The sequence below is a fragment of the Sphaerodactylus townsendi genome, linkage group LG07 (assembly GCF_021028975.2).
Source record: "Sphaerodactylus townsendi isolate TG3544 linkage group LG07, MPM_Stown_v2.3, whole genome shotgun sequence".
Taxonomy (NCBI): domain Eukaryota; kingdom Metazoa; phylum Chordata; class Lepidosauria; order Squamata; family Sphaerodactylidae; genus Sphaerodactylus; species Sphaerodactylus townsendi.
In genome coordinates this window covers 48,160,658-48,232,746 of record NC_059431.1, presented here as the reverse complement: position 1 = coordinate 48,232,746, position 72,089 = coordinate 48,160,658, and the positions used below count along the sequence as shown (strand labels likewise).

The window sequence follows — 72,089 nt, the reverse complement described above, 5'->3', positions numbered from 1 at the left end:
GATTTGCGCTCCACCCCCCACCCCTGATTGGGCCATTAATATATCTTTTGTTTTTGCTTTTTTTAAAGAAACACTATTCTAGGCAAAAACTCTTGTTTTTTTGGGGGGGGGGTAAGATTGTGGTTGTCATTGCTACTATAAATTTCTTTCTTTTAAAAAAGGAAGTTTCTAAATGAATTTGTTTTAACTCCCCAGGACATTTTTTAACAAATAAAAGAACTTCTATCAGCATAAAGTGAAAATTATTAGAACTGAATATATCCAAATGGCCCAGAGGACTCTGGAAATATTGAAATGAGCTGATCCTCAGATAAACAGAAATGTAATTAGAAGAGTTTTCATGGTTGGTTCCATGATTTGAATAATGGGCAAATAATAATTTCACACATTATATCCCATTATCCATCACTACAAAAATATATATTACAAAATATTACAGAATACAGTGGCTACCAGCTGGGTATACATGTGGCCAATAAAGTTTCCTTTCTCCCAACGGTTGTCACATGACAGTAAAGAAGACTGAGATGGTAACACCATACTGGCAGTTTTGTAGAACACTTTGCCACATGTGCATTCCAGAGTTCTTTGTGGTAGGTCTGTGGAATGCAAAGTGGGGAAGGAACAGGTGGGCATGACAGAGATGGAGTCAGCTGGACAACACATTGTGAAGATCCATACAAAATCAATTCAACAATAAAGAGGTGCAACATCTTCTATATTTTATTACAACACTATCCAATGGTCCTTTACTGTCCCTCCACCCAGTTGTTTATTTTTCCACAGGCTGAACAATGGGTGACAGAGCTGTTGCCCTTTTCCTGCATGGGGCTGCTTCCTTTTGTGTTAGGGGCAAATTTTTACAGATGGGGCTGAAGCTCACTGTCAGAACATGTGCTTTGTACACAGAAGGTTCTTGGATCAACCACAGCAATTTCCCACTTAAGGATGCCAGGTAATGCCTTCCTCTTCCTTTCAAAGCAGACAACATTGAGGAAACCAAAGAACTACTCAGTGTAAGGCAAGATATATTTGCACACCCACACCCTTTTTTATTTGAAGGTATGGGTATCACTGAGGGCCTAATGGCTATGTGGATCCTTTGCTTGACAGTGGTACCTGAGGAACTAGAATGCATATTGTGAAACCCAAGCTGATCTGTCAGCAATGACATCTATTTGAAAACCAAACTGCAAAATTTGAAAGCATAATTTGAATACTATTCAAAACAGAGAAGTTCACATGTGTGATTATTCTTAGGGAAAGGGAATTGAATTACAAGCAATTCAGAATATTTTGCTCAAATCTTTTGTGTATTTGAGGTTGTGAAATATTGTCTGATTGCCATGGGGGTCTGATACAGAGAAGGTCTGCAACAGTGCTCAAGCTGAAGAAGTGGGAATTCAGTCTGCAATATTCTGCTTGCTTTTTCCTCGAAATATATGTGCCATTTGGAAAATAAATTATGAGGAAAAAGCAAACAGAATATTGCAGACTGAATTCCCACTTGGATGCTGCAGCTATGCCTATTTCCATGTGAATCACCACTTCCTGACTCTGCTTTTATTCTTGACTCTTAATGATATCACCTGTTAACAAAGGAACATGAAGAAACCCTAACTACCACCAGTCGACAACCTGATTCATTGTTTTGCACTGAATTGTTTGAAAACAGAAGTAGTGGATGTTGGGCCAGGAAAAAAGAAAAGTTTGGAAGTACCTGGTATATTAGTAGTCAGATATTTGGAAGCCACGGTTTCCCCTAAATTCTGGAACTTGCAGTTATGATCAACAAAAGAGTGATACAGAAAAATTATGCTACTCAACATGTAGTAGCAGTATTGTGTGGAACTATCTCTTGATAATGTTTCCTGTCTTTTTACCTCTATTATGTAAAAAAAAAAGCTTTGCTTTGCTGGTTCATTAAACCAATCAGTCTAACATGCTGTCTCCTGCAGTCGTTAGAGGATGACTGCTAAGGAGCAACAGCCAGATGCTCCTTCAGGCTCACAAAAAAGAAATGGTTTCAGTGCACTCTTTGAGCAATCATAACACCTCAAAATCTAGGGGGCAAGGGCACATTCAGGCCCTGACTATGGGTAACATAATTCAGTCAGCAGATGTATCAGCATACATGACCATGGTCAGTTGGGGCTTTTGACCAGATGGCATTGGTCAACAGGAGGAGAATTGTGTCTACAATGCCAGACCAGTATAAACAAGGCATACTGAAACAATTTAAGACACCAAGTCAGTAATCAACATGGAATAGTCAGTGAAACGAGCAAAGAGTATGTTTAAAATGAACACAATACGCACTTCACACAACACACTTCACACAACATGTGTTTGGTGTTTGGAATATGCAGGAGGTGGTAATGACCACTAACCTGGATAGCTTTAAAACAAGCTTGGACAGATTTATGGAGGAGAAGTCAATATGGCTACCCATCTTGATCCTCCTTGATCTGAGATTGCAAATGCATTAGCAGACCAGGTGCTCGGGAGCAGCAGCAGCAGAAGGCCATTGCTTTCACATCCTGCATGTGAGCTCCCAAAGGCATCTGGTGGGCCACTGCGAGTAGCAGAGTGCTAGACTAGATGGACATGGTCTGATCCAGCAGGCTCTTTCTTATGTTCTTAATAAAAACATTTAACCAAGCAAATACATATTTTAATGGTATCCAGAAAGCAACTTATATTGAGTATGGAGGAGATAAACATTTTGAATGAATAATTTTTGGAGTGTTCTGCTACCAGGAAGTTTTGAAGGATTTGTTAATCAAATGTAACTGTCCTAATGGACCAGCAAATACACCATGATAAAGACGTTTTCAATTTCTGTTTTGTCATAACCTGACACTGTTCAAAATAAAAGAAAAATGGGATAAAGTATTAAAAAGAACACAATGAGACATTTGTTTGATCCATCAAGACCATTCTGATCATTTTAGATACAATGATCAGGATATCCACTACGTGAAATACAGAATGGGAATCCATTTGACAAGATGACAGGCTATCCAAGGTTGTTCCATCATCCTCCATTACTGATAACCTTCTTTGCCCAACACACAAACCCACATAAGCAATAATTTACAATAATCTGTAATCCTATAGTTTATGTTTTGGGGTAATGTACCTGAATCTCTTTTCCAACAGGTGTTTTGCTTCTGGAAAATGCCTCCTCTTATTTTCTGCAGTATTTTCTTAAGTACTGGAACTAAAGAAGAGTTTGGCTTCAACCCACTACATATCTGTGCTCTATGTTCATATAGTGATGATCAATGGCATAATGGCTTTAAAAGGAACTTAGATTCTTGGAATATAGATTTCATTTTAGCTATGACAGCTAACAGGAACGTTCATATTCCAAGGTGATAAGCCTTTAAATATCAATGTCAGGAAGCTACATCAAAGAAAGGCCTTCGGACTTATGCCTTGCTTATTCACCATCGAAGGCAATTAGTTGGCCACTAGATTAGATAGTCCCTGTTCTGAACTACCAGGGCACGTTTTATGTTATTATGTTCTGGATTTCACTGATATCATCAAGCCAATGAGTTGTAGCTGCTCTGTTTGCTTTGTTAACTACCTCTCACCTTTTTTTTGCAGAAAGTATTTAAAGATGACTAAATGAGCAGTTACAGCAAGCAAATAAGCCTTTGAATTCCATGTGATTGTTTTCTGTAATGAATCGCAACATGGTTCACTGCCTGCTAAATGTTTTCTTTCTTTGTGTAATATAAGCACTTGATTAAAGAATCTGCATCAGAGAAAGAAAGAAAGAAAGAAAGAAAGAAAGAAAGAAAGAAAGAAAGAAAGAAAGAAAGAAAGAAAGAAAGAAAGAAAGAAAGAATAGTTAACACTGACACAATGCCCTCTGGATCACCTCTTGCTGGCTAAAGGTCAAAGATTTTCAACAGCCCCTCATGCCTTGAATTAAGCAGATACTTTGACAACCAAAGTGGCCAAAAATACTGTGTTTCCTTGGGGTTCTCTCTTCTTAGCACTCAAGGTTTCAAACATGACAAATACTAACAGCTGGTTCTTTATGTTTCCACCAGTGGATGATCTATTTGACTGAAACGGATGTGCAGCAGATGTTGGAAGAGTTCTTTTTCAAAATAACTTTCTCAATCATTTTCATAGAAAAATCCCAATATAAGAAATATGTGCATGGGGTATAATAGGTTCTTTTCACTTGAACTACTGGTATGTTGTCTTGATTTGTTGTATGGTTTCCATTGATTCTTACTCAAATACCAGGACAACCTCAAAGTCAGTTCAGACTTAATGGTGCAAGCCATACAAATATCATGGGATTTCAGCATCTTATTTGTTTTGACTCAGGGCCAATTTGTATGATAAATAGTGCCTGTGCTGTAGGGTATGTTTGTGAGTATACCCTCAACTGAGCCCTCAGGAGCCAGTTTCTGTTCCCTCTCCAGGCTTGTATAGGAGGAACCTTACTTAGATTTTGCTTTGTGCATTGGTTGCAATCTCCACTTGTGTGTATGAATGTTGTCTCCCTATTGGAAGTGATAAAGAGATCAGTTGCTGAAGCTACCAGTCTCTTCTGTGGCAGAAACAGAGCAGGACTAATGTGTAATTTCAAGCAAGGTAGAGGAGTTTACCCCAACCTGTCACCATAGACTTCCTCACATACTCAGTGGGAGTTATGTGCCTCCCAGATGCACACAGACCCATTTTTGATCATGAAATCAATATGTGGGTAGCTTCAGCCTTTTACGTGTGCTGTTTTATCATCCTGAAATAGCCCATGGGGCAAATAATTTAAGATACTTACTCTTTCCATTCTACTGTTTGGATTTTTCTTAGTGTTGACACTAGACTTTCATGCATCATTTGAAGAGAGGGGTTGGGACATTGGCATTCCTGGCTCTAAGAGCCATTGAAGGAATGCCTAGTTTTCTAAGAGAAGGAATCTATTTTCATCCCTATTAATACTTCCCATTCTGCATCATTTATCATTTGGCTGTAGTTCCAGCCTCTTTGTCATCTTCAGTCTCAGAGAGGGAAGCTATACTCCTTCCAGTATTCGAGGAAAGATATTCCAGTTGTTACATCATTTCCGCCTCCTTCCAAAAGAGCTTTCATTGAAATAACTCTCCCCCAGAGACATTCGGCCTATAGGGACATGGGGTCACCCATGTTCCCAGGCGCATGCCTTTCTGTCATGTTGGGTGCCCGGCCCCCCCCCCCCCCCCATGTGATGAAATGGCATGAGCCACAGTCGCATGCCGCCAAGTCCCAACCCTCCTGCAGGGAGGCAGGGGAGTGGAACTTGGCAGGGGTCAGTGCCTGCCTGGGCCACCTGCCACTGACTCCCACCCCTGGCCTCTGTGCAGGCAGATTTTGCCCTCCCCAGACCCTGGGGATGGCAGAAGCCGGCCTGCAGAGAGGTGGGAGGCAGGGCTCAGTCTGAGCCCCAAACGCAGTGGGCAGGGGATGCCTGGAGGAGGTGTTGCTCCCAGGCACCATTTCCCCTTGATACACTTCTGCTCTCCCCATACCCACATGCCTAGTTAGGTTACTCTCTCAGGTATCCCAGGATGCAGTAGTCAACTCTGGAATGGTAAATTCCTGGAAATCTGGGGGAAGAGGATAGGAAGGGAATTGTTTGAGGAGCAGAAGGAGCTCAGTGGGATGTAATGCCTTATAGTCCACCCTCCAAAGCAGGTATTTTGTCTAGGAGAAACGATCTTTATAGTCTGGAGGTCAGGCATAATTCTTGAATATTTCTTGGATATCCCTCTGCATCATCACTAGTTCAAGAGAAAATACTTGCCAGCAGAGAAGCGAGTTCCCACTTTTGCTTTTTCAAGCCTTTCCTGAGTGAAACTGCTCCTAAATCAGCACTACTAGTGCCAACAAAATATTCAGGATTCCATTTCTTGCTACTCTCCCATCTTTTGAAATGAAAAAGCGGGGAAAGGGAGGGGGGAGATGGAATCATCTAAGTTGCTATCTATTTTTTATAACTTACTTATACTGTATCTTTACAAGGTGTTATATATTTTAATGATCTGCTTATTTAATGTTTTAGTGTGTTTTAATCCTGTTGTAATCCGCCCTGAGCCTTTCCGGGAAAGGGTGGGATTAAAAAAAAAAGTTAAATAAATAAATAAATAAATAAATAAATAAGTACGTAAGTAAGTAAGTAAGTAAGTAAGTAAGTAAAGAAAGAAAGAAAGAAAGAAAGAAAGAAAGAAAGAAAGAAAGAAAGAAAGAAAGAAAGAAAGAAAGAAAGAAAGAAAGAAAGAAAGAAAAAGCAGTTTCTGTACAGGAAAGACTGAGACCCAAACGAAATAGTGTTCGTGCCAGATGAAGCATGCAGGCCACATGACCTATTCATGAGATGGCAGCATAAAGATTTCCTCACTTGAATATGAGGAACAAATTCTTTCAGGAGACACAGATTGTTCTAGATCAGGGGTAGGGAACCTTTAACACTCAAAGAGCCATTTGGACTCATTTTCCATGGGAAAAGAAAACACTTGGAGCCGCAAATAATTTTTGACATTTAAAATAAAGATAACACTCTATATATAGGGGTTTTTTTAACCTTTTACTCCGCTCATTCTGAGAAGCGCATGGATGCGCCCGCCCTGCTGCCTCCAGGGCGGGCAAGGATGAAGCCGGCGGCTCAGCCTTGCCGGCCGCCGGGAAAACACCCACCCCGCTCCAACGGGGCGGGCGAGAGAGGAAGCCCGTGGCACAGCCCAGCCGACCGTGGGCAGTTGGTGCGCCCGCCCTGCTGCCTGCAGGGCGGGCAAGGATGGGGCCAGGGGGCCCGCTTTTGGAGCCACAGTGCAAGGGCAGAAGAGCCGCATGTGGCTCTCGAGCCGCAGGTTCCCTACCCCTGTTCTAGATTTTGTCAGCAAGCAACTAACATTGCCAGTGCTATGAAAGAAATGCAGCAAGACATTTGTGTATAATGCATCAAAACAGCAAAGACAAAGCTGTTTATTTGAAAGGGATGGTAATGTAAGATCACAATCCTTGATTTATTTTGCAGTTCTGCATTTATCTTTGGATCTACAATGTCTGCTATATCTCTGCATCAGCTGTGGTGCTCAGTGGGTATATATGGCAGGATCAAATGTCTTGGCTACATCTGAGTGAGCAGAAACCAGCATCAGTAAAATCCCTTGGAAGGCAATGTTAGTCAAACCTTATTTGTCTGGTCATTAAGTTTTGTGGCAATGCAATTTATAATGTTGCTGTGATTGATTTTGATGGAAATTGCTGCTACCTCCCTGGGATACTCTTGTTCAATAAGAAGTAATTTCTGTGAAGTTGGTTTCTGTGGAACATAATTATATCCCAGAAGTTTCTTTTATCATTCCAGAATCCTTTTAAAAATACCACTGTAGAACATTTAAAGCCAACACATTTCCAAATGTAAGGTAAATTGGAATTTTTTCCTATAGTAATTCAATAGCTTTTTGATAAAAGTGGGCCACTGATAATATTGCTGAGCCTCTACAGCAAAAACATATCTGAAATGCAAAGCCTGGAAATGACTATCTTATAAATGCTTCTTATTCTCATACCATGAATTACTACTATACACTACTGAAGGCTCTTTCCTGCTACTGTGTGCTTTATTTATGGTATAAGTAACCAGGTTCTCCACAGCAAGGTGACTGAGAAGGAGGGACTGGGGGGGCATATTCCTGCGGTACAAGTCAGCTGGAGGGCCCTTGAAGCCAGTGTAATATTTTTAACATTCTGAATGTGGCTCTGCACTGAAGCCACTAGAGATTCAGGAAAGGCAGAGCACAGTAAACCAGAAGTGTTGTAGATTTTTTTAAAAAAAATTCCTGATAACAAAATTTAGCATTATACTATGTATACTATGACCAGGTGCTTGGGAGCAACAGCCGCAGAAGGCCATTGCTTTCACATCCTGCATGTGAGCTCCCAAAGGCACCTGGTGGGCTACTGCGAGTACCAGAGAGCTGGACTAGATGGACTCTGGTCTGATCCAGCTGGCTTGTTCTTATGTTCTTATGTTCTTATGTTAGGTTAGGCTGAAAAACAATTTTGTTCAAGATCACCCAATGACCTTCCTAGCCAGATAGGTGTTTGAACCTAGACCTTTTCACTGTCTACACATGTTTTTTTTAAACTAATTAAGCATGTTATTATGTGTTGTTGATGATTAACTAGGGTTGCTAGCTCTGGGCCAGGAAATACCTGGAGATTTGAACATGGTGCCTCAGGAGGGCAGGGTTTGGGGAGGGGATTAATGCCATAGAGTCTTCCTTTAAAAGTGGCCATTTTAATCCAGGTGAACTGACCTCTGTTGCCTGGAGATCAGTTGTAATAGCAGGGGATCTCCAGCCACCACCTGGAGGTTGGCAACTCTAGTTTGCACTGATGTGCTTCAAGTTACAAGGAATCTTCTGGCATGTCAAAGGGAGCTATAATGCCATTCCATTTATATATTGCAAATAGATGAAAACAGTATATGTCAACTGGAATTTTAAAAACCACACCACCTTGAAGAAAGTCCCTTGCAGTAAGTGTCATGCTGTCATGCCGCTATTATAAATGGAAATACTTTTGACACTTCTTAGCATACAAGGTGCTGCTTGCCTTACAATGAACAGAACACATAATGGAACAGAATTTGTACTTGTGCTGTATAAGGCCAGTTTACAGCTGAATGCATTAACACAGCATGTGCTTTAACCAATTTAAAAGCACTTTTCATGTCCTTTTATTGCTTTTTAAAGATTTGTAATATATTTTAGAGCCATTTTCAGAATAAAAATGAACTGAATAAATAATAAAAGTGGAAATGTGAAAGCAGCCTATCTAATGTTGCTTGATGAACAGGCCAACTTTTGTGATAACAGAGCAATTTCAGTTGGGATATGTAGCAGGAGTGTTGGAAGAGTTCCATTAAGTAGAGTGTTCCCCAGTCAACAGTTTTCGGAACTTGTGGTCACAGGGTTTTAAAAAATTCTTGAACTCAAAATATATAATATTTGAATTCAGGCTTTACAAAAGAATTGCAAGATAAATCTGTCCACATACTTAAAGGTAAAAGCAGTCCCCTGCGCAAGCACGAGGTCACTACTGACCCATGGGCTGATGTCACATCACAACATTTACTAGGTAGACTTTGCTTATGAGGTGGTTTGCCTGCCCCAGTCAACTACACTTTACCATGAGTAAACTGGAAGCTCATTTTACCAACTTTGGAAGGCTGAGTCAGCAAACATGTGTACATATTTGATATTATTTAGATGCCTGAATAATAGGTTTGTTAGGTACATTAAGTTGACTTGCATAATAGATATATTACAGGAAAATGATGCATATTTATTGTATTGTCGAAGGCTTTCATGGCCGGATTCAACTGGTTGGTGTGGATTTTCTGGGCTGTGTGGCCATGGTCTGGTAGAACTTGTTCCTAATGTTTTGCCTGCATCTGTGGCTGGCACCTTCAGAGGTGTATACACCTCTGAAGATGCCAGCCACAGATGCAGCTGAAACGTTAGGAACAAGATCTACCAGACCATGGCCACACAGCCCAGAAAACCCACCACAACCAATATGCATATTTATTGTTTAGGATTACATTTAGGATTACATTTTTCTCTTTTTTTGTGGAAAAGGAGCATGTGGACAAGCAAAATGGCATCAGGACCCTACTTACAGAACTCAGTTTATTTCATGCACCAAATTTTAATGTTTCCTTTTTTTTTTCTTTTAGGAAACCTCAAGTAGAATACGTAGGCTTAATCTCATTTTGCCCACACAGTTAATTTGAGGTGCTTCCAATTTGTCAGGAAATAGGGTTGCCAGATCTGGTTTGGCAATCAGCAGAGATGGGGGCAGGGAGAGAGAGAGAGAACGGAGCATGGCTATCAGCAATGGCATTCCTTCATCCCTGGAAAACTGTTGGAATTTTGCAAGTGTCTGTCACAACTCAGTTATAAAAGGGTTAACCGTTTGTATGTAAACAAGTTGCTGAAGTTACTGTTTATGACCTGATCTATTGATTAGCTATTGGTCAGTGAGATAGCCATTGCTTACATGTTAGTGAGCACTTATGCCCAAAGTTATAAAGTTAACTCTGTTTCGTTGTTTGAGCAGACATGTCACCAGAGAGGAGATTCAAAGTACACCACATCATGTGAGACAGTAAATAGATAGCAAGATGTAACCAAACATACAGTAATGTAGATGTGTAACAAGAAAGAAAGGATTTCTTATTTTACCTCCATGTAACTCTCCCTTATAACTAATAAACTTGTTTATAAAAAGCAACTGAGAATCTGTCTCTTCTGTTCCACCCTGCTAATATCTAGCAAGAAGTGTGACATTACATTATATGTGTGTGTGTGTGTGTGTATTTATGTATACGTGTATGTGTATATGTATATGTATACATACACACCTAACAAAAACCCAGATGTAATATCACGCTTCTTGCTAGAAAACCTACAGGAAAAAAGTACAGTTTGGTGATTGCTAGAGAGAACTGATTTGGTTTTGGGTTTTCCCATTTCTCTTGTTAGCTGTCTGAATGTCAGCAGGTAAGGCCTGCTTGGGACAAGAGAGCTCTCAGCCCCAGTGCGCACATGGCAACCCTATCAGGAGGACAGCCTCCAATAAACAAGCAAGGAATAAATGGAATTCCTCTCACAGCACAAATGCATAGAAGGCATTTAGAGAAAACGTATGCAAAATAAAATGTGCTATATTCTATCCCCTGTTCAGGATAAAGATGACAGGAGATTTGTGAATTCATCTGCCATTTCCTGGACTATCTTTGTTCTAGAATGCTCCACTTGGGTCCTACTGCCTTAGGGACAGAACTAGGTAGGCACTAAAACCCAAGCGAAGTATTCAAGAACAAAAGCAGTCCAAAAAATGGCAGATGAATTCACAAATCTCCTGTCATCTTTGTCCTAAACAGGGTACATCAGTGCTTGTTTTGTTTAGGGGCTTGCTTCCACAATACATTTTAGACTAGTATAAAAAAATTACTACTTCTACCTGCAGATGACCAAAAGGCCCTTAGGAAATAGAGTAGACCACATGATGTTCGAATATTAAAGGTTTCAAAATTTCTACTGCTTGCATACTACATGGAATATGCACACAAATGCCAGCATATCCCTATACATAGTGATGAATGCTTATGGTGTTTGGTCATTGAAGCTTTTATTTGTTAGCTTCCTTGAGTCTAAGGAAATAATGTGGGTTATAAATATTTTAAATGGATAAAACATTTAACTATTAACACTTCTATGTGGAATGGCACCATGCCTAAGAGCTTTCTAGAGGCTTGTAGATGGAAATAGGAATGGCTGAAAAGGTCTTCATCTGAAACTATGGCAGAAGAAATTACACACCTGGGAATTAGCTATGAAAGAAGACTCCATTTGCTGCTGGGGAGGAGTCTCAGGAAGAAGCCCTAGGATTCCCAACCTCCTGGTATTGCTTTGAGATCTCCCAGAATTATAATTGATCTCTAGACTACAGAAATCAGTTCCCCTTGAAATATGAATTTTAAAAAAATTCTATTTTTAATAGGCCTAATTAAAGAGGAACATAGTATAGATTGTTCAGAGGCTAGAAGCTTGGTGCTGGGTGCAATCAGGGAACTTTTGTTTGGTATGATGAGTAGAATAGTGGTTCATCTTTCTTTCTTTCTTTCTTTCTTTCTTTCTTTCTTTCTTTCTTTCTTTCTTTCTTTCTTTCTTTCTTTCTTTCTTTCTTTCTTTCTTCTCTGAAGGATATCCCTGATAAGGCTATAAGTAAAGCTGTTTTACTTGTTTTCATAGTACACTTTCTCTGGAATTAACTTATCAAAGAACCAGTACACCTGCATAGGAAAATTATTATTGCACCATAACAACTGCCCAATTAAATATTAAAATTGGTAAGAGTTGACCTTATACGGAACAAGGAATGTTCTGTGCTTGCAAGAAGTGTTAAGGTTTTGTGTAAACGATTTTCTAGCTGAGCCCTAGTGGAAAAGCAGTCCCCCAGGTGCTCCTTCTATTTGTAAGTAAAGCTTTTCCTACAATCACATAAGCCTTGCCTCGGTGTATCTTACTGAGTTTGGGATTCCGGGGGCACGTTTGTGCATCACCCTGGAAAAAATGGCTGCTTTATAGAATGGCTCCAATTTTTTCTCCTAGATTTTAAAAATATGTTTTTTTCTCTCTCCTTTCTTAATGTGTTGACTCTTTTACTTCTTCTGTGTCGGTTTGAGTACTTTAATGTTTTATTGCTGTATAATGTATATTTTATTTACTTTCTTTCTATCCTGCCTCCCTCTCCAGTGGGACCTCTCCTCCTTTTTACCCTCACAACCCTTCAAGGTAGGTTAGTCTGATAGTATGTGACTGGCCCATGGTCACCCAGCAAGTTTCCATGCCACAAGTAGGGATTCAAACCTGGGTTTTCTCAGATCCCAGTTTTACATTTTACTCACTGTACCCTGCTTATTTGAATGCTGTTATTTTTTTCTGTTTACTTGTTATTATACACTTATTGTTATATTACTTTTTAAATTATTTAAATTATTTTTTAATTGCGAACTTGACAGCTACTGTGCTAACTATGTGGGAGAAGAAGGTCTTTCCTGTAGAAGCAAATATCCCATACTTTGCACTCACATGATGCCACAATAGGTGGCCACTTGTATAGGAAAGTACACTCTTTGGATTACAATTGCTGTCTTTCTTTCAACTGTGACAAGAATGTGATCAGAGTCTTTTTGAATAAATATAAGTTTTACCTTTTGCAATTTACTTCTTCAGAAGACTGATTTTACTGCATTCAGCATAACTCTTCCATGACTGGGCAAAAATCTGCCATATTAACCAATATACCCAAGACCTTCTTCTCAACGTTTTGAGAAGATTTAGTTTGTTGATGGTGTAGGTGCAAAAGTGGCTGCATGCAGCACATGTAGCTTATTTATCAAGGCTTGATCCAATCACAACATTGTAGCATAAATCGCTGCAGCATAAACACAAAGCAGCTTCAAAGGCTACCCAGGTGACATCTGAAACAATATCTAGCTCAAGAGTCCCCAACCTTTTTGAACTTGCAGGCACATTTGGAATTCTGACATGGCATGGTGACCTAATAACAAAATGGCTGCCACAAAATAGCTATGTCAGGAGGTGGAACCAGCCACATAATTATTGACATAGCTTAACTTCAGTAACACAGTGTAGATCCTTGTGCTGTGGTGGCAGCTGCGGCCAGAGCAACATTTTTAAAAATCTGCACACTCAATCAAATCACCAGAAGCCTTACTGGACAAAAGCCCTATCAGGGCCCCACCCGCTTCTTAAAAACACTTGCTGGATGCAAGGAAAGGTGTCAGTGGGTACTGTGGTGCCAATGGACCCCACATTGGGAACTCCTGATCTAGGTGATTCCATAATAGGGCTCATTTGTATGTAAACAAGGAGTCTGGTCAAGCTAAATCTAGTTCGCTATTATGGTTGCATCCATGTTCTCTGCATTACTATTTTTAGTAAGTGAGATCATTATGCCATTGAATCCAAAATTATCTGCTGTGGGTGGAAGCAGCTCTTTAGGATCACAGGTACAATTTCCCCAGCTCTGCTTTCTACCATCTTGAGCAGGTTAGGAGTGAACCTGCATGAAAAATTGTGCTATGGCCTCTTCTTATCCTATAATTCTAAAGATCCTATTCCTCTACATCTGCAAAGCACATAGGCATGAGAACATTTCATCTTTAATGGTTTCGTTTTGCCTGTCATCTTCATATAGAACCACGGCTCTCATCCTGTGACAGTGCTTGAACCATCCTGACAGAACCAACTTGGGATGGCTTCATACTCCTTCATACTTTTTCTCCTACTGGAAATGCGGGTGGTTGTTGTGTTGTTGTTGTTGTGTATATTTATATATGCAAGCCATTTTCAGCCTCTAGTGTGGGAGAAAAGCATGGTCTAAATGTGTTTAATGAATTAATAAGAAAAGTACTTTGGCTGCCAGTGTTTTTAGAGTATTTCTTCATTGCCTCTTTGAAAACAGCTGAATTTATTTCTCAGTCTACTTGTTTTGGAAAGGTTGCATTCCAGGCCTGCATCTGTGATTCTATAATTGGAAGCTTTGACAAGTCTTAGCATTGGTATTTGTGTTTGTGCCCCCTCTTTTTTCCAATCCTCCCCTGTTATAATCAGAAATAACCTGTCATCCCTAGAACAACTGAGCAGTTTATCATGGCAGGTGTAAAACAGGTGTATTTTCTTTTTCCATATCAACTTGCTGTTTGTTGACTCTGTTGTCACTGTAGCTCCAAGACTTTAAATTGACAGATTTGCATCAATGAGTCTCCGATGGGAATGCTGATCTCATTAGAAATGAGAGCCAGATTTTTTCAAAGAAAAGAGGCTTGGAAGTTTTTCAGCTGTTGACAGATCTGTGTAAGCTGCCCTACACAAGTGTCTCTCAGCATTGGCTTTGGACACATTTCTTTGGGGGTCACTATACTTATGAAAAGGAACAAACAAATAGGTCAAAGCAAAAAGTAACCTTTCTACTAAAATTATAACTAATGGCTGTATTCTACCCTGTCACAAATGGAGTGAGAATCTGCTTGCTGTGATCTGCAAATAGCTGATCCTGAAGGTCAGGGATCCTCAAGAGATGCTCAAGACCAGAATGAGGTATGGCAGAGAGAGTTATATCCAAAGACAGAATTGGCCAATATCACTCCCTCACTTGTTGCACAAGGTTTTACTCCATTTGCAGAGCTTGCTTCAGTTGCTCAAGAAATTGGGTGACATATTTCTGTTGGTTTGCATTTCTGGTTGCAGGATTACATTTCACATTTCTGAAGGATTCCTTGATTATCTGGATAAACTTTTTATGGACACAAAAAGGGCCACACTTGGAAAGAAAAAGCAGCATGTCTTTTCAGCAAACTGACTGTAACTATTGTAACTCAACGTAATGTACCTTAGAAGATCATGGGTCCAGAACCTATTCCATAAAATAGTAGCAGCCTGACTGAAGTCCTTCATATTTGTGACACCCTCACAATTTAGGAGACCCTTAGGAACAGACCTGAGAGCTATGCAGGGGACTGCAGTGGAAGTGGGGGGGGGGGAATCAGTTAATATTTCTCCATCCTGTATTGGAACTTGCCTTGGACTAACAGAAAATGAACATTAGATCCAACTCATTGTGTACTTATCCTGGATCATGTTCTATTTTCCTACAATAAAACAATGCCTGCTTATTCAGAATATTTTAATACTTTTGAGAGCCAGCATGATGTAGTAGTTAAGAGCAGGTGGCCTCTATCTGGAGAATGAGGTTTGATTCCCCACTCCTCCACATGAGAGGCAGACTCTAATCTGGTGAACTGGATTTGTTTCTCTACTCCATACCATGAAGCCTGCTGCATGACCTTCACAGTCACAGTTCATTTAGAACTTTCTCAGCCCCATCTATTTCACAAGGTGTCTGGTGTGGGGAGAGGAAGGGAAGGAATTTGTAAGCTGCTTTGAGACTCCTTGTGATTGAGAAAAGTAGGATATAAATCCAAACTCTTCTACTCTTCTCTTCTTGAGTCAAATCAACTGAACTCCCACAGTACTAAATATTTTTCTACCAAATGATATCCAATAATGTCATTAAGTTGGGCAAAATATGAATATGCAAATTAATACACCTAAAATACTCTTAATCCCATTATGCAGTGCAACCTAAAATGAAATTAAAATGTGCATAACAAAATGTTTATACAGCCTTAGTACTGCAGTCTCCATGTTGCTTGGCACATGTGAGAAAAAACACACGTAATAACACTTGTAACAGGCTATTCACTGGATAAATGCTGAGACTCAAACAGGCGGAGACTACTATATGCTCAAAAAACAAAACTGGAAATGGATTGCCTCTAGAGGACTCTGAATATCCTTTGACTCTTGCATGGATTTTAGAAACCTAATCATGTTAAAGATGTTTAGCAGGGTTTTTTGGTCAACGTACTTAAGAATGCAAGTAGTAGGGAATGGACATTTATGCCAATTATATACATAATATAAGGAAAGGAACCATTATCCTGCAGCTTCAACCCTTAAAGCTTATAAATTGCTAGCATCATGATTCCCACCACCAGTGATTTCCAATTTCTCAGCCCTGGTAATTTCTGCTAAAAAAATGCTTATTCTGCTAAAAATGCTTATTTATTCGTCCCATAATTCTTTATTTTTATGCCAGCTTCTTTTTTTCTTCACATTATGTTTTACAATAATTGTAAAAATTTCAGAGTTATTTGTGGCAATAAATCAAGATCTATGTATATTATACATATACAGGTCATTAATTTTACCCATGACAGATTGTAAACAAAAACCATTCTACTTGCATATACAACTTTGCGAAGCAAACAACAAGCAGCAAAGAATAAAAACTACTGAAGAAAATATCAGTGGGTATAAAAAGAAACAAAATGTTGCAAACTTTCACCATATGGCGGGCAGCACAGAGAATCACAAGCAGGAGAAAATGGCAGGTGCAACATTATGAAACTGACAAAAGATCCGTTGGGTGGCAGGCAGGAAAAAAGAACAATTTTGGCTGGCAATGGTTTTTTATGTTCATGAGAATGAACTCAAAAAGCCAAAATTGATATTTTTTCAGGATGTTTTATTTCTGCTGTGCAGAAAAGACCATTGTGAGCACAGTAGGATATCTAAGTAATCTGGAATAAGATTAGGTGTGTAGGACTTCAGGCTAAATACATGATTCAAAAGAGTTTTGGTTAGATACGTTACAATATCTTTTAAAAATTGCTCCCACACTCAAGAACTCAAATGTATTTAGTAACAATGGTGAGTCTTGCTTCATGCAAAATAAGTCAAAAGACAAACAGCAATACTAAAAACTCAACAATATGTTTATGGTTCACACTTTTCATCCTTCTGGCACTGATAGATTAGCGGCAGCCCTTGTTAAGAACAGATTTGTGCTTTCATTTGACAACAAGTGTCTTGCCTAGGCAGGAGCCAGTGTCCCACCCTTGCTTCCCTGAAGTAATTATCACACCCTGTTCTGAAGCTGGGGCTGAGAGATTGTTTTGACGGTTAGATATACTGGATTGGCCAGTCTCTCTGCTGCTTAATACTTCAGTGATATTTAACTAAGTCACTCTAGCAATGTGCATATCCTCTCCACATTCTATTTTGAGAAAGCTGGAAGCTGTTGTTTCCCCCAGGTGATATTAACATTGCAACCTACCATGAGTCTTCTGGAAAGACCAAAAGAAATCTAAATTAATAAATAGGCAGGGTCATGGCAGGCAAGTAAAATGATTAAAGGCCCTTTCCACACAAGGAACTTACAGCATTTGAGGGCTGAAAATAAAAGTTTCCTACGTGGAGTTTTACATTGTTTTCCTCCCTCTGATTCCAAAAACATTTTCAAGCAATTTTTTCTCTGTTTTTTTTTAAACCACTGAAATGTTTCTGAGCCAGCTTCCCTTTCTCTGTGTTCATATTTACAACATTTTATCTTTCCCACTGCTATTTACCATGCCTTTGGGCCATTGCCCAACATTCCCCTCAAAGCCATTTTTTGCGCCTCTCATCTCTCCTATCTCCCTCATCTCTTCATCATATCGGGGGCGGGGGTTGGTTGGTTGGTTGGTTGGTTGGTTGGTTGGTTGGTTGGTTGGTTGAATCTACGAAGCATCTATGGAACTACAAAGAATTGAGACAGAGGGTCAATGAAGCATCATTTCTACAAATAATCCCCCCTCCCCAAAAAAAACCCCTCACGGCAGCCATAAACATTTGGAGGCATTCAGTGAAGACAACCATTGTGCTAAAGGAAAGGGTTAAAATGTTCTGGAAACATTCTAGGTGACTTGTGTGGAATGGGCCAAAGTGTGTTATTTATTGCAAAGGGCATTAATGTACTCTGTTTCCACAATGAGATGCAGAATTTCTTTTCTACAGTAGTCAGTTCAGCTACAGCAGTGACTTGCAAAATCAAAACCAAAAACAACCCAAGAGGTAAAAATATTACAATGTAAATAAAAGATACAAATATAGGCAAAATTAACAACTGCCCACCTATTTGCCTTCTTCATTGTAGCTCCCACCTTGTAGAATGGCCTACCTGAGGAGATCAGGAAGGTTCTCAGTCTCCTTGCTCTCTGCAAGCTACGCAAAATTGAATTATTCAAGAGGGGTTTTCTATGCAAGCAGCAGAAGCACATGGTACTGAATGATTCACAAAGTGACTTGGAAAAGTTACTAAAAACTGAGGGCTTGTTGAAACTAGGATGCTACCATGGAATTTTGCATCATTCAACATATCATGCTTATACTTATCCTTTTATACTTCTGTTTGACTCTACACTCTTAACCCTACTGCATTGTTTACTGAATGTCCCACCAATTGATTGTATTGACTCATTCCGTGTAATTCACTTTGAGTCCAAGTGAGAAAGGTGGACTATAAATAGTGTAAATAAATAACTGTCTTCATTTCTGCCTTCCCAAACAAAGGAAATGTCAACAAGTCTTCCTTAGAAGTTCAAAGAACATGAAATTGAATATTTGAGGGGAGACAATGGGTCATAAACGGTCCAGATTGTTCAGGGCTTTAAAGGTCAAAGCTACAGGTTTGAAATCCTCTCAAAAGGACAGTGTTGACCAGTATTGATCTTTCAGAGCTGATATAATATGATCTCTGTGGTGCATTTTTCGCCATAGGTAAAAGCATTCCTGTAGGAATTGGTAAAAGCATTCCTAATATCACCAACACTAGATCATTTTGCATGATGTCACCGAATCTTATTTATGTTGACTGAAATAGTATAATTAGATGTTGGTAGACCCATTCTTTGTCAAATGCCTCTATCTTTGCAGGAAACAGCAGGATATTTGCCAGACTGTGAAATATTCGACCAATTCAGCTTGAGATTCAGAATCCTGAGAAAAGTTAGATGAATTACAAATGGTCTAAATACGCTTTTTTTTAAAAAAAAAATTATTAGATTTAATATCCTGTCCATTCCCAGCACAAGGCTGGGCTCAAGGTGGCCAACAGTTAAAATTATTCAATCCATATACAAAATCCATAATTTCAATAAATACTTATTAAATCATTAAAACTACTGCATACAGATGGTATTTATCAGAGCCAATTCATCAGACCCATTTCTCTTCTTGGTCGATTCCCCACTGAAAAAATGAAACTAGATACAAACTGGTTTGGGAAGAATCGGGATCTTTTGAGCACTGTTTCATGGTCCCCACTGCAGCTTGTGGCCCCCAAATGACCCCTGTTCCTGGCGACACATCAGCTACGCAAAACTCCCCACTGTCCATGGATCTGTCAGGGGCTTTCCTGATTGGCTGATGCGTTGTGCTGGGGCGGGAATTTTTTTCTTTTTAACCTTGCAGATCCACGTCTGCGCGAGAATGCACAGAACAACCATATGTGGAAATGGGGAAGTGGGCGATCAAAGCTAAACCCCATTCCCATGCTGCTTTCCCCCTCATATCCATGTCAATATGAGGTTTAGAGCTACTTTGTAGTGCCTTTTACTCAGTGACGCATTCAAAATAGGCCCCACATTGCTTCATATAAACATGGATCTTAGCTCTGTGCGTGATGTGCGCAGTGGGCTGTGCGCACATCACGCACAGCCCACTGCACCCTGATTGGATGGGAGGCTCCACGTTACTTGCAAGGGTGGGAGATTTGACCCCCCCCATCCTCCCCACTGCTCCCTTCTGTCCCAGATTGATCACAGTGTTTTTGAAAAGGAAGGGGGAAAGCACGTGATGGGGGAGGAGCGCCAAAACCGTGATTGCCCAGAACGCAGTGGGGAGTTCTGTGCCAAACCTCATTTTTTTCCCATGAGTATCACATGCTATTTAGTCAGTGGGGAATTGACCCTTAACTTGAGGAACTTTCTAGTTCCTCTTTAATAAAGGAAAGGGAGGAGGGAAAAACTGGGTGAAGGAAGGTTTGGGAAGCCTGCAATGTTGACAGTAAACTATAGCTGCCTCAACCAAAGGCCCGGTGGAACATTTCCATCTTATAGGCCCTGTGGAACTGCACCATGTCCTGCAGGACCCTTTCCACACAAACCTTTTTTTAAAAAAAATGAGGCAGGAAGTAAAATGTTTCCACCATGGGTTTCTGTATTGTTTTTACCCTCTTTGGTTCCCAAAATGTTTTATTTGCAGCCTCAAAACATTTTAAATGAATGCTCTTTTAAAATGATTCTTTAGTTGAAACATTTTCAAAATGACTTCACTGGGCTGTGTGATCTCTTTAAGATGTTTCCCACACCTCTTTGCTGTCCCTGGACTTTCTCCTCAACATCATTTTCTCAGCTCACTTCCCCCCCCCCTCATCTGTTTATTATTCATTTCTGTTTATTTTCTCATTTCTGTTTGTTTTTTGTTATTTGGTGGAGGAGGCTAATCTTTGAAGGATTGAGTATATGTGGTGTAGGAAATTGCAGCATGAGGCTGTGAAGCTTTGAAGCATCAATCTGACAATGAGCTCAGAAAAGGGGGGGAAATCACAAAATGGCAGCCAGGAATCGTTTCAAGGGGGTGAGTACAACATACATTGTGGTAAAGGAGGGGGGATTTAAACTGTTTTACAAACATTTTGGGGAATTTCTGTAGAATTGGCCAGAGAGTTCCATCAGGCCAGGACTGAAAAAACCCTGGCCCTGGTTGAGGCTAGCTGGACTTTTTTACCACAGTGTAGTACAGAGTTAGACATTTTAAAATCCACTGAAATCAAAAGGATTCTAAATCTGTCCTGGATTATTGTATCTGACTGTACATGCCATATTAAAATGAACAGAGCTCGTGTCAACGGGATGCCCCAAGTCAAAAGCAATGAATATTAGGAAGATTCCATTGTGTTATATCCAGGAAATCTTCTGCACGATGAATTATAAAATGCTTTCAATGCTGTGATATTGTACAAGTCACACTGAATTAATAACTGCACCTATGATCAGTCCAATCCGTATTACTACCCAGCTGCAAATATATCCTACATTCATTAACTTTGGCAGCTGTGGCATTTGCTGTATGCTGTAAAAGATTTTGATGCAGATATTACTGATAAGTGAAGCCAAAGACTTTCAACACCCCACTCAGTTCCCATGGCTGTTTCTCAGCAATCCATCTGTTTCTTTAACATGATGACATGTTTTGATAAAGCTTCTGTGCACACTATATCAAAACATGATTATAGGAAGAAATAAGGAGTTTGCTTAAGAATATAAAGACAAAATGAAACAATTAAAATAATACACTCATAATTTTGTAGCATGGATCTCTGCAAGGACTGCATATTTGAGACTATTGGGAATCTAGTTTTTAGACTCCATATATGTTTTGATATATACTGATAAATCTTTTACAACACAGGGCCTTTCCCCACTTCAAAAAAGAAGGAGATACGCTCCGGGTTGGTTTGCTGCGGGACCTTTTGGGTGCGGGTTCACGTTCCCCACCGCAGCTTCTGCCCCTCAAACAATCCGCAGGCAGCAGCCACTAGGATTCCCCACTCTGAAGCTGGGGAACGTGCGCTCAGCTCAGGGGCCATCCTGATTGGCTGCTGCCACTGCTGGGCGGGATCTTTTTTTCTTTTTCCCAGTGGTATCTATGTTTGTGCAAGCATGTGCAGACAACAAAGAACATTGTCACAAATACACGTTGATCTGACTTTCATACCTCAAGGCTTCTCCAGCCCACCCACCCATCCCCGTTCAAAAATAAGCTGGGGGGATTCTCTTGAGATCAGTGCCTGTGTTGGGGGGGTGAAGAGGTCCCCCCTATGTGATCCCGCTATGCTGTGCTGTGGGAGAGTGGGGCAGCGTTTACATCAAGGCAATGGAAAAGTGGGAAGGCGAGCAGAAACTTCCTGCCGAGGAAGCTCTCTCTGCTTGGGAGTAATTCCCATTCACCAAAGCGAGCCTGAGTGAGGCAGAAGCGCCCCCCCCCCACCTCTTCTTGCAAACTGGACCCAATTGGGGAGGGCAGGGGTGCGTCAGGCTGGAGCCATCCCTTTGCCCTTTCATAAAAAAATACACCTTGGGGGAAAGCGGAGAAATCAGGCTGAGCTAACTGATTGCTTTAGGAAATTAAAATTAATAATCCCATTTAGCTAAGATTCAGTCGCTTTGCCCTGTGTGCCCAGATCCGGCTGCGTCTATGGAGTCGGTTACTGTATTTGTGAATGCAAGTCGCCTCCCCCTCTCCGCCCCCTCCCCTCAGCCCAGCCTCCACAGTACTGAAAAAAAAGCTGCTTCCTTATTGGGCAACAGGCTCCACATCACTATCAGTGGCAGGAACCTGAAACCCCTGGACTTTCCCACTGCCCTGCGCTCTGTGCGGGGTTTTGTAAAAGCTGCTCTTCTGTCCAGGATCGGAAAAGACGCGCGGTGAGGGAGAAGGAGAGTGGCAGAACTGGGGGCGCTGCATTGCTGCCGCTGAGATAGTGGGGAATGCAGCAGGCCCCCAGATTATTTGCCACAAATACCGTGCAATAAAAGGTGAGTGGGGAAAGGCCCATACAGTGAACTAGAACAACAAATGCCATTTCAATGAATATGAATTTTTCAAGGTTCCACTGCAATGTGATTTGTGCAGATCCAGTTATTCCCACTGACCCAGTATCTGACTGTAGGGTCCTCTGGGGGTGAGGGCAAAGGAAAGTCATACAGGGTCCTTGAGGGCTTAAAAGCACTAGTCCAGTTGCTATTTTCTTACACCCACTTCAGGTTTATACATGAGAATAGAGGCACAATGCTGCAACCTTCCTCCTCCTTCCCCCTTCTCTAGCCATCCCCTTCCTATTTTCCTTTTTCTCCCTTTTTAAAGCCCAGCTTCACTTCTGGTCCTTGAGCTAAGCTCCACCTTCCTCTTTTCTGTTTCCTGCTCCTTAGCCAGTTCTTGCTGTCCATAACCATGTTCTACTTTACATCATTGACCCAGAGAACCATTGCTGTTCCTATCATGCTTGCTTGCTTGCTTGCTTGCTCACTTAAAGATCCTCATGGTTTTCTCACACCCTGTTTTCAGGGAGATTCTATCACATGGAATACTTCATCATTCATTATCTATATTCTTGTTGCAACCCACAATAACCTCCTCATTAGATGACTGAATGCTGGAATGCAAGCTAACAAGATTGTGCTAAATGCATACCAACAAGGCTTTTAAAAAAAGCATGTACTTTGTGCAAAACAAAAATCTGCATTCCATTTGTGATTTCAACCATTTACTTCATCATACAGTGTGGAGGCCTTTTTAGGGAACTGACTATGTCTGATAGAGAAATGACGGTGGTATCAAATTAAATCACAGAGTACCTAGCATTTTGAGTTTGGAACAATGGCCCCTTCTGCACATGCAGAATAATACACTTTCAATCCACTTTCACAATTGTTTGCAAGTGGATTTTGCTATTCTACATGGTAATATCCAGCTGCAAAGTGCATTGGAAGTGGATTGAAAGTGCATTATTCTGCGGAAGGTTCAATAATTGGAGTTTTATCAAACAGTAAACAGCAGCTTTCCCAACAGTGTCTCACATGCTGGGAAAAGGATGCAGAAGTTGAATTTTTAGCTGTCATTCATATATCTCCTTCCTCTCATATAGCATAATATTCTTTATTTTTACAGGCAAAATGGTACACAGCATTGAAACCCTAATCCAAATCAGGTCTCCTCTTCTATTCTGTTCCTCGATAATTGCTTTGTTAATGTGGGAAAAAAGCACATTGGATCTCCTTTGCAATAATGTCTACTTTAGCTCTGCATTTTTAAAGAACTCCAGTGATCCATTCCTGTTGACTAGCAATTTACAACATTTTAACCATCAGACATAGCTTTTCATATACTCTCCAAAAATCAATAGATCAGACTTGGATGTCTCTCCAACACATTCCACAATGAAAGCTCATGCAAAGAATGCACCTGAACCAAGCTTCTTAGGAGGCGAATCCGAGGAACTAGCGAAGATAGTGGTAGACAAGGAAGAAGTTCTGGCAGCCATTGATAAACTAAATGTTACCAAATCCCCTGGCCCAGATTGCATTCACCCAAGAGTTCTTAAAGAGCTCAAGCATGAAATTGCTGATCTTCTCACTTTAATATGCAACTTATCCCTGGAATCAGGCTCCATCCCTGAAGACTGGAAGATGGCCAATGTCACACCAATCTTTAAGAAAGGATCTAGGGGGGACCCGGGAAATTACAGGCCAGTCAGTTTGACATCTGTTCCTGGTAAATTGAAGTATGAATCTATCAATTTAAAGATAAAATTATAAAACATGTACGAAAAGAAAGCAAGACTCTGCTGAGAAAGAGTCAGCACGGCTTTTGCAGAGAGCATGGAAATCCTGTCTTACAAACTTACTAGGAGTTCTTTTGAGGGTGTAAACAGGACATGTGGACAGGGGTGAACCCGGTGGATATTGTCTACTTGGATTTCCAAAAGGCTTTTGACCAAAGTTCCTTCACCAGAGACTGTTGAGAAAAACTCAGCAATGAAGGAATAAGAGGGAAGTCCTCCTATGGATTAAAAACTGGATTGAGAAACAGGAAACAAAGAGTGGGTGTAAATGGGAAGTTCTCACAATGGAGAGATGTCGGGAGTGGTGTCCCCAAGAATCCGCTTTTGGGACTCAGTGCTCTTTTAACCTATTCATAAATGACCTGGAAGTAGGGGTGGGTAAGCGTGCAGGTAGCCAAGTTTGCAGATGATACCAAATTATGTAGGGTGGTGAGAACCACAAAGGATTTCCGCGTAAAGCGAGCTCCAAGCAGACCTTGATAAATTTTAGGGTGAGTGGGGCCCTTCAGTAAAAAATGGCAAATGCAGTTCAATCGTAGCAAAATGTAAAGTGATGCACACAGGGGCAAAAAAATCCAAACTTCACATTATTGACAGCTACAGGGGTCAGTGCTATCAGTCAAGCAGACCAGGAAAGGGATTTAGGCGCCTTAGTTGATACAGTTCCATGGGAATGTCAACCTCAATGCATGGCTTGGCTGTTGAAAAAGGCAAACTCTATGCTGGGATCATCATCATTAGGAAAGGGAATTGATAATAAAACTGCAAAAGATTGTCATGCCCCTTTATATAGAAGCAGTGAGTGCGACCGTATCTTGGAGTACTCGTGTCCAGTTCTGGTCACTTGCATCTCAAAAAGCGATATTGAGGAGGATAGAAAAAAGGGTCTGCAGAGAAAGGGCAACAAGGATGGGCGAATTGAGGGATAATTCCTGGAGCACCTTCCATACTTGAGGGAGAGGCTGCAGCGTTTGGGACTCTTTAGTTTGGGAGGAGAGCGGCTAAGGGCGAACATGAGCGGAAGTGTCCATAAAATTATGCATGGGGTAGAAAATGCCGACAGAGAGAAATTTTTCTCTCTTTCTCACAATACTTCAGAACCAGGGGGCATTCCATTGAAAATGCTGGGGAAAGAATTAGGACTAATAAAAGTGAAACACTTCTTCACGCAACGTGTGATTGCGTGTTTGGAATATGCTGCCACATGGAGGTGGTGTGATGGCCACTAACCTGGATAGCTTGTAAAAGGGGCTTGGAGCAGATTTATGGAGGAGAAGTCCAATCTTATGGTTACCCTCAATCTTGATCCCTCTTTGATCTGGAGATTGCAAATGCCTTAACAGGGACCAGGTGATCGGGAGCAACAGACGCGAGGCCAAGGCCATAATACGTTCATCATCCCATACGTATTCCTGAGCTCCCAAAGGCACCTGGTGGGCCACTGCAAGTAGCAGAGAGCTGGACTAGATGGACTTTGGTCTGATCCAGCTGGCTTGTTCTTATGTTCTTATGTTCTTATTTAGTATCACTGCAATCTTCTTACCCTCCAGAAGTGCTTTCTAAAAAGGTACTGTTGTCTCCTTAGCTGGTTCCCTCAGCCCTAGGGTTGCTAATTTTCAGGTGAGGGCTGGAGATCTCCTGCAATTACAACTGAACTGCAGGTTACAGATATCAGTTCCCCTAGAGAATAATGGATCCTTTGGATGGTGGACTGTATGGTATTATACCCTACTGATATCTCTCACTCTCAAACCCTTCCTGCCCCCAAATCTCCAGGAATTTTCCAATCTGGCATTGGCAACCCTGAACCCTACCTTGTCCTGACTTTCTTTGGCTCAAAAATTAGGAGGCTTTGGCTCCTAAAATTATTTCACTGTGTCTCTACAAACACGGAATGCTCAGATGGTAACAATGAGAACAGGCACCAAATAAGTACCTATATACTCACATATGAGCCAAGTTTTTCAGCCCTGTTTAAAGGCTGAGAAAAGCCCCCTCGGCTTATATGCAAGTCACCATTTTCTATGGGGGTGGGACAACCTCCCTGCCTCCGGGAACCCGCTTGTTTCTGCCCTCCTCGGAGGGTGAAGGGGGAACCCCAAGGCACCCTGGCTGGGTGCCTGGCTGGGCTTTCTCAAACTCCAGGAGGCAGAGGGAGCTCCTTATTTGGACAGTGACATTAGGGGGAGTCACTGCCCAAATAAGGAGCTCCCTCTGCCTGCCGGCTAGCTGGGCTTTGTCAAACCCAGCCGGCAGGCACAGGGAGCTCCTTATTTGGGCAGTGACTCCCCCTGATGTCACTGTCCAAATAAGGAGCTCCCTCTGCCTCCCAGCTTCCCAACCTCGGCTTATACCTGAGTCAATAAGTTTTCCCAGGTTTGGGAAGTAAAATTAGGTGCCTCGGTTTATACACAGGTTTGCTTATACACGAGTATATACGGTACATGGTAGTAAAGAAGGAGCAAAAAGAGTGATGCCTTATTTGAAATAATCAAATGGCAGCTCAAGTCCCAAACAAGCTTCTAACTAAATTGTGTCTTTCCAATCAATGTAAGATGTTACATACTTACCATTTGCTTTAAAATCATGTATGAAAGGGGGTAATTGTATTCTATAATGGCATTAACTATGGCTACTTAATAAAGTGTTCATCTCTTAAGCGAGCATTTGTACAACCTATAAATATCTGTACTCTATAAATATTCACGACACAGAATATGTCATCTCAAGTGAAGATCAGACCATGCATCAATTTCTAGTTAAAAAGGCCCATAAACACGATGGTATGCCTGAGGGTGGGTGTGCATGCGCATACAAACAAGGTGGTCTTTTTTGAAATATCTAATTGCCGAAGTCAGCTTTGCAGGTATTAATAGTTCAAGGCAATGTTGAAAACAATGTACATTTCATGAAACACCAACATTTTATGCCACAAAGAAGAAACGTCTGATGGTATTTCAGTGGTAAGTCATATGATCAGAATTGTAACAGTGATCAGAAAGAAAACATAAATCTAGAGTTTCGGAGAACATGGAGCTTTGACTTGTCTGAACTCTCAGTAGCTCCCGGCCACACTTTACTGAAAGGAGCGATCAGCCAGCATAAGAGCTGACAGGGTCTATCTCTTGCTGTGGGGATCTTTGATTCGACAAGTGAACCAGTCTGGATTCATTTTTGACCACTAGGTCTGATAACATTGAAGATCAGTAAGTGCAAGCTTGGCTTTTGGCAAAAAGAAGCAGCTTCTCCATTTTTCTTCATTTTTCCCTCTCCCGTTCAATCTTCTACTTTTGCTCTTTTTGTGTGTTTTACTTTTTCATTCTTGAATTATTATGCTTTTTTGTTGAAAAGATAATAAAAATCTATTAAAGAAAGAAAGAAAACATAAATCGTTATCTGCCTGAACAAATGCCAAACCATAAACATATGAAATATTTTGATCAAGTTGTATTATACTTTGAAGTTTAGCTCCTAGATAGCTTAATGGCATTTGATGTCATTAAACAGAATTTAAATATCTCGGATCCCTGGTCTCAGCAGATGGGGATATTCTACCACAGTGCTTACTCCCAGTTAAAGATTGCACTTTTGTTCTTTGCATGAAAATCAGTGGGGTTTAACAGCGCTTAACAGGGTTACCTACACTGCTTCCCCAAAACTTAGTCTTAGGTTTAATGCTAATAATCTAGCCCAGCGGCCCAGGCCAGCCTAGATGTGGGGGGGCACTCTGTTTGCGCGTGCCCACAGAGAAGGCTCTGAGTGCCACCTCTGGCACCCGTGCCATAGGTTCGCCACCACTGTCCTACCAGATGCTTAATCTTGAGTTAATGCAGCATGGATGAAGTGGCAGAAAACCACAGGAGTCCTATGTGACAAAAGAATACCTGAACATTTGAAGGCAAAAGTGTACACTACAGGTATCTGCCCTGTGGCCCTATATGGAACAGAATGTTGGCCAACAACTCGGAAACATGAACAGACTCTTCACATGATGGAAATGAAGATTCTCTGGTGGATGCTTGGCCTGACACTTTCCAATCGTGTTACAAATGAACTTGTACGACAAAGACTTGGAATTACACCAATTACAAAGAAAATGAGGGAAACATGGCTCCTGTGGTATGGGCACATTATGCACCAGGAGGAGACTTCTGTTGCAAAAATGGCCCTAAACTTTGACCCTGGAGACCACCACACACATCCCTATTGTGAATATGACTGTCACATCAAAATGCAACAAGTCCTCTGATCAACAGATCACATTAAAGTATTTGGGTTTAACCTGATTCAACCTCCACATTGCAGGTTGAAATTCCAGAAATGCAATTTCATTCATATCATTCACTATAATTTTTTGCTTGCTTAATAGTTTACAACAGTAAGCTTGCTTTAGCAGTTATAAACAAAGCAAAATATTTGCTCAAACAACCAGGAAAAGCTTTTCTTGTTACTTGAGACTTTTCCTGTAAGCAAATAAAAATGTTCCAGATTTATCCCCTTGCTATTCTTCTAAAGCAGGGGTAGGGAACCTGCAGCTCTCCAGATGTTCAGGAACTACAATTCCCATCAGCCCCTACCAGCATGGCCAATTGGGAATTGTAGTTCCTGAACATCTGGAGAGCCGCAGGTTCCCTACCCCTGTTCTAAAGCAACTGTTTCAACACTTCACCTTAGTCAAGAAGAGGCGCTTAGCATTAAGCTCTTTGTAGCCTATTGAAATTGGAGAGACACAATTTTTTTACTCAACTATTTTTACACAGTTGGGTGGCAAATTGAAATGGAATTGCTAACAACAATAAGTTTAGCTGTTTGTTCTTTCAGTGAGAAGGTAACCCAGTTTTTGCACTGTACCTATTTACAGATTGCTAGTGATTGCATGCTCCGTCATACACGAAAAATATGGCTGATAGAAATAGCAGGGAAATGATTATGCTAGAAATGTTTTCTTTGAGATGCTAGTTTTCTCTGAGTATGGAATTGTTTGTAGAAGACTATTCTGTAATGTGAGCCTCTTCCCTGCAGCATGAAGTGACACAAACCTGTCACATGCTTATCATATCTCTGGCCAATTCCTGCTGCCCTGCAGCAAAGGGTCTTTTTTTTTCAGGGCAGCAAAAACTAGGACCAAAGTGGGACATATCAACACTAACACTGAAAAAGACAGCAATGTATTTGCATTCTAAGAATGTTACACAGTGTACCGGGCAGATATTTCATGGAACGATCAGCTGATTCCCAAATGCCTTTACTTAATTCTGTTGTGCATCAAATCAGTGTTACTTGAAAATAAAAGTACACATCATCAGTAGAATGTATTGCTCATATAAAATAAAAAAAGCAAATAACATAAAAAAGCAAATAAAATAAAAAATAATTGTGTTCTGCAGGGGGACTTTTGGTTCCCTACATTCCAACATAAATGTTAAATTTCATTGGATGTTAAATAGTTAACAGAGTAGCTAGGATTTAGTAATCTAATTTGGCTCATAAAACCCTCTTTCTGAGGTGTGCCACCATGTAAACAAGAAAACTTTTCTAGCCAAACTGATTTGGAAACTGCAAGATAAGTATAAAAATGTGAATTTTGAACAAGTGTTCTAATCAAAACTTCTTGGGAGGTTATAGTGAACCAAAATTGTGGTTTCTTAACAGTCTATGCTGTCTGTCTGACTTCATTTAATCATAATTTCTGTCTCTTACAGCATTATTGAAGCCAGCAACAATTATGATTGGTGAAGGGCAAGTATAAATGCACTTTATTTGTGGTGAATTTGGACTGTGCCAAGGTAAACTGAGACAAACATGACTGAGGGAGGCCTGGCAGGGGATTCATAAACAAAAAATTAACAAGAATAATTACAAATTGAAAATTGCATGGAACTTTGCTGCACAAGCTACAAAGGAAGGGTTATAGAGAGGATGGAGACATATAAGTGGTGGTAAAAGTCTCCTTTTGGCTATATTAGCTGTCTGTGCAAAAAGAAGAGCAGGAGACTGCCTTTTTATTATATTTCTATCGTGTGTCTTACAGCTCAGTCCAGAGACCACTGCTGCACTGCCACGCCACACCACATCTAGAGGGCTTCCAAGTGGCACAAGAAGGCAGCAGAACCCAAAGAATGCCCAGTTGCCTGAATAGTCTCATTGGGAAAAAAGAACTTACACCACACTTTGGGCATGAGCCCGGGGGTATTCCTGGCACAAAAGCCTAATGGAAACCAGCTAAGGTTGGTTCCACCTCTGGGAATGTCTCTAGCCTGCATCCAGTCATGCTGGCATCCACAATTATACTGGCACAGCGCTTGGGCAGAAAGCTTCTTCCAGATCAGGCACTGCACAGCTCTGCAGTGCCCACCTGCCTCCCTGTTTGTGCCACTAGCAGGGTAGGCATACAGAGCAGCATGAGCCTGTCCTGCTTCCTGATCACACTTTGTCCCCCTCCTCTGGATTGGGCTGCCCATGATGCAGGACTGAGTCATTGCTACAGTCTGAAAGTCTTTATCTTCTAGACCCAATTTTTTAATGGCTGGTGGGGTACAACAGCCATTGAACAACATGCTTACCGATGGCAGTGGCATATCTGCCTAGGGACAAGGGGTACCCCTTGTCCCCAGGCACCACTCTTGGTCACATGGGAGTGCAAAATTGGCCCCCCACATGACCAGGAAGTCTGGCTGACTCGTCATTTTTGCGTACCTCGACCCCGTCTGAGGCACGCAGAAACGACGAGACAGCAGGACTTCCTGCTGCCTCCATGCATCCTCAACCCTACCCTGGATTCCCCCCCTGCTGGCTGGGCTTTCAGCCAGCAGCCTGAAGTCTCTTCTGACCTCCCCTCTGGGCAGGCCAGAAGAGACTGCACTCCCGGCCTCGGAGACGTGCTTTTATAAGCACTGAGGCTGAGAGTGGGGCTTGGGGAGCAGGAAGTTCCACCCCTTCCTGCTCCCCAAGCCCCCCCCCCAGCCTCAGTGCTTATAAAAGAAGGTCTCTGAGACCGGGACTGCAGTCTCTTCTGGCCTGCCCAGAGGGGAGCTCAGAAAAGACTGCAGGCTGCCGGCTGCCGGCTGGGAGCCCAGCCGGCAGAGGGAGTCTGGGCAGGAGGTGGGCACCCTAGACCTTGCCCATGTCCATGGTGACATGAGCGGGGTCGAGGGCAGTGGGGGGTGGAACCTGGGGGCATCAGGGGGCAGAGCTGGGGGGGGCAGAGCCTGGGGGGGCATCCTGGAGACAATTTGTCTCCAGGTGCCATTTACCCATGGTACACCTCTGACCCATGGTTGAGCTCTTGAGGTGCAATCCCATGTTGCTAAGGATTGTCTACTTTCCCTCATATATTTTACAGGTGTAAATAGGACATGCTTGGAAGAGTCTAACAGTGCAATCCTGAACAGGTATCATCAGAATCCTACTTGGGTCTATTTAATGAGGTATAGTCCCATGATAATGGTTTTTAGGATTGTACTTTTATTTTTGTACCAAGGATAACTGCACAAGCTGCCCCACCACTATTATTATATATTGTTGAAAGTTAAACCTTACTTTCCATATTTTGTATTTATTTGTTCTGCAACACTGCAACACTCTTTCTGTATTTTAACTAATTTATTGTCTCACTTTTTCCTCATTGGGGACCCAAAATCAGTTTATAAACATACCTAAATTGAATTTAAATGAAAAATTTAAACCAAAAAAATGCAATTAAAACAAAAAAGCACAAAGTTGCTTTGCAGGCAGTTTGCAGTTGATCCAGTGGGCTAGTTCATATTACATGGCAGCTTTTCCCCCTTTCGTTCTCTCTGGCAATAACTTGTAGGTCTTTCTTATGTTCCATACAAGTGATTATTTCTGAGGGTTCTAGAAAACAACTGCCCTGCCCCCAATGAAGTAGCTAAATGAATGTTCTGTGTTCTCTCTCCATATTCTCTGTTATGTTTCTGAGCCAACCTACTCTTCTGACTCATGAATGCCTTTAGGCCAAGGTACCTGTTGTTGACAGCAGATTTTTGTTTGAACAAGGGGAAGAAAGGTAGCAGTGTTTCCTGAGGTGCATAGTTCTTTTCCAAACAGGCAAACAACATAGTGGTTTTGCAGTCATGATTCTTGCTTGCTTTTCATGCCCTGGCGATTTCTGCTTACTGTAGGGGAGGGAATGTTGGTAAAGAATCTCCCTTAAGCTGCTGCAATGAGGCCAAGTCTACACATGCCACAGAATGAGGAGAGGACAAGATGGTTAGACTCCTGAAGTATGAAATGGACTATATCACTTCAGGCTACAAGTAGGGAAAATATTTTTTCATGCTTCTTATACAAAAACTTTCCAGCAAAAAAAGTCCAGTACAGCCAGGGGAAGGAAGTTCCCAGAAGTGCACATTTTAATGTGCAGAGAATTTTTAACAGGGGGCTAAAACTGGCAAACTCACCAGTAGCCTGAAATGTTACAATCTATTGTACTCTCAGGATTCTACCATTAGTATTTTGCTGTTGAGATGAGGTCTGAGTTTTCTTTCAAGAAGGAAACTGGACTTCACATGGCTTTTTCTGCACAGACCATTTAAAATGTCTTACAAACAGTTTTCACCTTTTTTTGTCCACATAGCACAGAAAAAGAAAACATTTCCAGCAAAAATGGTTCTTTTCCCCACCTTCTGCTGCCATTTCAGAGATTCTCCATGCTATCTGCCAATTGCTGAGTATTTCCCACAGATGTTTGCTCAGCTGTCTTCCGTAGCTTTGAAGACACCTCACTGAAAACAAGCCAAAAATAGAAAAATGACACATTCACATAATTGTCAGGCAAAACTAAGTTTCTTCAAAAACTTTGAACACCGAAACAACAAGCAGCCATGATGCCAGCTGAGGAAACATCCATGAGAAACACTCAGCAAATGGCGGATGGTACGGAGGATCCCTGAAGTGGCAGAAATTGGCAGGGGCGAGCTACAGAGAAAATGAAAGTGGAAGCTTTAAAGTGGGGTGTGGAAAATAAAATGTTTCCTGCTTTCTCCACAGCAAGTAGGAAACATTTTCAAAACATCTCGGAAAAAAGATTGTTGGTTTAGTGTTGTTTATTTTAAGCACAAATAAAATGTTTTCAAAATGTCTTAGGGAAACATACTGTGCAAAAGTCCACCCCACATGCTTTTTTTCCCATCCTGAAAATGTTTTATGTGTTCTATGCAGAAAAAGCCTCTCTGTTGTGAAGGCTGTGATAAATTGAAAAGAAAAAATGTATGAATTGGGGTTTTTTAGTGCAGAATGAGTAAAATGCTTTTTCAAGCAGTTTTTTAAAAAATAATATTACAGCCAATTCATGGTGCTGTGTGGCCCTTAGATCGAAAGATATAAGCTAACATTTTTGTGACAACAGTATTACTGCTTGCTGCTCAAGTAATACTGCTTTGGAGTAGTGGTGATTTAGACCAGGGAAATAACACCAGGGGAATTATTATTATTATTATTTATTTGATTTAATATACCGCCCTATCCCAGAAGGGCTCAGGGCAGTGTACAATATAAAACATCATATATAAAATCATAAATATAATTTAAAACAACAGTTATGTCCTAAAACAGCATCCCACGAAACCCTTACATAAACCTCCCAAGAAAAATAGTGGGTCCCGATGATGTTAGGGACCTATGTGGAGCAGAGGGAAGGGGGCTGGGGCACCCTCAGCGGCTGGTCTCTCCAAAGGCCTGGTGGAACAGCTCAGTCTTATAGGCCCTGCAGAATTCCCCAAGGTCCCGCAGGGCCCAGACAGCTGGAGGGAGAGTGTTCCACCAGGCTGGCACCAGAGCCGTAAAGGCCCTGGCCCGAGTGGAGGCCAGCCGCGTCATTGAGGGGCCAGGAACCTCCAGTAAATTGGCCTCTGCTGAATGCAGAGGTCAAGCCGGGACATATGGGGTAATGCGGTCCCGAAGGTACGAGGGTCCCAGGCCGCGTGAGGCCTTAAAGGTCAACACCCATACCTTGAAGATGATTCGGAATTCAACTGGAAGCCAATGCAGGCGGTGCAACACAGGTCGAATATGTTCTCAGAAGGCGCCCCCTGTGAGCAAGCGAGCCGCTGCATGCTGGACCAGTTTCAATTTCCAGATCAAATGCAAGGGAAGGCCCGCGTAGAGCGAGTTACAATAGTCTAGCCTGGAGGTGACCGTTGCGTGGATCACAGTGGCTAGGTCAGCGTTGGAGAGGAAGGGAGCCAACCGTCAGGCCTGTTGAAGATGGAAAAATGCAACCCGGGTAATATGGGCCACCTGGGTCTCCATTGAAAGAGACGAATCCAGGCGGACCCCCAGGCTGCTGACAAAGGAGGTCGGTGCCAATATGGCCCCCTCCCACACCGGCGGCTGGAAGTCCCCAACCTCTCACCCCCGACCAAACCAAAGGATCTCCGTCTTTGATGGATTGAGTTTTAACCTGTTCTGTTGCAACCAACCAGCGACTGCCTCCAAACAATGCTGTAGAGCTGCAGGGGCAACGGCAGCTCTCCCCTCCATCAACAGAATGAGCTGAGTGTCATCAGCATACTGATGACAGATCAGCCCAAAGCTCCGTACCAACTGAGCAAGGGGTTGCATGTAGATGTTAAATAACAGTAGGGACAGCAATGCCCCCTGAGGCACACCGCAATAAAGAGGGCACTTCCGGGAAGCTTGGTCCCTGCACCACACTTGCTGACTCCGGCCCCAGAGAAACAAGACAATCCATTGAAGGACAGTGCTGCGGACCCAGAAGCGGCCAGGCAGTGGGCCAAAAGATCGTGGTCGACCACATCAAACGCTGTGGTGAGGTCTAACAGCACCAGCAGCTCCGATCCGCCTTGGTCAAGTTGCATACGGAGCGTATCTGTGACAGTGACGAGAACTGTCTCTGTCCCATGCCCAGCACGGAAGCCGGACTGGAAGGGGTCAAAAGCCGATGAGTCATCCAGGAAGCCCTGAAGCTGCTCCAACACCACTCTCTCAATTACCTTCCCCAGAAACGAAAGATTCGAGACGGGGCAGTAATTGGCCAGATCTCCAGGATCTAACTATGGTCTTTTCAAGAGTGGGCGGACCACTGCCTCCTTCAGCCCATCTGGAAAGACTCCTTGCTCAAGAGAGTCATTGATGATCTTCAATAGGTGGGGTCATAGCTCCTCCCAGCAGGTTTTAATCAGCCAGGAAGGGCACGAATCCAGAGGACAAGTAGTAGGTCTAATAGCAGCCAAGGCCCTGTCAACAGCAGCTTTGGAGAGCAGGGAAAACTGGGCCAAACAAGGGCCAGAAGACGGCAAGGGAGCCTCTGGTTCACTAATTGTAGTTAAGGTGGCGGAAAGGTCCTGGCGGAGCGACGTGACTTTATCTGCCAAAAAGCTCATAAATGCCTCACAGCTAATAGCCAATTGACAATTTGTAGAACCCTCTGATAGAGAGGTCAAAGATCGAAATATACGAAATAATTGTGTCGGGTGAGAGCTAGCAGATGCGAGAGAGGAGGAGAAGAAGGCCCTCTTCACCTCCTTTGTCGCCATCTCATAGGCTTTCATAAATGTCCTATAGGATGCTCGTGCAGCTTCGTCACAAGATTTCCTCCACACTCGCTCTAGACATCTGAGCACCCGTTTCATATGGCACAGCTCCTCGGTATACCATGGAGCCTGCTGTAAACGGGGGTGCAACAGCCTCGATGGCATCGGAGAGGCGGGAATTCCAATCCTCCATCTGCTCATTGAGTGTGCAGCATCCCGCAGAGCATTCAGGAAGCCAATTGGATCCATAAGTCTCTGTGGGCGGGCATAAATCGGCCCATCACCTAGACAGGGGTAGTGCGGCATGTCCAGCCGCAGCTTTAGGGCATAGTGGTCAGACCATTGAACTCTGTCAACAGAGGATACGACCAGATTAACCCCTGACCCAAAGACCAAATCCAGCGTGTGACTGGCCTCATGAGTGGGGCCAGAATTTATTAAGGAGAGGCCCAGTGTCGCCATGGATGATACCAGGTCTGCAGCTGCCATACATGAGGTGGTGTCGACATGGACTTTGAAATCACCCAGGACAATAAGTCTGGGGAACCTCAACGCCCAGTTGGCTACCACCTCCAGCAGCCACAGGAGGCCGTCCCCCAGTGCGCTAGGTGACCGGTACACCAGAAGGACTGCCAACCTCTCCATGGCCAACCACTCCAGGCCGACACAACTCCAATCAAAATCAAAGTCCCCAACAAGTGCGTCACTTTAAAAAAAGATGAGGTTTAACTGTGGATTTCCCATGTATCTAGACTTTGTACCTAGCCATGTAGCTTATTGTTAATATATGTTGTTCTGCACCACAGTGAGCTTACATTTTCCTCAGGGCAGAATTTTTGGACAGCTTTCCTCCACTCCCAGAGTCACCATGCCACAGATTCAATAAGCCTTGCCATTTCCAAGAGTGGGCAAACTACGTATTTTTCCCTGCCAGCACAATGCGTGCCTGGTTTTCTTAACTGTAACTGCAGTATTCAGGGAATCTAGGGTGCCTGGCCCATCCCTCCCTTCCCTTGCATGTCGCCCCTCACTCTCTTCCCTCCCTCACTTCGCTTCCCTTGCATGCCACCCCTCCCCCTCCCTCCCTTCCCTTTCCCTCCACTAGGGTGGGTGAGTCATATCAAGATGCTGGGTCCCCTGCCTCCCCTCCCTTGCATGCCACCCCTCACTCTCTCCCCTCTCTCACTTCTCTTCCCTTGTATGCCTCCCACTCCGTCCCTTTCCTCTCCCTCCCTCTCTTCCCTTGTATGCCACCCCTCCCTCCCTCTCCCTCCTTTCCCTCTCCCTCGTGTGTATGTGTGTGTATGTGTTTCACTTCCACTCGAGTGACTGCCTATGTGCTGTTTCCACTGCTCATATCTGGCCACCTGAGTGAACATTCTAAGTTGCACGAACATTCTAAGGGTGACAGTTACACACAGGCAGCTGCATGTCCTTCACCAGGGAGCACCAGGAAAAAGGTGGTTTACCTGGGCCAGGTGTGAAATTTCAGGTATGTGAACATCTAAAAACACTCTCGCCTGGCTGACTATAGTGGCTGGGAATTTTCAGAGGACTTGGCCCAGCAGTTACTGAGGTATACTGTCATCAACAAAAACACTGTTAGCTTTTTATATATATAGATTGGCATGGTGAAGGATATAGCTAAATACATAAAGAAAATATAGTTTATTAATTGTACTTACATTATTATGACAAAGATTGATCCTGTGGATGTTAGTTCAAAACAATTACTGCAAAATAATTGGGGGTTTATTCCCTGTAGGATTACATATTTTCTGTTGAAGAGTTTATTGTTATTATATTTCACTGAACATTAAATTCATAGCTATGCTTACATTACTTTCTAGAGATATTTATGTTCTGATCTGTTTCTCTAGAAATACAGCTTTATCCTGGTTTTTTGTAGGATGCCAGAATTGGGGTAGGGTGGGCTGGAGAATTCCCAGTGGCAAAGCCAATATTAGTCAGCTCCCTCATGGGTTTTAGGGCCATTTGCATGATGCGCTGTCCTTTAAATCCTATGGGGCTTTCTGGTGGTGGAGGAGCTCTGGGACTCTGCCAGAAAGCCCTATTGGAGGCAGCAGAGCAGCGTTGCACTGGCACCACATCCAGCCACCTCCAGGTTTGGGTGGGGCTGCCCGTATACCTTGGGCTGTAGCTATAATATAGAAAGTTATGGCCAATGTGAAGGCGATGACCTTCACATTGGCCATAACTTTCTATATTATAGCTATAGCTTCAAAATCAAGAAGACATCTCCAAGGGTCACTGATAAATTATGAACAGTCAGGTATATCCTTCTTAGTTAAGGTTTAATCTCTGACCATTTTGTTTGCATCTGTAATTGTTGAAAAACAGACAAAAACAAGAAGTCATCAGAACTTGCATGACTTATTTCCACAGCCAGAAGCTTACAGCTGACATTTCATTTGAATGAGATGTGTATTTATGAAAACAAACAAGCAAACAAACTGCAGTGTGTACTAAAGGATGCCCAGACTAGCAACCTGGTGGCCCATGGGATCTCATGCAGGAGGTTCTCTCACAGTGTTGATCTGGTATGTTTCTGGTACAGCTGTACCTAGGAGTCACTGAATGCAAACATTTGCATCCCCGCCCCTTCAACACACACACGGTTCAGCAGTCTAATGCCCCAGCAGAGTCCATTTGTAAGATGGAACCTATTCAATGTATAATCAGGTTTACTGGATCAGGGTTCGGATAAGAGCTTAAGAATCTAGGGATCAGGTTGTGTTTTGCAATAAAATGTAACCTATATCTCCAGTATGATGATGCATGAGGAGCTCAGCACAACAATCAGAAAACAATATTGGGCAGATCCCATTACAGAACCCCACTACAGAACCATTATAGGTTTACTTCAGGTTCAATTGATCAAGCTCAAAGCAAACGGGTACATCACGTTTGCTACTGACACTGATGGTTTCTGTGAGTTCATCATCACTTGTAGTGTTATCTATCAACTGAGCATGACATAGAGCACGCACAATGTTCGTATACTAGATATAAACTTCATAGTCCTCATACTAAAAAGGGTGGTAGACTTCACAAGTTTAAATCATTAACACTGCTAATCCTATCATGAAACTTTTGATTTATAAGTGACCATCTAGGTAGCCCTGATTAGGCAAAAAAGGCAGCATACCATTTTTAAAAATATAAATAACTAATAAACAATGTTTTCCTCTACTCTAGCCTTGTGGACCGTATGCCTAAATTAGTCCCATTGTACAATGGTGAATGACAGTCATTTTCTCAAGTCCAAAACTGAATTCATGAAAAAGAAAGGATATGGACCCAGATCTCTCAGTAAATCATTCACTGGAGACTTCAGCCTGACTCCAGTGCTGCAGAAAAAAACCAAAAGGGATCCTGGGAGACAATGAAGCCTGGCTAGTCAAGCAGCTTGTTCTCATACAACGTTTGGTTTAAATCTAGATGGTGAGGGGAGGGAGCATAAAATAAATCTTTTGTCTGGCCTGTGGTAGCTCTCAGCAGCTCTTATCACCATTTCTCCACAGACAGGTCATTTAACTGCCATCTTCTGCATTCCTTTCTTTCCAGTTTAAGAGAAAGCAATGATTATGGGCTTTAATGCTATATATGTTTCACATACAAACTATGTGCATAAATTTGAATTGTAAGTTTGTGAGCACCCATCTGCCAGCCACCCCTGCAAGATAGGTCACTTTGGCCTTGTAGGAACTTGGCTACCCATCTAAAACAAAAAAGATGCAACTCTGGCTTCTGTTTATAGGCTGTTTACTTCCACCAGGCAGTTAACAGCACTTCTGTAATCTTGAGCCCATGCACCACACCAACCTCCTCCTTCTTGTCCTGCCTCTCTTTTATCCCTCTCAGGAGGTTCCTTTCCTCCTGGATGCTCCCTGCTCCAGCCTGCTATTGGCTGGTGAGCTGTCTGTCAAGCCCATCAGGCCTGGGACTGGCTATTCAGCTTTCCTGGCCCTCCTCCTTGATTGCAGCTAGGCTGGGGCTGTGTTGGACCCACCTCACACTTTAAAGTGGCAGAGAACTGCTGATTATAGCTTGGCTAGGGCTGTGCTGCCTCCACTCTGTTACCTGGAACTGCAGAGGCCTGCTGTTGCTGCCTAAACCCTCCTACCATTTCTCTGCAGTTCCTCCCAGCTTCTGGCTTCCTGGAGGTCCCTGCTCCTTTTGGTAAGTCCAGGGGCAAGGCTGCTGTTGTGGAGTGCTCTAGGGCCCCTGGGAGGGCTTTTGTGACAAAGGGTGGGTAGAACAGGTTGCTGGGTGCCAGGTGCTAGGAGACAGCCTATGGGCAGGGATCTGATTTTACAGCTTGTGTTACTTAGAAATGTGATGGTGTTATAAATAATTATAGTCAAGTTCTGATTGCTGATACACAGTAGTCAATGCATTCCCTGCCCTCCCCTTTTTTTTGTCAAGTTGCAACCAACCTATAGGGTTTTCAGACCAAAAAGATATTCAGGGGTGATTTGCCATCCAGGGTGAGTAGCCATGCTGGTATTCCTTGACAACCTCTCATCCAAATACTAACCAGGGCTAATCCTGCTTAGTTTCCAAGATCAGGCTATTCTGGGCTATCCAGGTCCCTGCCTATTCTTTCTTTGAAATCTCAGTGCTCCACAGGGTCAATCCTTCAAAAAAACAAATCAGTTCTACTATGTTTATGCACCCTGTGAAACCAAGTAATGCTGTGGTCTTTTTCTAGTTTTCATGGCACATGTTCCCTGCCACTCTAAATAAAGTCTATTTTTATTTTCTGGAAACATTAACTGTTAGATGGAAATTGTCTTGCTATATGTCAGCTTGCTGAATCCTCTACTCTGCTCATTGGATCTCATTTCACCATTCTCTACTTTTCATAATGGGCTCTAGTGTCTTTTGGAGTCCTGGGTGGTTGTACACATAAGATGGAGCTTGGCATAGTAATTTGTTACAGCAACCACTTGTGCGGCAGCTGCTGTAAACTTTGTTTAAACAAGTGTTTAAGAATATTTCAATTTCCTGAAGTTTCAGCAAGCTCACATATCTGGTTTCAGAATATTCTACCACACAAGTGAACATCTGTTGGTCTTGCCAGAGAGGCCAAGGTTGCTTGAAATAGCTGTCATTGGACTGGGAATATCCCTCGGTGCTGTGTCTGAGAACCAGTACCTGGATGGTTCAGAAACCCATGTCAAAGATATCAGTTAGCCCTTAGGAAGGGCCTAGATAGTGATGCTTAAGGGACCCTCCAGTGAAGATTTCTCCTGCCAGTCAGAATCTATCCATGCCAGTGCCCAACAGTATCAAGGGAACAGAACCAAGGTAACAGCATGTTTGTTATGTTCTGTTTTGATTAGTTGGTTAATTTGGTTTAAATTGGTTTTCTACATATTCTATTTTGTATGTATGCTGCATTGGATGTGTAGAAGAGTGAAATCCTTGTGTGCTTGTTTTTCAGTATCAGGCAATTAAAGGTATACCTTTGAATATTGAAGTTCTAGTTTTAGCAACACAACTACCTGTTTGACAACCCTATTGTGCCAAACTGTAAATGGTAAGATCTTATCTCTCTCTCTCTTTTAAAGGAAATTAGAAACTGCCACTATGGATTTCCTAAGTTAGTTAAATGTTCAATGAAGAAATACTACTTTTATTTGATTTTTAAACTCATTGTCAGAAATTTATTGCATGATCCTGGGGTCTATTGTTTTCAAAGAACGGGAGAGGGAGAGAGAAGGGAGAAGACTGAGCATAATGGCTATAAAGGCCAGATGTGACAAACTTCCTGTGTCTCCATTTGTTTGTAAAAAGTAAGTTTCACACATGCGTAGCCCACAGAACACTTGATTAGATAAGATGCAACTGCTCTGAACCACTATTCAGCTGTGTGTGTATGTGGGTGCAGTTTACTGTTCACCAAAAGATGTAGAGATCTGTGATCTTCAGCACATTTGGTTTGGCTCTGAGCTACAAATCAGGATGTTCCTGGATTGACTTTTACCACTGATGGTCATGTGACTCATTAGGTAATCTGATGCTAGACATACTTTGTCAGGTTAGTTCCACACAGTGTTATTAATTCAATTTGCAGTCTATCTGATTATTTCAGTTTCTTCACAGCATTGTTACACATCCATTGCCATTCCACGGTTTCCTGAACAACTTCCCCACTGTTTCCCAAACCATCTTTTTAGAAAAAGTTTCCTGTAGATGCATTTCTGAAGCATGTTTCTAAAAGGTCTGGTCCCATTCTACAGGTGCCACCAATTGTGGCACAATTTTAACTTCTGCTGACAAGACTTGGTTTTTAAAAAGATCAGCCAAAACAAAACATTATGTAAACATTCTCACATCAATGCAAAGTCGATTGGTAGAATTATTATTATTAATTCTTCTAAAATATCTGCAGAGTACACAAACATTAACAGTTTATCTATCTCTGTTTGTGACTTGTATTGCATTTTTGATTTCTGCCAAATGCTATTTACCATTGGTTGTGGTGAGTTTTTCAGGCTGTGTGGCCATGGTCTGGTAGATCTTGTTCTTAACGTTTTGCCTGCATCTGTGGCTAGCATCTTCAGAGGTGTATCACAGAGAGAAGTCTTCGACAATACTATTTTCCATTGTTTGTTTTCTATTGACCATTTGCTTGAACAATAAGCATGATCTGGGAAGCGTTCTGCAGATCAAGGTGTGTGGGGGGGAGGGCGGTGCCAGCTCAATCTGGAGAAGAGAGGAAGGGTGCAGCCAGAGTTATTTCAGGGTGTTCAGGAGTCTGGCATGAAAGCAATAGCAGCTTCTGGTGCTCCTTCCTCTAAATCTGTGCATCATCATTGCTGTTGCCCAGCTTTCTTCTTTGCTGCCTCTGCTTTCTTTTAAAATACCATGAGTTTCATGAAATTTCATGAGATCGCTTCTCATGAGAGTTTGCCCAGATAACCACAAATGAGAAGAAAGGAACTAGTAAGATTTAGGGAACTGGCATGAGTGGATGATGAAGAAGAAAAGAAATTGTTTTTATATTTTATATGCTTTTCTCTACCTTTAAGGAGACTCAGAGTGGCTTACAATCACCTTCTCCTCCCCACAACAAACACCTTGTGAGGTAGGTGGGGTAAGAAAGTTCTGAGAGAACTGTGACTTGCCCAAGGTCACTCAGCAGGTTTCATGAGTAGGAGTGGAGAAGCAAACCTGGTTCACCAGATTAGTCTACCATTCATGTGGAGAAGTGGGGAATCTCACCCAGTTCTCCAGATTATAATCAACTGTTCTTAACCACTATACCACACTGCTTTTAAAGGGGTTCAGGAGAGTAAGAAGGAAAGTAGATGCCAGCATGGCTGGCTCCTGGGAAGAGGTGGCAGTAGGATGAACTGCAGAGAACTGGCAGGTATTGGACTGACCACCAGTGGGTAAAGACTTTTCTGTGTTCTTTGGCATACCCACTGTCATCAACTCTCCTTCCTAGTTTTCATGTTGTGTTTATATGTGTGTTCTTTTGTTTATATGATATTGAACTATTTTATATTTTACTTGAAATGCTTTTATATTGTACAAATGTTTTAATGTTGGCTGCTTTGGGGACGCTATCTGAACCGAAAGCAAGAATAGAAAAGTTCTAAATAAACAGAATAAATTAATAAATAAATAATGGCAATGAAAAACAGTTAAAAAAGAGACGACCCATGAGAACTGCAAGAACTGAAGTGGCAATAACCTCATCTTATGGAATTAGCAGCTAGTGTGCAGGCTTAAAATTGTTGGAGGTGAGCTTTAACAAGAACTATCTTGGCCTTGCATCATTTGTGGCAGTTGAGAAAGCGGCAGTTCCCTGACGATCATGTTCATGTTGAATTTCACACCCTCCTCAGTGAAAAGGGGACACTGGATGAAATTACCCTCTTTTGCTAGTGGATGAAACTCAATGGAGCAAAGCTGCTGTTAGCACTAAGAGAGAAGGCCGCACTGTCACCAAATTTCCATTCTGTATTGTAGCTTTCCATAATTCGTTTGTTGGTTTAATAGTCCATTTTTCTTACTGACACTCAAGGTAGACTACACGGTATACATCAATGCAAGATAATTTTTAAAAAAGAAAGGGAAGATAATATGTAGTGAGCAGTTATGAGTAAGTGGAATGAGAATACTGAGGCTAGGTGAAAAGGAGACAATGATGAACTGGATGGGGATTCTAGAGGAGAACAAAATAGGAAAACTTCTAAAAATATGTCCCCATTCCTAAACCTTTTTGAAGGCTAAAAATACAAGACCAAATACATTGCTACTCAATGCCAAGCAACTAAAAGCAAAAGAAAACAGAGATTCAATTTCATTACCACCCCCCTTTCTCCCCACATTCTGCTCATCTTTCATTCATTTTGTATGGTTCTCGTAAACATTTTCATCCACTAGCAATAATTCTGGGAAACATAAGAAAATATTATGTTTACCCCAGTTAAATAGTATAAAATTCCTTCTTTGGGCATGAAACAGCAGAATGCAAACTGATGCCACTATTTTAGGAAAGTTGCATTCACCACCTGTTTATTTTCCATGTGTCTGTCTCTGAATTTCCAAGACATGGCAAACAATCGTTCCCTCCATCAGAAGTAATATACAGATTATCTGCCTCTGTGGGGTACACTATAAAACAATTTCCCAAGAGGGAGATTTTTTTCCCCATGAACATATGAAAGATAACATTTTTATGAGCCAGTGTGAAATAATATTTGGATTTTTTTTTCATTTAGAAAGACCCTGTGGGAAACATTCTCAACAGGTGAGGGAGGCAACATCAGACCCGGGCTCTACATTAATCTATTTCATCTCTCAAGATTTAGAGATTGCTGTGCAGCCTTCCATACATAATAGCTTGAAGATGATTTAGCAGTATATTAAAAGTCAAGTGTTACAGCTACAATGTGAATTCATCTCTCTCAAAGATAATAGACGTTAATTGGTAGCACCAAAAATATCATTGAGAATGTCTTTGTTTTAGGACACAATTGAACCACTGTTCCCCTCTCCCATTTTTTTTCAAAAAGGGGGGGAACAACTTGGGCTATCACTTTGGAAGATATTGGGAGGGAGAAAGGTATTCTTGGCTTATAATTCCTTTTTTCAGATACCATGTTAAAGTAGCAAGCATCTAGAAATGATCACTTTCTAAACCTGGATCAGGCATTTATCACTTGATGTCAACAGCATCTATGGTGCTTTGCTTGTGTGAATGACTAGTCACCATTCAAATACCACATGTAGCTTTTTCACAACACCACACTTCAGGCAAAACAGGTTGGATCAAATGAACAACAAAAAATGAGTTCGTGGAGTAGGTCTCTCATGAAATAGCACACACACTCTCTCATGAAATAGCACACACACATCTTCTGGGCAGCCCCACTACTAGAAAGTTTACTGTGAGATTTAGAGGTCTCTGCTGATCAAAATAACATGCAGATTGAAGGCTTCTAAAAGAAGGGGGAATCAACAGAAATCACACATGCATACCTCTCTTGCATGATCTCTTGCGCTGTTCATGGAAGGGATGATTTAATTTCCCTTATGCTATTTCTCATTCTGTTTTGGTTGGGCCTCTGAGGATGCATTCAGGGAGGTAGGAGAAAAATCTATTTTGTGAACTTGTGCCATTCATGATTTCTTGGACCCAGTCCCTTAATTTTTCAGTTCACATTTTCAGCTATCAGTCATCAAGTATTTAGTAACCAAGTCTGGTATCCATTCTTGTGAACTCTATATGTGTGTAATGTTTTATAGAACAGAATAGAACTCTACAGCATGTAAATGATTGTGCCCCAAGGTTCTTTCCTTCAATCTTTCCTTCACTAATGAAAACAATCAGCAACCTATTTATGTATAGGAGTGGCTCTCTGTATAAGGATGACCAGTTATATCTTCATAGAACATTGTTCCTTCATCTCACAGAGAACCTAGCTCTGGATGTATACTGTCACTATTACACACATGAAAAATCTTCCCGTGAGTAGAGCATATGCAACCATATGCAGATTACTAATCTAAAACCACATGAGAGAATACTGATGTGTACAGATGTGTACAGCTGTAAACTATATATGGATTTTCTCTTAATGAGATGTGCATGTGTTCTGATCTCCAAGATGTGATTGATTTTACACAGGGGATTTTGCCAAAAGAAAGGCCAATCACAGCTAGCAGCTGGGGTTTGCCAGAAAAATGACATCATGTGTTTCCAGCTAAAACACACAACCACACACAAAAGATTCTCCACAGTAACATTTGAGCAACAAACCTTATTGGGGCATGTTGTATTTTTTCATATCCAGGCTGCCAAACGTTAGTCTACTGCAGTTTCTTGAGGGTCCAGGAGAGAGTTTTTGCAATGACATATCTTTGGTTTCGGGAATTAAAAAGTAGGCATAAACAGGGACAAATTAATTTTTCCTTAAAGTAAACTTGAAAGCAGAATGGCATGGGAGACATTAAATTGACCTCACAAATCAACATTTCAGTTGCATATTTTACATTTTAAGGCAGGGAAGATTTATTCTAGGGCATGGTTGTTTAGCCTGTTTACAGACAGGAAAGCATTTTGTAAAAGGCATGGAGAGAGGGGCAAGGGAGGAAAGTACCTGCTAGGAACTGTGTAGGATATAAAGCTGAGAAGTACATTGTTCCAGGCTGCTTTCCCATGGAAACAGTACCCTACTGTGCTCCAGCTGTCATTACGAGTGCAGAGGTATTCACAACATCAATGGAATCTCCCCAATAAGTGGTTATCAGTTCTTCTCCCCATTTGTCCTGTTGAGTGTCATTTCTCTTCTCCCACTTCTAGAAAACAAACACCCCCTCCCCCAATGAGTAGATTTATTTCTCCAGAGCATTCAGATATATATTACAGCAATATAACTCTTGCTCATTTCTTTAAGAAAAACAAAAAGCCTACCAATTGACTGGGTAGGATAGTGAGCATAAAGGGAAATGAAAGCAGAAATGACACTCAATAGTGTACCTAGGTGAGGCATGAGGGGGCTCAAGACGGAGGCGCCACTTGCCTGGGTCACATGGGGGGAGCATTTGGCTACTCGCCCACTTGCTGGCCCTGCTCACCACTTGCTGGCCTGCTCACTCACACACCCTGTGCTTTCAAGCTTATCCCACCTCACTCCTTGGGTCTCTCAAGGCTTTGCTCACCTCAACTCCACTGCTCACTCATACCCCAGCCCCCCTCCCCCCCCACTCCTACCGCTTACTCACCCACTTCCCGCTTCTTTTGTCTCTGCCATTTTGGTGGGGACTGCCAGGTGGGCAAAATGGAAGCCTTTTTCAGAGCTGTGGCCCTGCCCCATCTCTGGGTGAACTCATTTCCTTGCAGGGGCCAAGATAGACCCATCAGTTGCTGTTGATTTGGGTAGATCAGCAGACAGGTGAGAGTATTTGTTAAGGGTAGTGGTGGTTGCAGCAAGGGCCACCCAGAGGAACCTGTCAACACCCACCAAGGAGCTCTTGGCCTCTTGTGGTGGATGCATGTGCCTGCATTTTGTCATTCTTCAGGTGAAATCCAACAGCGAGAGTGCTGCCCCCCACCATCCCACCCTGAGCCCTGACCATAAAACAAGCCTGTCTGCTGCCCCTCTTGGTCCTCAACCCAACCCACCTCCTCCCCCTACTCCCTTGTCCAGCCCCCACTGAACTCCCCCATCTCCTGCTGCACCCCCCCATATATAAAAAAAATCCAGCTTGCTCAACCTCGAGTTCCCTGGACTGGACTAGGATGGGTACTGGTACTGCTTCCAGAAAAGGAGCTCTCAGGACCCTGGGAATCCTTGCCCAGCGCCTTTAGCCCACCCCTGGCCCCCACTCCTGCCATTTGGCCTGGAACTAACAGGTGTTTCCTTCCTCCAGAGCCACAGTCCCAGCTGCCAAGGGGAGTCCTCCTCCTCCTCCTGCAGCCTGTCTTCTTCCCAGTCCCTTTTGCAGCTTCAGGGGAAGGTGGCTGGTTGGGGAATGGAAGTACTGACGTTGGCTGGTTTGATATTTCTGGGGACGGGGTGGGAATGGGAATTTCCTCTCCAAGTGTGAAGAAGTTGCTCTTCCCTCTTTATTGTTTGCCAAGGTGTAGGTGGGTGGGGGATTAGCAGTGCCCTGCTAAAATCAGCTATTGCAAGCATCAGGCTTCTAGCTAGCCACCTTGGAGAAATGGCAACCATAATAATAAATGCCTTTTTGAAATAACAGATGAAAATTGTACCATGGGTATTCTACACTTGAAGCCTGTTTAGCCTCTGGGGGCTCCAGTGCCCTCAAGGAGGCTACAAAGTACCATAGCTGAACCCCTGGAGGCAGAGAGAGGAGCTCTCCAAGGGTTAGTAAGGTGGGTGCCTGTGATTGCCCCTTGGAGAGATCAGCCACTTGTATGGATGTGTGGTTCTTTCCATGACTTCCTTAGCCAGACTGGCTAGATTCTAAAAACAAATCTGCTTCTGGAAATGTCCTTTGTCAGTAGAAACAAACCCATAAACTGATGAAATAGAATATTTGCTGTTTATGGAATGTGGGAATTCCTAGCTCTGAAGTTATTGTCATCCTATTTAGGGGAACAAAACAAAAGTAAAAGGCAGAACACAAAACACTGGAAGGACCCTTGGAGAGCTCCTCTTTGCCTCCAGAGGTCCCAATGGCCATCCTCTCTATTCATCTGCGTTGCTTGGCTCAGGTACATATGCTTGTTCAACAGCAGATAGCTGCAGGGGTCAGTGACACAGTTCTTGGCTTCTCCCCCTCCCCCCCCCAACCTCATCTAGATGGTTGCATCCAGGCAGTGTAAGTGTCAAGCTGATGGACTCTGACAGGAAAGGGGCCCCAAAACTGCCCACCTAGAATATAGTGACTGTCAGCAATTGTCCTGGTGAGCCAGCATCCCTGGCCATGACCCTTTCTGCCCCTTAGCTATGAGAGTATTTCACTTGGCCCCTGTGGCAGGTTACCCCTAACTGGTTCTGGCTGTCCTGGCTGTCACAACCTTGCCCTACACAACACAGCCTCACCACAACATCTCCAAAGAATGCAGAGGCACAGTTGCTGGGAACACTAACATGGTTGTAGGTACTGAAGGCCGGCTACTGACACTTATTTCCTGCCAGTGGCTACATGAACAATTCCTAAAGGGAGTGGACTGGCAGCACCACAGTTATCCTTTGGCCAGCTGCTTCCTTGCAGGTAAGTCTCAGGATTGCTCTGTCACTAAAATTATGTTTATTTTATCTGTCTTTGTCCTATATGTTGCAAGTTTTCATTTTTTTTGGTAATTTTGAAAAAATTAAACCTCTCCCCTTCTCACTTTTTAACCAAATGATTCCAGCACTGTGCCTAATTCTCAAGCTTTATGAATAAAACATTGCTACTGAAATTATCAGAAAACTGAACAGTAAGGGCCATGAACAGGAAATGAATAGAAGCAAAGCATTAACAAAAAGGTATAAGAAATTATGACAACTTAAATGCTTTTGAATCCAGAATAAGCCCATTGCATTGTTACTAAGAAAGCAAGATCACTACTGAAATTCTTTGCATTACAGTTCATACCATAACTCTTTCCAATTATTCTAGACCAATACATGTTCAAATGGGATGTAGTTCACATGAATGGCATATGGATTGGAGCTATAGAGGCTTTTCCAGCCACCAGCTTTGGAGGAAAAAAATCACCCCTCAGTGGCTTGTTAGTGATTATGTGATAAGGATAGGCTTTCATTTTCAATAATTTTCTTCAAACACTTTTCTTAAGATGCTTATTGGGAACTATTTACTTCACTTCTTACTCTAATTGCATATCGCTGTAATTCTCTTACCTCAAGAGAATCACAGATGAGACACAAACGTTTTCAAAGCCCAGCTTGTTTTTGTTTTGAATTGCTGGAAGAAATGTAGATAGGAAAGCAGTCAAGAAAATATATGTCAGTTTTTCAAAGGCTGTTCCATTTTAATATTATAAAGCATATCAGGGATGTGAGAATTAAAGTCATATGTGCAGTTTCTGTTGACAGTGGATTGAAAGTGATCCACATTACATGCTTTAATTCAATTCAGCACAGCCTGGAGGAGCACACTGTGAAAGCTGCAAAGAGGAGATAGTTTCCATTGCTAATCCAGATTCATTGATTAGAAAGGAGGAAAGTATTTTTCTCCCTAATTAATGTAATTAAAAAGAGAATCTTTTTCCTACAGGCTAGTAAAGTGGACACTGGAAGGACATCAGTGACACCTCACATTTCAAGGACGTTGCAATTTAACTACCCTGCCCATTTCTAAGAGAAAGAGAGAAAGCAAGCAAGCAAGCAATCTGGCTATTGTCCTAATGGATGAACCATTGAAGATGGATGAACCATTGATCAAGACTTACTGTGCTTATAAAACGGTTTAGTACAAGTTAACCTTTGCTTAAATGAAACCTGGTTCATCTCCATATGATTAATAATAGAGATGCCAAACATGGCATTTTTCAGATTATCATGCAAAAAAAAAAACTCTGCTGCTCCAACAGTATCTCATATTAGTCTTATTAAATCCTTGGAAGCATGTCCTTTTAATTTCCAAATACCTAATATTTACTTTCCAAATCCCACATAAATTTGAAAACCAAATATGCTTTCCATGCAGTGTTATAAAGCTGCTGGCACTGCATCAAATTGCTCAGCATTAAAGGCATCTGACCCCATCAATTCACTGGGGCGGGGGTGGGAGAGCTCCCTACCTGCTAAATGAAGATATGTTGAGCTAGGATTCATGGGTGGTGTAACGGACTTGCCCCACCCTGAAGGGCTGGTGTGAAGCAGGCCTGCTTGAAAAGGCCTTAGTGACAGCCAGAGTTGAAGAGAAGGCTCTACTATACAAAAGAACCCACTTGATTGGTCGAGCAGAAGCACAGTTGCCTTTGGCCAGGGATAGGGGGAGCTAAAGTGCTGGCAGCATAAATAGACAGAGCAGAGCCTGTCAGGGGTTTTTCACACTCTCTGAAGAGATTCTGACACAGAGATCAGAAGGAGCCAGAGTTTGGCAGAGAGCAGTCTGTCAGATCTCAAACTGAAGGATTCTGTCTCAGCCGAGTTGGCTGACAGAAGTCCAGTCACTCTGCAAGCTGAGGAGGCTTGTCAGAGAGAGAAAGCCCTGAGTTTGGTGCAGGGTGACGTGCCAGTCAGGGGCTTGACAGTGAAGACTGTCCAGACATAGAGTCTGCCATAACACTGTGTGCCACCAGTCTTGGGAAAAGCCCGGTCCAGAGGCAGTGAAGCCAAATTGGGATTAGGGTGAGAGAGGGAGGCTATGTGTGCCTGAATCTCACTGGGCATAGGCTGTGTGAGTGTATTCAGTGGGTTGTGGATCAGAAAGGACTAGTGTCTGTCTGTGAGGAAAAGCAAAGTGAACTAAAGCAAAATTGATCCTGAAGAGACACCTGCGTATATCTGGGTATGTGTGAAACCTAAGAAAGCGCGGCCGCGCCTGAAACGCGGCCGCAGTTGCGGGAGGGAAGAGGGGCCCGACGCCGGCCCTAGGCCCGTTCTGCGCATGCGCGGCCGATCCGCGCATGCGCAGAGGGCCAGGCGGCTCGGGCCCATCCTGCGCAAGCGCGGGAGGGCCCGAGCCGATTGGAGGCATGCTCTCGCGATGCGCGGGAGCACGCCATCGGAGTGGGCCGGAGGTAGGGCCTATAAAAGGCCCTGCCTCGTGTGCCACGGCCCACTCCGGAACAGATCGTCGAGGGATTCTGATTCTTCGAGGGATCCAGAAGAGCGGACAAGGAGTTTTTCTTTTGGTATGGTGGGGGGAAGGAGAGTCAACGGGCCCTCGCAGGGCCCGGCGCCGGGGTAGCAACCGCGTCAAGGCTTGTCACACAGGCGGCTCGTCCCGCACCGGGGCCTCGCAGGGGCACTTCGGCCTCAGCCCCCGCTCAACGGGCGGGGGGCCTTAGTGGGGGCGACGGGCCTCCATGGCACCCCCCTCCCCCCTCTTTTTTGCTTGTTACCCCTCTCATGGGGCTTCGTGGCCCGGAGCAGCCGGGTCATCAGGCCGATCAGGGCGCAGGCTTACAGGGGTAGCGGCTAGGCCTGCCCAGGCGCACGTGGCAGCCCCCACCAGTCAGGCCATTTAGAACCCCCCCCCAGTAGCAAGGGGGGTATTTTTCTTTGTGCTGGAGGCTGGGTCGATAGGCGGAGCCTGGCCCAGGTGGCAAAACAGCCCAGGTTGCCTGGGTTGTAGAGAATGAGGCCTCAATGGGGCAGTGGCATTTTATTCCTGGGAAGTGGTTTTCATTCCCCACTCCACAGGTGGGTGGTGGATCTTAACTTGGGGAAGCAGGTTTAACCCGTAACTCCCCCACATGGTGCGTGTGGGGGACCCCGGGTCAGTCACAATTCTCTCAGAACTCTCTCAGACCCAGTGACTGCTTAAAATGTCTGCTTTAAGGGGAGGAAGGGTTTATATTGTTTGAAGACCCCAGTGACCTCCCAGTCCAAGAGCAAGGGCTTGCTGGGCCCAAGGCAGCAGTTATGGGCCAAGTACTATTGTTCACATTTATCTGCTTTTACTAACATTATTGCCTTGTTTTGGGGATCTCCATTTCCGTTCCTTGTCCAGGCTGGCTGAGTTAGCTACTAGGCTTTTTGGGTCACTATTCTCAGTGGTGCGAGGGGCTATCACGCTCTGAGGTGCTGTAGCTCATTGGATTAGTCACTCCTGCTTTGTTGCACGATGGCACCAGCTAAGGGAGGTAAAAGGAAAACCCCAAGTGGGGGTCAGGGTCGAGCAAAACAGGCCCCTAAAGTGAGGATTACAGCCTCCAGTGGGTCAGGCGCCAGCAGAGCAGAACCTGGCCCATCTCAGAGAGCTCGTAAAGAGCCCCCTTTACCTAGCAGGCCCCGGCGAGCAACGGCAGGGAAGGCGCCCGCCTGGCGTAACCTAGATTCCCCAACAGGGGCCAGGGCTGGGCAGCCCACCACATCATCTCAGGTTGCCCGCTCCAAGAGCTCTCAGGGGGCGGCCGCTAGAACTTCAGGAGCCCGGAGGAGGGTGGCAACAACCCCAGTAAATAGACATTCTGTGCAGGGAGTGGCTCCAGCCCCCTCCCCTGGGAGTCAACCAGGCCTTTCTAATCTGAGTGCCCAAATTTTCAATGACCTGGCGAATACATTCGCAAGGCTGGCCAAAAGCTCTTCGCCCGGCGGGGCAGTAGCTTCATTCGCAACTACAACAGCGGGCCCATCTCAGCCAGCGGGGGACCAGGGGGAGGAGGCCTTTTCACAGGAGGAAGAGGAGGAGGAGGAGGTCTTGAGCCCTTCATCAGCTGAAGAAGGTGAAGAGCCCAGCCGGGACCGCCATCGTAAGAAACCAAGAAAAGGATCTCGCCGGCATGCATCTAAGCGTCGCTCCCCGTCATCTTCCTCCAGTGAGTACTCTTCGGACGAGGACTCTCCCCGGGGGGAGGGAACATTCTGGGAGGATGCGGCAGCCATCCCATCACTACCCCCAGGCCTGAGCGAACGCAGGGACCGCAGCCTGGGCTTCCCGGCAGGGGGTCCTCCCCCACCAGTCCCTTTCAGCGGTGCAAAGCCCACCAAGCATCCCCCAGGCAAGCACCTCACGCGTAAGCTGAAGGATAGGGCCCTGAATGGGTATTATGTTGATATTTTTAAATTTATCCGCCCAGGGGCTTCATCAGGGGTCACGGGATCCTCTTCCACAGCTCCCAAAGGCAACCGAGTGGAGAGGAGCTTTGATAACTGGATGCTAGGTTTTGGGGAATATATGGCGTTGATTTCGGCAGCTTACCCATTAAGGGCCTGGCATCTGGCGACCCATCAGTGTAACGTACTACGGGCTCGCCTTATAGGGGGGGACTCTGCAGCCCTGAGTTATGATGAGGAGTTCCGTAGGGATGCATCCGGATGCAGTGATGCTCGCTGGGACAAATTAAATCAGGAGGCATGGACGATGTTCGTTCAGCCATTTGCCCGCCCTCAAGGTCACTCTTTTAAGAAGCGGCCCAACTTCCGGGGGGAGGGGTCTCGCCTGGTTTGCTGGGAGTTCAACATGGGCAGATGCAACAGGACAAAATGTAAATTTGAACACTCCTGCGAGGTTTGCCTAGGCCCCCACACTAAGACAACTTGCACAAGAAGCAAAAAGTCCCAGCCCTTTCGTGGAGCCCGGCCCTCAAGTAGCCAAACTCCCAGAGGAGGGGGGCCGGGCCAATCCGCCCCAGCCGCCACATCCTAGATTGGGAGTACCTGGGTCCTGGGGAACCCTGGCCGCGTCCCCGGTCAAACTCCCCGCACTTCAGTCCCTGCTATCTGGCTACCCCAACCGGCCTGTTGCCAAATTCCTTTGGGAGGGGTTTTCTCAGGGTTTTCACATCCCATACACTGGCCCTAGGGTGGCAACGGACTGCGGCAACCTTAAGTCTGCCCGGGACATGCCCCTAGTGGTTGAAGCAAAACTTACGAAAGAAGTGGCTGCTGGCCGCATGGCTGGCCCCTTTCCTTCCCCCCCGCTCCCAAACCTGAGGGTTTCCCCCCTGGGCGTGGTGCCTAAAAAGGCCCAAGGAGAGTTCCGTTTAATTCACCATTTATCCTACCCCAAGGGGTCCTCAGTAAACGACTACATAGAGCAGGACCTCTGCTCCGTCCGCTACGCATCATTTGACCATGCCATCAACCTGATCAGGGCTTGCGGGCCGGGGGCCCTCCTGGCAAAGTGCGACATACAATCCGCCTTCCGGTTACTCCCCATACACCCAGAGGACTTTTGCCTGCTGGGCATTAAATTCCAGGGGCAGTGGTTTATCGACAAAGCCATGCCCATGGGCTGCTCCATCGCCTGTGCAGCCTTTGAGGCCTTCAGTTCCTTTTTGGAATGGGCAGCAAAGGGCCGGTCGTCCAGTCCATTCATCACGCATTACTTAGACGACTTCCTTATTGTGGGGGAGGCGGGCACCCTGCAATGCCACCAAAGGCTCCAAGGCTTTCAGGCATTGGCGGCGGAGTTGGGCGTACCACTGGCTGCGGAAAAAACCGAGGGCCCTTCGCACACCCTTAATTTCCTGGGGATCACATTGAACACGCTACAGGGCACATCCAGCCTCCCACCAGATAAGTTAGTGGCCATTAAGGACCTATTACTTCAGCTGCAAGGGAAATCTAAATGCACTTTGAGAGATATTCAGAGGTTGCTTGGCCACCTAAATTTCGCATGTCGGGTTGTGGCGCCTGGCAGACCATTTTGTGCCCGCCTGGCACACACCACTAGAGGAGTGACCACCCCCCACCACCACATACGGCTGACCAGGGGCATTAAGGACGACATGGCGGTCTGGCAGGAGTTCCTCGCCCACTTTAACGGGGTTTCCCTGTGGCAAGAACGGGTTCACCCTGAGTCCACTTTACAAGTGCATTCTGATGCCTCGGGCACATTGGGGTTCGGGGTCTACTTCAGAGGGCAATGATGTGCCCAACGGTGGCCATCAGACTGGGTGGCGAGGGGCCTGGGAAAAGACCTTACCTTCCTGGAATTTTTTCCAATAGTGGTGGCTTTATGCCTGTGGCGCCAACAGTTTGCCAACTGCAGAGTCATCTTCTGGTGTGACAACCAAGCAGTGGTCAAAGTGATCAATCGGCAATCATCTCGCTCTGAGCGGGTTATGCGGCTTGTTAGGAAGTTCGTGGTGTTGTCTTTGATCAGTAACATTTCCTTTGTGGCCCAGCACATTCCGGGTGTGGAGAACGACATAGCAGACGCTCTCTCCAGGTTCCAGATGGAGAGATTTCGCCTACTGGCCCCTGGAGCATCCTCGGATCCGGCACCCTTTCCTCAGGAGCTCTGGGCCCTTGGGAGAATATAATCATCGATGGAATCCTGAACTCCCTGGCTCCAGCAACGCGGCAGGCCTACCAGGGTGCCGTCCATGCTTTCTTCAAGTTCCAGCAGTCTCAAGGGGTGCGGGGAGCCCCCTCGGTCTCTGAGGCTTCCCTTCTGATGTACCTTGGCCATCTACACACGCAAGGGAGGTCTCCCAAGACCATGCGCACGCACTTGGCTGCGGTATCCTTTTACTGCAAAGCCTCAGAGATCTCTGACCCCACGGGATCCTTTCTGGTCAGGCAGGCCTTAAAGGGGTGGGCCCGGGTAGCACCTAAAGTTAGAGATGGGCGCCTCCCGATTTCTCTGAATTTGCTTGCTCAGATAGCAGCAACACTGCCCCAAGTGTGCACATCCCCTTTTGAGACCTGCCTCTTTAAAGCAGCCTTTAGTCTAGCGTTTTTTGGGGCTTTCCGCAGCGGTGAAATTGTTTCAGCTTCTAGGGAAGGCGCTAGTGACAGGCCCCTTTCGCTCAGGGATGTCCAGATCCATGAGCACACGATATATATCCAGCTGCGGCAGTCCAAGACGGACCAGCAGGCCAGGGGCACCCGCATCTCCATGCAGGCCTCCGCAACCCCTGGCCCTTGCCCATTGAAGGACGTGACGGCTTACTTGGCAGTCCGCCCGAAAGGGGGAACCCCTTTATTTGTGCATACGGACGGGACCTGCCTTTCACGCTACCAACTGGCGGCAGTGTTGAGGCTTTGCCTGTCGGCCCTGCACCTCCCCCCTGCGTCTTATGGGCTCCATTCTTTTCGGATTGGAGCGGCGTCCACTTTAGCGGGGCTGGGAGCCCCAGTCAGCAGAGTCATGGACGTAGGCCGTTGGCGTTCTTCGGCCTACAAAACATACATCAGGCCATTTTCACATCAATAGGGTTCTGCATCCTATGGCCCCATCTAACCCCCCCCCCTTTTTATCAGCTTCTTTAGGGTCACAGAGAGTCATTTGGGTGGTTGGCCACAGCATCGTCTTCTGGACTGGCAGACATGCAGCCTCATCAGGATGGGGTCGGGACCTTGGCCTACACCAACAGTCCAGACTCCGTTGGATTGGGAAAAGAGGCATGCGTTGGCACGACCTTCTCCCCATCCTGCGGACCAAGCTGCAAATCTTCCAGCCTCCCCACGCACTGGTGTTACAGCTGGGAGAGAACGACATCCCTGCAGTGAAGAGCGTGCAGCTGCTTCAAACAATGTTAGCGGACTTGGACTCCATTCACCACCTGCTACCGGAAACTACGATCTTCTGGTCTCACTTGTTGGGGAGATGCGTCTGGAGGGGAGCCTTGGACCCGCTTCGGGTGAATGGAGCCAGAGCGAGGATTTGCCGGGCTGTGTCGCGTTTTGTTCGGGGTTTTGGGGGGCGGGAGGTTCCACATCGGGACATTTCTCCTAAGGTAGAGTCTCTGTATAGACAGGATGGGGTTCATTTATCGCCTCAGGGCATGGACTTGTGGTTGCATAGCCTGAGAACAACACTGTGTGATTGGCTGAAAACTTAGGAGGCATTTGGCGGGAGCCGGGGGAAGGATCTACCTTCCGGCCCGGCTCTGTGGCGGGTTGCGCATGGGGGGTGATCCGCTGGCAAGGGGAGCTGGGAGAGCTCCCCTGTTTACTACACCTCCTTAAGAGGTAGGGGTGGAACAAGCCCACGGTTGGAATGCCCCGCGGGGGGCTAAGGAGCTTGCACCCCTAGCGAAGGATGGAGAAGGGGCTCCAGTCATGGGCATTTCGCCGGGCTGGAATGTCTCACTCCAATCTTCTGCTTGTTTACATTCCTCCAGCAGGCGGGCTGGAGGAACTAGTCATCCTCTGGGGGACAGCACTCGGGCTGCCCAGATGCTTGGATCACCTCCCATGCTGCGCCAATTTGCTTTCCTGTGTTTTCCGTTAATAAACTCTTTGGCTATGGCCATTTTACTTACCCACACTACATATATAATGTCTGGCGTATTATTCTGTGTACTTGTTCACCGAGCAAGAAGGGCCACGCCTCTACCCGCAAAGCGCGGCCGCGCCTGAAACGCGGCCGCAGTTGCGGGAGGGAAGAGGGGCCCGACGCCGGCCCTAGGCCCGTTCTGCGCATGCGCGGCCGATCCGCGCATGCGCAGAGGGCCAGGCGGCTCGGGCCCATCCTGCGCAAGCGCGGGAGGGCCCGAGCCGATTGGAGGCGTGCTCTCGCGATGCGCGGGAGCACGCCATCAGAGTGGGCCGGAGGCCCACTCCGGAACAGATCGTCGAGGGATTCTCCCACCCACCCGATCCCTGTTTTGGGAATGTTAAATTGTGTTATAATTGTCATAGCCGTTTGCGGGTTGCGCATGGGGGGTGATCCGCTGGCAAGGGGAGCTGGGAGAGCTCCCCTGTTTACTACACCTCCTTAAGAGGTAGGGGTGGAACAAGCCCACAGTTGGAATGCCCCGCGGGGGGCTAAGGAGCTTGCACCCCTAGCAAAGGATGGAGAAGGGGCTCCAGTCATGGGCATTTCGCCGGGCTGGAATGTCTCACTCCAATCTTCTGCTTGTTTACATTCCTCCAGCAGGCGGGCTGGAGGAACTAGTCATCCTCTGGGGGACAGCACTCGGGCTGCCCAGATGCTTGGATCACCTCCCATGCTGCGCCAATTTGCTTTCCTGTGTTTTCCGTTAATAAACTCTTTGGCTATGGCCATTTTACTTACCCACACTACATATATAATGTCTGGCGTATTATTCTGTGTACTTGTTCACCGAGCAAGAAGGGCCACGCCTCTACCAGCAAACATCTGAAGCTCTGTAATTTTTGAAGTGAAAAGAACCTCTCTGAAACCATCTAGCGTTAGTACCTCTCTGAGCCAGTTTAAGAAGCCTTTCTTTTGTTTTAAAAATAAATTTAATTTGTTGTGTTCAAGCTACCATTTGAGCCAGCCTGCGTTTGTGTGTGTAAGTGTGGGGAAGTGCCTGTCTGTGAGACTAGAATCCCAACCAGGTTGAGTTCCCTCCATTTTTGTTTATGGGACTCTGAAGGACATTCCCCTCAGACCAAGAGTGAAAGTGAGGTGGGATCCTTTATTATATTTGGCAGTCAGCAGCAGTTTTTGGGATTCCGAGTTCCTTTTCTTTAATGGTGGCAGCAGAATAAAAAGAAGATTCCTGAACACTAGCCTGGAATATTTAGGGTGGCAAAGGAAAACTCCACAGGTCAGTGTAGTGGGAATCTAGATGGAAGGCCACCTGTCCCGTTACAATCGGTAGCTAGCGGTGGGATAATATATCTTCCTCGCCTGGTGAATATAAGGTGACCCCGTTACAGGTGGATACTCGGTGTATCCTACCACTCCACTTAGCAAAGATGATTTGTTTGTTTGACTATACCTTCATTTTTCCTTTTGACTCAAGTCTAAAACATTCCTCCAATTAAAGGAACCTTATTACAATTTCAGGGGCTCATTCATTGGGGGAAGGAGCACTTAATTTGGCCGAGAGGCCCTTTAGTTGGAGCAAGGCTACTTAGAGGATGGTTGTATCCACCTCAGTATTGTTTCAACTGACAGTAGTAGATGAGGGAGGAGTGATTTTTCCGCCAATTCTCCCAGTACAGGCAGGGCCCCACCTTATCCCTATACTGTTCCTTGGAGTGCACTGAATCTTTGAAGCAGGATTTACCAGGGGCGATGTGGGGAGAACATTGCAAGTTTCAACAGGAAATGGAGGTCAGAAAGTTCCCATCCATGAGTGCTGCACTGACACTCATCCAAACCACAGTATCTTTGGTATAATCTAGGACAATTTGGTGCCTTACTTTCCTAGGAAAATAGGTAGGAAATAGACAATGATATTCCAAGAAGAGTCGCTTAATCACCTATTATGAAGAAAACCGTAATGATGTTGAGAAAAACCTGATACCATCAGGAATGCCACTTTGGTTGAATCCAGGAAAAATGAGTCCTCCACTCCTAACTTGCTCTAAGTTAATTGTCAGTGATAGATGATGTGCTGAATATATGGCAAGGAACAAAGACAGTCAATTCATTTATTTTATTTACTTCATTTACAGTTGGGGTACACTGTAAGGAAGTTGGCCCAAGATCATCCAGCAAACTTCTACAGCAAGAGGGAGGATTTGAACTTGGGTCTCCCAGATCCTAACCTGACACTCTAACCCACTTTACTTCTTCTCATTATACCGCTGTGGTTTGAATGTCTGCAATTACTGATTTTGTGTCTGCAGCTGTTTAAGGCATTGAGCCTCTGTTTTAAAAAAGTTTCTACTGGTGTTAAAGTGAATTGAAGCCCATTCGTTTCAATCAGTAACTTAGTTCTTTTTCTGATTCCTCAAGATAGGCCCATTATTAACAAATATATGTACCTTATGGATAGAAATATGTATATTATTATCCTTATATGAATATTCCAATGAATATATGGACCTGACTTGGTATATTAATGCCTTAGTGCTCAGTTCAAAGAAAGTTGAAGTAATGAACTTATGAGTTTGCTACGAATCACATTACTTGTATAATCAACTTCTAGGTCTCAGAATCTATTGAAACTTGTAAAATACTCTAGGGAGCCTTTGCTTTTCTGCAGAAATTAAATAGAGGAACATTCCTTAAACCAGTGAATCATGTTTGTAATTGCACATCTGCTAGGAAAGAAATATTAAATCTCTGACTGGAACCATGAAAAAACTGTTCATATAGCACATACAAGTATTCAGAGGATGTTATGCTCCAACCACATTCTGTCAATTTGGACATTGAGAGTGTATTATTTTCAACATCTGAAGGTTTTATTAGCATCACTTTTGTGTGTGTGTGGGTGGGGGGGAGCTTTCTCAATCTCATCTACCAGAAACCAAGGGGTAGGGAGGAACTTTCAGGTAGTTTGCTACCACATAAATAATTTTGGTTCAGCAGAAGACATTCTTAGATTACATTTGAAAATAATGCACAAATAATTTCATTGCTGATGCCTTTTACATTCTGAATGGGAATATGATAAAAAGATAGTTTCCTTGTTGCTGGGATTTTCATATATATTTCTCTCATAGGAGACATCAGTGCTCTGCAGGCGAGGAAATGAAATCATATTTGCCAAGAGAAAAAAAATCCATATTTTTTCGAGAAACGGATTGTTCATTCAGTCTTTTAAAATATATTCTTCTTCTACCCTTTTCTTTTCTGATAAATTGTTTAGAGAGTTTCTTTTTAAAAAAATTCTCTGAGTGGCAGAACGTTGGTCATTTGGCCTAACATCTCATATTGTGAGAATTAGTTGTTTCCTTAGCATTTCCTCTCAAGATGTGAGAGAGTCAGAGAGTATTAGGTTAGACAAGACATTTCATAGGCTCATTCCGCATGGGCCAAAAACAGCAGTGTGAAAACGGTGTGAAAATGGTGTAAAACGGTTTAAAACGGTGTAAAAGGGTTTATACTGTTTTCAAACCATTTTCACACCACTGTTTTTGGCCCATGCGGAATCAGCCATGGTTACCAATTATTCAGAAGAGCTTGATCAACTTGGGATACTGTAAATGGCACCACATAGCTGCTTACAATCGCCTTGCATTTTTCTGCTTTTTAAAAGTAAATGTTCTAATGAATTTTAACTTACATTGCACATAATTCATGAATTTGCAAAACACAATCGACATTTACTGCACAGTTTCACCAACTGAACAAACAGTATCATGCTACATAATCCAGCCAGTTATCGCCTGTTTTAATATTATTTATGGTTTTTTGTTATGCCAGTAAAGGTTATGCTATTAAAAATTATAATCCAGCCAATATTTTGCTTTCCAAAGATTATACTGGGAGATATTTAAACTTTTGCTTCTCCTAACCACTGGAATTCATGAGCTACAGTGTACTAGTTTTTAGCCATCATAATTTTATTCTTTATATCAACTCCTGACCCTGTGTGATCCTAAAACTTAATCAAGTTATTTAAAGAAAATATGATCTACAGGTTTTCTGTTTGCTTGGTATTATAGCAAAACAACAGCATTAATCATACTGGCCATTTCCACACAAAGCAGTTAAAACATTTTAGAAAGAATAGTTTTCATGGATTTTGACCACAAACCCCGTAAAAATAAAACATTTTAAGTGAAAACAATTATTTAAATATATATGGGGGGGGGGGCTTTGATTCTACAAAGTCTCTGAAGCCTTGCCAAATACAATGTTGAATCTACGTAGCATCAAATCTACAACCACAAAATTTTAGAAAGAAAAAACAGCACGTTCACATAATTGCCAGGCAATAATGAATTTATAATTGTACAACAATGATAGAAATGGTGGGCAGCCATGAGGCCAGATGAGGTAATATCCATAGGAAACTTCAGAAAATGATGAATCTCTGAAGCAGCAGAAAATGGTGAATGGCCAGAGAAATGAAAGTAGCAGAGACATGGGGGTGGGGGGGATGGAGCTTCAGATGGGAGAAATAAAATGTTTTCTGTTTCTCTGCACAGGCAAGAAGGAAATGTTTTTTCAATGTTTTAGAAAAAAGATGACTAGATGATTCAATATAAAATATAAAATGTTTTGAGCTAGAAAAAAACTTTTCAAAACATTTCAGGGAACTCCTTGGAGGAACTATTTTATTGCCTGCCTCAAAACATTTTATTTTGGCTGTGCAGAAAGGGCCATTGACTGAATGCCAGCAAAAATGCCAGCATCTGCAATATGATATTGTGCTGTGATTTGCCACGTATCCTGAAATGGAGACATCAGGCCAAGAGCGTCGGGTTCAACTATGTTTGTTTTTTTAATTACAACATGAACTGTTAAAATGATTGAAGTTATTCCCTTCTAAAATCATTGATTTCAATGGTCCTAGAATAGAAATATTTTGAAGAGGATTCCATTGGAAGTCAAAGAACTAGGCTTGCAACAAATCTCTCTCTGATACTCCACAGGGTATCATTTCTTTGGAAATCAGCAGCTAAGGTTTGCATGGCTAAAGTTTTGGTGAAACTGACAGTCATTGTGTAAAGGGAATTAAAAACAAAGACCATGTCTTGAAATGTATATCACTCTGAATATACTTTTCAAGATATGATGATGAAATAATAGAAGCTAATACTCCAGGGAAATTTACTTCACATATGTACTCAGCTGGATAGATTTATAGAGTCCATTGAATTTCTTACAGGGAGAAATATTTATTCATAGTTCCAAACTGCAAAAGGACTATTATGACTAATGAGGTCTGCTTTGCACTTGGTGACTAATAAAGCTCCATGCTTTCCATTATCAACTTAGGTGTGGTTCCTTCAATACTTTACAGTCAGAATGAACATTGCTGAGTGAATTCCAGAAAATGGGCCATTTTTATAGATAATACAAAATAATTTTCATCATTCACTTTTAACAAATAGAAATATGTGTCTTCCAGTTGAACCCATGGAAATAAAAATCCCCCCTCCACACACACACCAAAGCATATGGTTGATGGGGGACTTTATCAAGTTGTCTCAGAACGCAGTTTTTTACAATGTTTTACAATTCAATACTGAATATTGCAGGATTAGAATTTGAACCTTGCTGTTAATTTGTCCTTTACTGAAATCCCATGATTCATCTAAACTACCCTTCTGAGTGATGCCAGAAATACATCTTCAGCCTTTCCCATCACTTAATGTTTGGTGTGACTGGATTTCATCTGTGCTTGATAGGTACAAGTAAATTATTTTCCTGATAGCTTTCATTCTATAGAAACATAAATTGTGGTTTTCATAAGCATTGGATGTGCTAAATAGGTCTTCCTGCCTATTACAATCCATAAAGGAACTGCACCAAGCCTTATGCTGTTGGACTAGCAGGACCTCTGCTGGTGGGGCACAGTAAGGGGAGGCAGGTTCCCTGTTGTAGCAAAAGATATTCCAGTCCTCACCCCCATTCAACACTGGTGCTTCCAAGGCTGGCAGGTGAAAAAATGAGAGAAATGGGAGGCCTGAGTCACACCTGTATGCAATATCACTTCTGGCAAAAAAAAAATCAGAAATTATATCATTACATTGGGGTGGTGCTGTAGGAGTTGCCCTGATGTAATGACATCACTTCCTTTTTCCCCTAGAAGTAATGTCATGTGCCTACACACCTCACCAACCACAGTTCCTCCAGGGGTGGGGGCGGTAAAGAATCTGTGGTGGAAAAGCAAAAACCACCTCAACCATCCAATTTTGGAGAGCACAATTGATTGGTTTGGCTGACAAAAAAAGAACTATCCAAATATAACTTAGAACTCAGCTGTAAATGTTCAGCTTTGCCCATTTTCTCAGATGAATGTAGTACTTAGTACTTAGCAGATAGTGTTATGATAATATTCTATTTTTAAAAAGCTGTAATGACCAGAGCTGAAATATCAAGATGAGAATGAGTTGTATCCTTATCTGCAGACTTCTAAGAGCATGTGTAACCCTGAATCTACTAGGGGAGTTAAAGAGTTGGGATATTCCATATATGGAAGAAAAGGCACAATGACTGGAGGGTCAGAAGCTGCAGGTGTCTCTCCTCAGAAGGACTCCAGCTTTGTTATAAATTACATATTAATATTCTAGGCATAATAATTTCCTATAGTTCAAAGGGGGATTGTGTTTATATTAATTGGCTATTAGCCTGTATTTTGATTTTTTTTTTGGTGAATGTTTACAATAGATTTTATATGAATCTTCCCAGATGGACTGGAAGGCTTGAAGATCCAAATGGTTCACCTCAGAAGGACTCCGTTATAAACTACATATTAATATACTAGGGCTATAATGGAACTCCTGAAGAGAAAGAACAGATGACTAAACAGGCAGAGCACAGTTGCAACTCTATTCATCTCTAAAGGACCTGCCTAGACAGAAGCCAAAAAGACTGAGACCCTGCTGGTCTGCTTGAGCACAACAGGCCTGAACTGTTGCATGTTAATTCTTTTTTTTTTTTTTGCATATTTGATTGTTCTATATATTACTTTTTATGAAAAAAGAAAGAACAAATTTTAAGTTGTTTTCTGTTACTTTTGTGAATGTTAAGTGTCACAAAGTGGGATCACACTGTCAAAGACACGAACCCCTTTAGTTTTCAGTTGACAACAATATCTCTTTAATATCCTTTACACATGCTTATTTGCTTCATTAATTTACTTAATTTATACCACACTCTTCACCCAATGAGGACCCAAGTGGCTTTCAACATTCGCCCCTTCTTTTTATCCTCAGAGCAATCCTATGTGGTCGGTTAGGCTGAAAGTATATTTTGTCTCTATTTTAATTACAGGCTGAAGCGCTGAATAAGCAACTTTGTTGATTACAGGCAGCATCAGGATTTCTGGAGTTTACTTAAAGTATTGCATAATTTCTTAGCAGGGCTGGGAAAAACCTGAAAAGAAATATTATATTAATTTAAATGTATGTATGCCAAATTGTTTAAAGAGAGAAAGGATAAGAGGCAGATGGTTGAGGGATCTAGTCAGCTTTTTTCATTCTCATCCAATTTTCCTTTTTACTATAGTCCTCAAGCTATTTTGATTTTGTATCTTCAAATTCTAATACCCACCATAGCTTTTTTGGGTGGTCCTGGGAGACATCACTTCCTTTTTTACTAGCAAAAAACCTGATTATATATAACCCTTCCCAAACACTTTTTTTATTTTTTTTGTTCTTAATTTTTCTATATTTAGAACTGTGCTCAATTCTTCCATCTATCTCCCTTGGTATTGCTTTAAAATGTGGAAAAGGCTTCCATAAACATTCATGCAAATATTATCTGCATTTTAGTATGCAACTTTTCTTTGCTACAAATTGCTCTCCGTCGTGACCAGTCTCAGTTAGATAATTTTTCCATCCAAAGTTCAACAAGCCAGCTTTAAAACTCCATCTGCCCAACAGATGATTTCCTGCCGTTTCCTGCCCTTCAGCAGGATTTCTACTGGATTCCATTCCTGTAAAAACTCATTTCCTCCCTAAAGGACAGGTGGCTTTTTAGACTCCAGAACTACAGGAGCAGATGTAAGAAGCCTCCTCTAGTTTAGATTTCCATGCAATTTTTCTAATCATATCTGCAAGGCTGGAATTGTCATTTCTATCACTTGTAGAAGAAGACATAAATATTACAGTTGAGCAAACATGTACATACACAAAGTTCAGAATTTCTGGGTATATGTGTGTGCATGCTTATCAGGCTCCAAAGAAGTCATAAGTGCATCCCTGTACTATTTTGGGAACCACTGCTACTTATGCTGAGTATAAACTATTCTTCTAATAGTTGTGCTGCACACAAGAGTATAAGATATGTATTTGGTGAAATGTTGGCCATTTCATGAGAATTACTGTTACAACCTGGGATGTCCATCTATATTTCCCTTAATTAAATTTTAAAAGGGATGATGAGAACTGTATTGAAATTTCTATTGACAGCAAAACTTTGGAAGGTGATGTCCTTGATGAAAATAGTGCTAAAGGAAGGATTTATACCTTTATGTTGTTATTCCAGCCAGGATATATTGAACTTCTCATAGTCTGATTCTTGGCACCCTATTTTGAGTACCAAATCTTTAACATGAGAATAGTAAAAAGTATCAGCCTGATCAGTAGATCAACACGGATATAAATACTTCCCACACTGCAGTTTTTGTCATGTGTGCGTAACAAGAGCACTTCCTTGAGATAAGGCTCATGTAGGTAATGGCTTTTGGAAATATTTAACATGACCCCATTTTGAGAACTCCTGCCCTAGAAGAAACATTTGATACAGAATTTACAAAAAAATATGACTGTAAAGTGTGAAATTCACAACTGTAAAATTATTTTAGCAAACAATAATAGATTTGTTGCAGAATTGACATTTAAAAACAAAAATCCCACAGGAAACTGCTTTTTACAAAATTAATATATGAAATAGGTTTCTTAGTGCTTGAGTCATTTTTTAAAATAAAAACAAAGTAGTTCACCTGTCTCTAAAATTAACTCATTAGGAAAACAAATCAAAGACAAAATACTTCCCTTGAGTTTTATTTTGTGTTGTCTAGGCTTACACTTACTTTATCCTTTACCATAATCACATAGCTTGACTCATTCTGGATTCTGGGGACACCAGTCAGGGTGGCAGAGGACACAACTGTATTCATTTAAAGCTGTCTTTTGAAAGACAGTAAACTTGGTTAGTTTAACTTTCATAAAAAGTTGCCAAGGGCACTTAAGAGAAATGGAATTTTTTTCAAAAGCACTAATATTTTTGTTCTGGGAGTTGCTGGTTCTTTGTTAGTGCATGGGTCTCAGTTGCAAAGCTCACAGGGAGGTGGGGAGCAGTGACTCATCAGGAATGGTTAGTCTGAGTCAATTACATTCCTTTAACTCTTTCTAAAAAAAATATTCTTCCAGTGGACTTCCATTGGAAATGAGAAATTCAAATGGAAACAACCAAATCTAACTTACAGAAGTGAATGAGCAGAAATAGCTTTCAAAATGATGGTGATACAAGCAGAATAACCAAGGCATCCTCTTCTGCCTTTCAGTGATTTCCTGAAGTCTGCAGGATGCTTTTGACAGCTTTGTCAGCTTCATCAGATTTTACACCTCAGTTCTTTCCTACGTGGTATGGCTTGATCTTGCCCTGATCTGGATAGCCCAGGCTAGCATGAGCTCATGAAATCTCAGAAGCCAAGCAGGGTTGGCCCTGGTTAGGAGAGGAGTGACCAGGGAATTCCATGGGCCACAGGGGCCGGCAATTGCAAACCACTCCTGAATGTGTCTGACTTTGAAAACTTGACAGCAAAAAAAGGGGGGGAGGCTTGATCTTAATTTTGATTTTTCTTGATTTTTCTCTCTTTTTCACAATACTAGAACCAGGGGGTGTACATTGAAAATGCTGGGGGGAAGAATAAGACTAATAAAAGGAAACACTTCTTCACGCAACGTGTGATTGGTGTTTGGAATATGCTGCCACAGAAGGTGGTGATGGCCACTAACCTGGACAGCTTTAAAAAGGGCTTGGACAGATTTATGGAGGAGAAGTCGATCTATGGCTACCAATCTTGATCCTTCTTGATCTGAGGTTGCAAATGCCTTAACAGACCAGGTGATTGGGAGCAACAGCCGCAGAAGGCCATTGCTTTCACCTCCTGCATGTGAGCTCCCAAAGGTACCTGGTGGGCCACTGCGAGTAGCAGAGTGCTGGACTAGATGAACTCTGGTTTGATCCAGCAGGCTCTTTCTTATGTTCTTATGTTCTTAACCAGAATTGTAAATATTACCTCATATTTCTTTCTCATTATTCATGATCTATTTAAATACTATTTTTTTAAAAAAATCATCCCATTAAGGAGACCAATACTACTGATTGTTTTCAGACAAATACAAACTTATTAACATTATATAATTATCTGGGGAACCCCACAAGAAGTCATTAAATCATAAATGGACTCTTCATTACCACATAGCACTTAATATATGGGGGGGGGGGGAATGCTCCAATGCATTTGTGATATGCAGTTAATTCAAGCACTTTGGGGAATCTTTTAAAACTGTCATGAAAGAAATGAAAAGGAATTTAACTGCATGTTCCTGGGGGAAGCTCTTGCCTACATCTATCCATCTGCATGTCTTTTTATATAATGAGCACAAGAGGAAATGCTTATTCAAAATTATAGATTAACACACCTTCATTAGAAACTGGCATTTTACCCAGGTTTCTTGTATTGATTTTTTAGGAAAATTGAGCTTGCTGTTACAAGTGTCACTTAATTGTCAGCTTCCTGGCTATTCCTGAGATTCCTTCATTGTATACTGGTTGGACAATATAGAGACAAATAGTTCCAAATGCTCCATTTAGCCATTTTCTCTTTTCTCTTACTAAATTACAATAAGATAGAAGTTGGATCAAATGCCTGTTGATGTCAAAAGGCTATTATAAAATGAAACTTTTCTAAATCCAGGGGAGATATCTATATCTATCCAGGAGATTTTTCTATATCTATATCACCATTTAGTATATGGATATGCCAATAAAGGTTGACTTGACTTGACTTGACTTAGTATATGATCCTGCCTTTACATATTAAGTTGCATATATCCATATGGGACACATAGAGGAATGCACACTATAGCACATCAGTTAATGATGTGTATCCTTCATGTTAATTAATTAGTGTATCCTTCATGTGTTATGGCTTCTTGTTCAGTGTACAAATAGTAATGAAGGACTGATAATTCATTTCTGTACAATTTTGAAAGGAAGCCACAATTTGTGACTTGGATATTAAAACCTGGATTGAAAATGTGCCTTAAGAGGTAGCTATTAGAGAAGGAGAAGGAATGATACTGTGCTGGACTGCAGAAAAAAGTTAATTTAAAAACTGTCAGAGGCATTATTGTGCACATTCAGAGTGAGACATAAAGGCCTAGGAACAGACGAAGTTGTGGCATCCTGCACTCTAAAAAAACCTTGATGATGCACAGAGGAAGGAGGATATCTCCCTGCGAAGAACTATCTGAGATGCTTTTTGGATTTTAGAGTTCCTGGAGTTAAAGGCCAATTAGACAGGAGGCCTCTGCAGTGCACTGGCAACTGAAGTCTGGCTTGGCAAACTTCCTTGTCCCAATGTAGAAGAAGAAGAAGAATTTGGACTTATGTCCCCCCTTTCTCTCCTGCAAGGAGACTCAAAGGGGCTTACAATCTCCTTTCCCTCCCCCCTCAGCAAACACCCTGTAAGTTGGGTGGGGCTGAGAGAGTTCCGAAGAACTGTGACTAGTCCAATGTCACCCAGCTGGCATGTGTTGGAGTCAGGGGTGTATCTACAGAAAATGGAGCCCGGGACAAGGTCTCAAATTGCGCCCTACACTCCCCCCCCCCCAACAGTTGACAGCTATCTTTTACATAACTGCATCATCATCTTTAAAAACTATTGCTGCTTGTTCTTATGAAGAAAGAATGAAGACTCATTCTATTCTCATGTAGAAGTGCATTCTCTTATAAAACAATTCCCCAAAGTTTAGCAAACTGGTTTCCTTTGTGGCGCATTCTTCAGTCTGAGGGCTCATCCTTATCTAAGCAAGAGATGTTTCTTTTTTTTTTTAGAAAAAAGTTTTATTATTTTAACTTTCATGCAACATTAAATATTCAGCAAAAGATATGAGGGATATTTGAGAAATATCAATAACATAAATAACAAAATGAGATGAATAACAATGTGAAATTGTGTTCTTATGTTCTTATGTTCTTAAAATTCTCATATGTCTGCAACTTTTTGCTCCCTTTGCTCCCTTATTTTTACAATTCCATTCTTGTATATATCTTGTTATTCTTTTAGGGAGGAGTCTGGCCGTTCCCTCCTTTGGTGAGGTTTTTTATGAATTGGGTTATGGGACGCCTGTTCTTATCGTTTGACTGCTGTTTAATGGTTTTTAATGGTTTTAATGGATTTTAGTTACACATTTATATATATTGATATTGTTGTGCACCGCCCAGAGCCCGTCGGGGATGGGGCGGTTTATAAATCTAAATCATAAATAAATAAATAAATAAAATATAGACGATATAGACATGACATACATTGTGTATAGATGACGACAATTTCCCCAATATAACCACCTGCAATTACTAACAGTTACTAACTCTTAACCTTATCTGCTACTATCGGTCCTATATAACATACATTTCCTAACCCCTCACCCTTAACCCCTTAATCCCCCTAACCCTAAAAACATTTTATTATTGTTGTTTACTTTATCCTGTGTTCCTACCCTAATTTGACTTAGTTCTTAACTTCCTATTCTATTGCTAGTTTATCCTATATCCTCTAACTTTCCTCTTATTCCTTATAAAGGTACACATTATAAAGGTGAGTATAGTAAGCAAAAAAAAAGACTGTTGCTTCATCAATGTTGTCCCAATACTTAATTAGTAGTGTTTGCTTGCACTGGAGTCAGAACAAAGGCACACACGGCCCAGGGGGAGGGGGGCTTTTAAACTTTGATCACATTTTTGCTTTCTATATCACCCTCACACCCCTCCTCCTTCCCCCTGGAGGCCACCGCTTTTGCCTGGCCCCCCCAACCGCTTCTGCCCCTTGCCCACAGGCCAGCCTGTGCATTCTCTTCTTGCAAACTGTGGCAGGAGCAAGGGAAGGAGGAGTGGTCTGGATCTCCAAGGGAGTCCCTGCAGGGCAGCCAGACCAGCGGCTTCTCTCATTTCTGGCGTTCCAGGAAGTTCTCAAAGCAACAGCTCCCCCAGGCAGCCAACAGTTTGCAGCAGCAGTGGTGGCAGCAGCAGGGTGGGAAGGAAAAGGAGGAAGGCAGGTGGAAGAGCAGCAAAGCAACCCTCCCACAGGAAAAAAGGCCATCCCGAGCTGAAAAGGGGCTATTGGCCGAGGTGCTGTGGCCCTGCTGGTTTCTGCAAAGGCATCTTCAACCCACCTGGAGGAGCCGCGGCTTTGAGAACTTCCTGGAGCATCGGAGAGGAGAGAAGGCACCAATCCGGCTGCCCTGCAGGGACTCCCTCGGAGATCCAGAGCTGCTCCTCCTTCCCTCACTCTTGATGCAGTTTGCAAGAAGAGGATGCACAGGCTGGCCAGTGGGTGAGTAGTGGGTGAGGGGCAGAAGCACCTGGGCATGGCAGGCAGAAGCAGCAGCCTCCAGGGGGAAGGAGAGCGGTGACCAAATGGTGGCTGCCTGAGGACATATGACCCCATATTTCCTGTGGGTGGTACGTCCCTGGCTGGAGTGCACAAGCTAATCTGGTTCCCCAGATAAGCCTCCACAGCTCAAGTGGCAGAGCGGGGAATCAAACCCAGTTCTCCAGATTAGTGTGCGCCTGCTCTTAAAAGGAAGGCACTGTAAAAGGAAGTTGCCGCATGTGGGAAGCAGAAGTAGCATGTGGCAAACTTCCTTGTACTGACATACGTTGCCATGCACCTACTGCTCTTGCTCTTGGCTGTGTGCCTGATGCTGTGGCAGGGCCAAGAGGAGGTAAGCTCCCTGTCCGTAATTTGCCCCTGTATTTTAAAACATATTATCTCTGAGTAGAGTAGTTGCACTCAGTGGTGTGAATCTGGCTTGCTCTACTTTGTGACAGCCTGTGAGCTGTGTGGAAAGCAAATTAATATTCAGACTGAGTGAACTGGTGGAGGATACTAAAGGGCCATATATATAACCAAGGAGGGATAGATCTTCCAGAAAGAGGGAAGAAGAATCCCTAGAACTAGTAGTGTGGTATTTGGGGTTCTTTTCTTCTAGAGAGAATGATTTATGTTTTAGTTTTGGGGTTTCTAACTGGGAAGGC

The 72,089-nt window shown here is 43.1% G+C and overlaps 1 protein-coding gene and 1 long non-coding RNA gene across 3 annotated transcripts; both read left to right on the top strand.

The window, feature by feature from the left end:
* Positions 1–41,066: 41,066 nt before the first annotated feature.
* Positions 41,067–50,971, top strand: LOC125437198. Its single transcript, XR_007245149.1, has 3 exons — positions 41,067–41,243; positions 41,380–41,475; positions 50,148–50,971. It is a non-coding gene; the product is annotated as an uncharacterized LOC125437198 (long non-coding RNA).
* A 605-nt stretch (positions 50,972–51,576) lies between these two features.
* Positions 51,577–60,429, top strand: LOC125437196 (translation initiation factor IF-2-like). Of its 2 annotated transcripts, none has more exons than XM_048504619.1 (2): positions 51,577–53,361; positions 59,870–60,429. In XM_048504619.1, the coding sequence occupies exons 1-2, from the start codon at positions 52,668–52,670 to the stop codon at positions 59,959–59,961; spliced, it is 786 nt and encodes a 261-aa protein (XP_048360576.1). In that variant the 5' UTR covers positions 51,577–52,667; the 3' UTR covers positions 59,962–60,429. The 2 variants fall into 2 exon arrangements, with proteins under 2 accessions (XP_048360576.1, XP_048360575.1); XM_048504618.1 differs by lacking the exon at positions 59,870–60,429 and adding an exon at positions 56,756–57,487.
* The last annotated feature ends 11,660 nt before the right edge of the window (positions 60,430–72,089 follow it).

Coding starts and splice junctions, on each gene's coding strand:
- LOC125437196 (XM_048504618.1), top strand. CDS start 52,668: ATGGCACCAGCTAAGGGAGGTAAAAGGAAAACCCCAAGTGGGGGTCAG. Junction 53,362..56,755: donor CTCCCCGTCATCTTCCTCCA/GTGAGTACTCTT, acceptor CCTTTTTATCAG/CTTCTTTAGGGTCACAGAGA.